Source organism: Rhinolophus hipposideros, assembly GCF_964194185.1.
Source record: "Rhinolophus hipposideros genome assembly, chromosome: X".
Classification (NCBI taxonomy): domain Eukaryota; kingdom Metazoa; phylum Chordata; class Mammalia; order Chiroptera; family Rhinolophidae; genus Rhinolophus; species Rhinolophus hipposideros.
This window is the reverse complement of record NC_138046.1, coordinates 14515162-14587250: the sequence shown is the minus strand read 5'-3', so window position 1 is coordinate 14587250 and position 72089 is coordinate 14515162. Positions and strand designations below refer to the sequence as shown.

Sequence of the window (72089 nt, the reverse complement as noted above, 5' to 3'; positions counted from 1 at the left end):
CTGGTCAGAAAGGGAGTGGGGGTTGCAAATCTTGTAGGATCTTATAGGCCAGAATTAGTACTTTTGGTTTTATTCTTAGAGAGAAGGGGGATCCATCACCCTAGAACAGAATGCTGAGGAACCCCAATATTTAGAGGTCTGGAAGAGAAAAAGGAATCAACATAGGAGACTGAGAAGCTGTTAATGAGTGAGGAAGGAAAACCTAGAAAATATTTATGCAGAAGTCAAGACAGAAGATGACGTGGTCAACTATATCAAATGCTGCTTTAAAGCCAAGTAGGATGAAGTCAGTCCATGGGGCTTGGAAAAATGGAGACTGATGCTTTCCTTGCCAGAGATATTTCCTTGCTTCAATGGGATAGGTGGTACAATATGACGTTATAGTGGGTTGAGGAGAGTTGAAAAAATCCAAGAGGAACAGTAATCAGGTACATTGATCTAGGAAAGAGGAGATTGGCTCCAGTGACATACAAAAGGGGAAAATGTGGTGTGTGGTGTGTGTGTGTGTGTGTGTGTGTGTGTGTGTGTGTACACCATAAAATGCATAATAGTTTCTTTTTACAAATTACCAGCAGGGATTGAGGATTTAAAGATTTAAACACTGGATTTAAGGGAACAAAAGATGACAACCATTAAAGAAGATTTGAATAAATGGTCAGTATAATTCTAACTTTTATAAAGGTATAAGATTGGTGATTAAAACCTGGAATGGAGTGACTGAGTTTGAAAAGTAAGCAGAATTCAGATCTTAATGACTTCAGAGCTAAAATTAGTGTATAATTACAATAATTATATCTTCCTCTTTTCCTTGTGCAATTATCTCCCCACCCCCCATCTCTCTTTGGTTTTTGAGCTCTTGATATTTATGTAAGCCACCCTTTGTGGATATACTTTTACTATGAGTTTCTTCATAGTACATCTCTTTTGGAAATATGCAACTACAAATATTATTTAAACTCACCTCACAAACTACTACTGAGGTAGAAATTTTGAAGAAGTTATCCTAAACTATGTCTCTTTCCTATAAGAATGTTTCTTGGAAAGTCTAATAGGGAATTATTTGGTAAATGTAAATCTATCCAGAAGGTAAAGAGCTAGAGAATTTTAACAATACCCTCCAACTGTGATGTACTAGGGGCTGACCTGTCAAGGGGAAGAGAACTTTTGTGGACATTGATCAAAGTAACCATCTACAAGTTTACTGAATAAACATGGAAATGTTCATTCCTGCCTTGGATTCTCCCCTTACATTCCTCTCCCTAAATTTTGTACAGACTCCAGCCCTTCTGCTAACATGTTTACTACTGCTTAAAATTTAACTACCATTTATTGAGCAATTACACCAACATAGGTATTTGGTTAAGTTAAAACATAATAGCTTATGTTTAGTGGAATGCTCACTTGAAGTACTTTAATGCCATTTAATGCTCACAACAAACCTCTTTGGTAGGTACTAATATTCTCTCATTTTACAGATGAGAAAACAGACAAAAAGTAAGTTGAAATAACTTGCCCAACATCATACACATAGGTAGCAGTGGAGCCAGGATTAAAACCCAGGGGGTATGGCTCCAGAATCTATACCCTTAACCACTAAACTCTACTGCCTTCCTAGGACTAGCATACATTGTGTCACTTGGTGTTTTTATTTTCATTTTATCGAAGAGGAAACTGAGGCTCAGAGCAAAGGAACAAAAGTTGTTCAAAGTAACAGAAGTGGAGGATTTCCAGTCAAAATGGTGGGGCAGGTAAACGCAGTGCTTGCCAACTCCCACAACCACAACAAAATTACAACTAAACTACAGAACCATCATTGAGAATCACCTGAAGTCTAGCTAAAGAGAAGTCCTACAGAAGAAGCCACATTGAGACTGTTAGGAGGGGCATAGACATGGAATGAGCTAGTCTCACACACAAGTGTGGCAGTTAAAAATCAGGAGGGATTTCTTGATTGCAGAGGTCCCTCCTGAGGAGAGAGGGATTCCACCCCATGCCAGGCTCCCCAGCCCAGTTTTCCAGTGCCAGGAAGATAAGTCCCACAACTTCTGATTTTGAAAACTAGTGGAGTTGGTAGCTGAGTAGATAGAGGGGGGTGTTCCTCTTAAAGGGCTCAAAAACATACTTACACACTGATGGCTCACTTTCCCTGAGCTCTAGCACTGGGGCCGCAGCTCGAAAGGCACCAGGGACATATGGGGAGGAACTGAATCATCTGACTTCAGGGCAAGGGCTGTCAGGTTTCTCCCAGACAGAAGTGTTGGCAGAAGCCATTGTTTCTCTGTTGAGCCCTCCCTTCTCCTGGCGTGCAGACGCAGGAGGCTGTTATATCTGAGTCTCCATTAACTTGGCTAACAAAATTTGCCCCGCCCTGGTGATTCCCTGAGACCCAACCCCACCCAACTTGGGGGCTCACTCAATCTGCTTCTAGTGGCTTTTCCATACAAATGGCCTGTCTTGGTTCATGCTGTGGAACTTCCTAAAATCTAGTAAAGCTTCACGAAACCCAAACAAACAGCATCTGGCTTCAGCATGCCCCGTACCTGTTGCTGAAAAACCCAAAAGCCAGCATTACAACAGCTGGCCTCAGTTTGCAGCTTAGTCTCTCCCAGGCACCTCCAAGCTCAGTGTGGATAGAAGACATCTGTGGATCACTTTGTGGCATGTAGAAGGTGCCCCAGGCAGGACACAGAAGGAGGCTGAACTTGGCCTGTGATGGTGCCCCTCCCAGGAGGCCCCGGGCCTGGCATGTCCAGTGGCTTGCTTTGGACTGAGCCAAAGAACCTCCACAGATGACACACCCAAAAGCCAGGGTGAGCAGGCACCAACGTCCTGCTAAAGTGAATCTTGCTCTGTAAGGTCAGCCCCTGCACAACAGCTCCTCCACTTATAGTCACAGCCAGTCCTCACAACCAATCAGCCTGAGGGTCCATCCCTCAAATTGATGTGCAAACAGCAACTAAGGCTTAACTACAACGACAGGGCAAATGCAACCCACAGAAGGGACACAATGCAGCACTCGGCTCAAGTGACCAGGTGACTGCACCACTGGACCCCTCAACATATCTACTACATAAGCCTACTCTAGTAAGACCAGGAGACATAGCAGCTCTATCTAATACATAGAAACAAACACAGGGAGGCAACCAAAATGAGGAGGCAAAGAACCATGTCCCAAATGAAAGATCAGAACAAAGCTCCAGGAAAAGTACTAAACAAAATGGAGACTAGCAATCTACCAGATGCAGAGTTCAAAACACTCATTATAAGGATGATCAATGATCTCAGGGAGAACTTCAACAAAGAGATAAAACATAAAAATGGAGATAGAAAACATGAAAAAGAGCAGTCAGAAATGAAAACTACAATAATTGAAATAAAGAATCCATTTAAAGGGCATCAATAGTAGATTAGATAAAGCAGAGGACAGAATCAGTGATTTGGAAGGTAAGGTAGCAGGTGGCAGAAAACATCCTATCAGAACAGCAAAAAGAAAAAGAATCCAAAAAAATTGTGGATAGTTTAAGGGGCCTCTAAAACAACATCAAATATGCCAACATTTGCAAATCAAAAGAAAGAAAGAAAGGAAGGAAGGAAGGAAGGAAGGAAGGAAGGAAGGAAGGAAGGAAGGAAGGAAGGAAGGAAGGAAGGAAGGAAGGAAGGAAAGAAAGAAAGAAAGAAAGAAAGAAAGAAAGAAAGAAAGAAAGAAAGAAAGAAAGAAAGAAAGAAAGAAAGAAAGAAAGAAAGAAAGAAAGGCTGTAACAAGAGACAAAGAAGGACCCAGTAATTCCACTTCTGGGTATTTATCCAAAGAAACACAAAATGCTTCTTCAAGAAGACACGTGCATCCCTATGTTCATTGCAGCATTGTTTACAATGGCCAAGATGTGGAGGCAGCCTGGGTGTCCATCTATGGATGAATGGATAAAGAAGACGTGGTACATATATATAGTCAAATGTTACTCAGCCATAAAAAGAATGAAATCTTGCCATCTGCAACAACGTGGATGGACCCAGTGGGTATTATTCTGAGTGGAGTAAGTCAGACAGAGAAAGACAAATGCCGTATGATGTCACTTATATGTGGAGTCTAAAGAACAAAATAAATGAACAAACAAAACAGACAGATTCATAGATACAGAGAACATTTTGATGGTTGCCAGATGGAAGGGCATTTGCGGCACTGGGTGATAATGGTTAAGGGATTATGAAGTACAAATTAGTAGTTATGAAATAGTGATGGGGATACAAAGTATAGGATAAGGAATATAGTCAATAATATTGTAATAACTACATATGGTGTCAGATGGGTATGAGATTTATTAAGGTGATCACTTCGTAAGTTATATAAATGTCTAATGTTGTACACCTGAAACTAGTATAACATTGTATGTGAACTGTAATTGAAAAAGAAGAAAATTATTTTTTTTAAAAAGGTAACACAAGTGAAAAACAGAAAGACTTTCCATGCTAAACTTATCACTTTCCACATTTATAATATACTTGACATGTTTAGAGCTTACTTTTTCCTTAACAAAGCAATTGCCAAAATGTGTTTTTTGGTTTGAATAGGCATTGTTTAAAACAAAACAAAACAAAAAATGGTTTTATTAGTAGATACATTTGAGAAAGCTAAAGAGGTATCTTTTCAGTACCTTTGATATGCTAATGTACCTTTTGAAGCCTTGGGGAGCAAGTATTTAGCAACTTAACCATGTAACTTGTTTTTCTCAGAGCACCGTACCAGCACGTACATAGAACATACTTCGATTAATGCATAACTCATTCCTGAGCACACCCACAGTACCCTGATGACCTTAATTAGATGGAAAGGCAGTCTGGTTTCTGTATTTGGTTAAGAGACACTGAGATCTTCATGGCTGAGACGAAGGGTGCACCTTTTCTCAATAATACCAGATTTCCATGCCATTTATCAGGGTAAATTAATTTGAAGATATCCAATCATTATTTGTTCAGTTTTAGAGAATGATGTTTTCAGATTTGGTTCCAAAGTTCTAGGGATAAGTTTTTGTTTGCAGGCATTCTATGTCCTATATACTGATAACCATCTTCAAGGGTGCTGCCAATAATTTGTGATATAATTTTGTGGTTTCTGTTCTTGTAAAGCTAAGATAAGAAATATGAACATTTAAATCATAGAAGGATAACAATCTAGTAAATAAGTGTATTGATTTTCATCACATGTTAGCTCCAATGAGGTCACACTTAAGATGACGTCTGCTTCAATGATGGCAAGGAAGTGATTATAATGATGAGGAGATCTCAAGGCAGAAATTATTCCACATCTCCATTATGCCATAAAATGGAGAAATGATATTTTGGGATAGAACTAACCTTGGAGAAACTACAGGAAGGTACAACCTCTCCCCCTAATTATAAGTAAATGTAAGAATGTATTATGCACCAGAAAAGAATGAGCTGAAATATAAATGCTTTCTTTTCCTCGGGGAAGTCATTAGGAATAAAAGCTAATAGTCAGGTCATTGTGACTTGGCACCAAATTTCATGGCTGTTAGGGAAAAAAGCAGAGCCTTTATTTTCTTATAAAGACCAGCTGAGATGGAACTGAGCATGATCCATATAGAGTGGATATGCCTTAGGCCTAGAAAAAAAGAAAATAAAAATACACACACACACACACGCACACACACACACACACCAATTTTGCACTTGGATTCTATAGCATGTCACAAAATCAGGAAATCATAGAATACAAGAGTTGGAAGACTTATCTGACTTGTATCAATACCATCTATAAGAACTATCTGACTTATCAACAGTATCTATAAGAACTTCCGTAAGTGATTATTAAATATTTTCATGAATGAACTAATGAGATAATGAGATACTCTCTTTCATCACTACAGAACTTATATTGGACATTTTGGAGGCTTCATATTATGATAAAAAGAGTACATCTATTTGGAAGCAGAATAGATTAGGTTCTGACTCTTCTACTTATCGCTGTATCAGCCAGGATTGGCTGAGTTATGCTATAGTAACAAGTAACTCCCAAGTCCCAGTGACAAATAACAATTTATACAACAAAAAACTTACAGCTGAAACCAACAATATAGAATAAGGAGATATATATATACCAAGGGTGCCAAAAAATGTATACACATGACTTGTATTCATCTTTTGTTATCTGTATATATATTGAGTATTACAATTCTAATACAGTTTTAGCCTTTCTTAAAATGTGTATACATATTTTTGCCACCTTCTGTATATCAGTTCTCTCTTGAGTCTTCATGACCAGTGAGAAAGGTTTCTTTCTCACTTATGTCACATATCCAATCCAGATTGGCAGGGGACCTCTGCTTCAGCTTGTCATATGTTTTTCTTATCACCACGACACGGAGAAGGGAATATGGTGAATCACATAGAGACTTTTAAAAATTCCACCAAGAGGTCACATATCCATCCTTAGCTTCAAGTAAGGTTGAATCCTACCTACACTGTGTCTAGAAGGAGGTGAAATGGAATATTTGTGAACAGCCTTAATCAGCAGCACAGTATCCATATCACGAGGGAAAATTTCCCCTTTCTGGGCCTATTTCTTCACCTGTAAAATGGGTCAATAATACCTATTTTGCCTAGAACAATCCCTGATGTCATAGGTGCCCGAGCACCTCTGTGTATTTTACATTTCTTCCTTTTCCTAGCCATCCTAAACAACAAACTTGATATGCCTTCCACAGGACAGCCTTTTGAATATTTAAAGATAACATTCCTGCCTGAACACAATTTTTCTCTCCAAGCGAAACATTCCCAGTTCCTTCAACCATTCTCCATATGGTATGTTTCAATATTTTCGTCATCTTGGTATCTCCCCTCTGACCTTGTTCCTGTTTGTCTCTGCTTCCTCTTACAGTGATGGTCATATCTGAGCACAGTGTCGCACTCAATTCTAGTCTCCTAGCATAGCCCTTAGCTGAGACCATAACCGGCCTCATCCTGGACACCATGCTTCTCTTCATGCAGAAAGGACAGTTTGAGAAGTCATGTCACACTCATGAAATCAAAGGGTATCATGGCTGGAAAGAATTAAAATCATTTAAACCAGTGGTCCCTAAGTATATCTCAGTGTCAGAACATCAGATTCACTTGTAGAGCTTTTCGTAAGGAGACATTTACAAGCCCCATTCCTCTAGTTTCCAAGGTCTTGGGTAGAACTCTCAAAACTGGTACACGGGCAAGTTTGAGAACTCCTCTTTAGTACCCCAGGCTTTTTTTTCCCTTCAATTTATTTATTTTGTTTTAGAAATGGGTTTATCTTTTTATTATTATTATTATTAGTTTTAGGTGTACAAAATAACATAGTGATTAGACATTTATGCACCTCACAAAGTGATAACCCCAAGTCTACTATCCATCTTAACCATATATAGTTATTACAATACCATTGACGATATTACCTATGTTGTACTTTATGTCCCCCAACTACATATATATTTTCAATTATAGTTGACATTGAATGCAGGCTCTCTTCATTCTATATGTTATGTTCTTTCCAAATGTTCACATGTAGGCCAAACATACACTTCAGAACACCTGGAGCACTTGTTAAAAATTGTTTCTAGAGCCTTCCCCCAAAATATAGAATCAGAATTCCTGGGTGTTGGGTCCAGAAGTTTGCATTTATAAGAAGCACCTTAGTTGAATCTGATGGTCAGCTAGACTTGGGAACCTATGGTCCAGTTCAACCTTCCAGCTAATGCTTGAATTATCAATAATCCTCTCAAGAAATTTTGCAGCAAATATCACCTTGAGCTCAATTAATATCTTACACAGTAGAACACTTACAGATTAATTAGGCCAAGAACATAGGATTAAAGACGTATACACATAGCAGCCTTCTGTTGGGTCTTCATGGCCCATAATAGAATCATGAAATCATACATCCTCAGTTAGAAGGCACTTGAGATTCCCATTAGTCAGGATTTCTCAAAGTATGTTTCATGGTATATGAGACGTTTAAAGACGAAATTGCAAGTTAAATTAGATTGAGACACACAGAACACTACCACATGTCTTAGAGTGTTCAAATGCACATTAGCCCAATAAACACACTGAGAAGTACTGCACTAAATAAACCTGTTCAGCCTCAATAAAATCAACATTCTCCAAAATTATTTGAGCATAGAGTCTTTAAAAAACAAACAAACCAGCCATTAGCCTAAATAATCAGTGTCCTGTGGAACAATTTTGGAAAACACTTACCTAGGGCATTGTTCATCTAATGTATGAATGTCCTATCCAACTTTGTAGCAGGAACTCACTAAAACTGGAGGCTAGTTAATGCCATTTCTGACATCTCTAATTGTTCCCACATGCATTAGCATATTGTCTTCTGTCTCTTTAAAACCTAAGTTCGGACTATATTCTTCATATCTAGAGACAATATAACATAATGAAATGCATGTGAAATTTACTGTCAGAAGTCCTGGATTTGAATCTCAGCTCTACCAGCTACTAATTATTTGACGTTGGGCACTATTTAGGCTTTCTGAACACCACTTTTATCTCTTATACAAAACAATAATACTCACCTTACAAAGTGTTGTGAGAATTAAATGAGATAATGCATGTGAAAACTTTAGCACAGTGCCTGGAACAGAGTAAGCACTCAAATAATAGTAGTATCCATCCCATGTGGTATGTTGAGTGACAAAAGTGCTTAGTTTCAATACAAAAGGAAGGAAATTCTGTCTTGTCCTCCCCCCTATTACTCCACCCCATATACAAATATCCTTTCCTCAGTGCTCTCCCTCCAGATTTGTCTGACCTATAGAGTCATATCAGTCTGAAATTAACATCCTGATCAATTTCATTGTAATAAAAACAATAACCAATAATGTTGTAAAGATTATGTAGGGTGCCAGATGGGCACTGGATTTATTAGGGAGACCACTTGATAGGCTGTGTAGATGCCTGACCACTGCGCTGTACACCTGAAGCTGAATAATATTGAATGTCAACTCTAATTATATATATATATATAAAGAGAGAGAGGGAGAGAGAGAGAGAGAGCGTTATGGTGTGCGGAGTACAGCATATGGAATGTAGTCATGGACTTCTAACAGCTACGTACATACAATGTCAGATGGGTAGTAGATTGGGGGAGAGGGTTATCATTTTGTGAAGGGTTTAAATATATAATTATTACATTGTTTTGTACACCTGAAACTAATAAAAAATAACCAATTCTATTGACTCCATTATTCCCTAACATGTTATTTCCAGAACACCAACTAATGGAATACAATATGGACATATTAATCTCCCAAGAAGACATGCTAGATGAAGAAACACTGGAACAAAATAAACTTTGTGAGGCTAGTGGGGAGGTGATGAAGACACTATTATAGGAAGCAGTGTGTTCGGTGAAGAGACTTTCCTTGGAATTATTTAGTGGTGACTCCAGTGGGATTACTTACTCATTAACACTCTACATATTTATAGGAAAGCCAAGATAATAGGACATTCCACATACTAAAGCATATGACTGCCTTACGATGAAGTAAAGAGTGTGGTAGGCATTTTATGGCTGTATCTATATATTAGCAACGCAAAGATAAAAATTGGTATTGTTTAAAAAACAGTGCCGCTGCTTCCATTAAAAAAAACAAGGAGATGTTAAAATTCCAGCTCTTGTCATTACCAGCTCAAACATTATCTGAGTTATTTAAATTCTTTGAGACTTGATTTCCTCCTCCATAAAATGGACAAGGCAGGCCATTGGTTGTTTTTGTTTTTAATCTAGAGTCAAAATTCTGGAAGCTTCCAAACAATGGGATTGATTGAAGATACTTTTAAAAATGATAACGAATTTTAAAAACCACTCAATTGTCAAGAACATGAACAGGCAGTTAATATAAGAGGAAGTATAAATGGCTTATAAACATAGGAAGAGATGCTTAGCTTTAATCATAATTAAATATATGCAAATTAAAACTAATAAAATGCTATTTTTCACATATTGGAATGGTAAATATATAAAACAAAATGAATCGTTCACAGAGTTTGTGGGTGTGGGGAAACTGGCACTTTCACACATTGCTGTTGGGAGAATAAATTGCTATGATTTACTGGAGGTCAATTAGCCATTATAGAGCTTTATTTTAGGTGCATATCCCCTTTAACCTAGCAATTCCTCTTCTCAAAAATTATCATAACAATATGTTCATGTGTGTGCAAATGTAGTATGGGCAAGGACTTTCCTTGCAGTAATGTTTTTATAGTAAAAACCTGGAAACAACATCAATGTTCACAAGTAGGGGACTGATTATATAAGTTTTGGTTCAAAGTAATAATATATGGCCACTAAAAATAATGGTGGTAGATAGGGAAGCTGCTCATGGGGCTAGATCCTCTATATACCTTACAGGCAAAGAAATAAAGAAGAGGTTGACTAACTTGCATTTAATGATCACTTACTGAGTGACTGATGCTGGCCCTTTATTAACTCAGTCTTTACATCAAACTCTATGAAGTAGTCTCTATTATCATCCCAATATTATGGATTAGGAACTGAAACAGAAGAATGGTCAAGTTCAAATAGCTGGTATGTGACAGAACCCAGATGTAAATCCAGGTAGTCTGGCTTCCAAGACCTCACTGTATTAATCTGCTATGCTTTTCTGCCTCTCCCTATATAGAGTCCTCTGTATTTTTCCATTTGAAGGAAACACAAAGGAAAATAGGTACGGATGCCTGTATATGACTAAAACAGTCGTGGAAAGATACCCAAGAAACTCTTAGCTGCAGTTGACTATGGGGCAGGGAGAGGCTGATGCTCCTGATAAGAGACTTGCTCTGGGTCATATGAATCTCTTTGTTTTTGTTTGTTGGTGTTTGTTTGTTTTATCTTTTGCATGAATTACTTTTTATTGAGTGATAACTACAAAAGCAGCTATCTTTTTAGGGTTAAAAAAAAGAATACCTTCATTCAACAGATTGGGAAACTAAGACTGAAAGAGGGGAAGGGACCCACTAAGTTCCTGGAGCTCATTAATACATGGGGAAGAACCACAATCCATGTCTGAGTTTCCTTTCTTTCTTATCCCTCTTATCCATATCCTTAGAGATTCTGTGGGTCAGAGATAGGAGAGAGTTCAGTTGCATTGTTAATCTTTTTTTATTTTTTAAAACATTGTATATATTTTAATTAAATAAATCCTTTATTTAAAATGCCATCGTAATACTAGCAAACAGAATTCAACAGCACATTAAAAGGATCAGTTATACTATGACGCAGTGGGATTTATTTCGGGGATGCAAAGATGATTCAACATACGAAAATCAATCAATGTGATATACCACATTAACAGAATGAAGGATAAAAATCACATGATCACCTTAACAGATGTAGAAAAAGTGCTTTGAATAAATTCAATGCCCTTTCATGATAAACACTCTCAATAAACTAGAAATAGAAGGAAATTTCCTCAACATAACAATGCTATATATGGCAAGCCTCAGCCAGCATCATACTCAACTGTGAAAAGCAGAAAGTTTTTCCTCTAATATAAGAAATGAGGGAAGGATGTCCACTATTACCACTGCCACTCCTATTCAACGTAGTACTGGAAGTCTTAGCCAGAGCAATTAGGCAAGAAAAAGACATAAAAGGCATCCAAATAGGAAAGGAAGAAGGAAAAATATCTTTGTTTGCAGATCACATGATTTTATATATAATAAACCCTAAAGACTGCACCACAAAACTGTTAGAACTAATAAACAAATTCAGTAAAGTTGCAGGATAAAAAATCGACATACGAAAATCTATAACATTTCTATATACTAACAATGAACTATCTGAAAAGGAAATTTGGAAAACAACCCCATTTACAATAACATAAAAAAGAATAAAATACTTAGGGATAAACTTAACTAAGAACGTAAAAGACTTATACAGTGAAAACTACAAAACATTGATGGAGGAAATTAAAGAAGACACGAACAAATGGAAAGCCATCCTGTGTTCATGGATTGGAAGACTTAGTATTGCTAAAATGTCCATACTACCCAAGGTATGGATTAAATGCAATCTCTATGAAAATCCCAATAGTACTTCTTACAGAAATAGAAAAAAACAATTCTAAAATTCATAGGGCATCACAAAAGACCCCAAATAGCCAAAATAATCTTGAGAAAGAAGAATAAAGCTGGAAGCATCATACTTCCTTATTTCAAAATATATTACAAAGCTACAATAATTAAAACAATATGGTACTGGCATACAGACAGACATAGACCAATGCAGCTGAATACAGAGCTCAGAAATAAATCTATGCATCTGCGATCAACTGATCTTTGACAAGGGTACCAAGACTAGTATTGGGAAAACTGGTATCCACATGCAAAAGAATGAAATTGGACCCTTATCTTACGCCATAAACAAAAATCAGCTAAAAATGATTAAAGGTAAGACCTGAAAGTATAAAACCCCTAGGAGAAAAAATGGGGGAAAAGCTTCATGACATTAGTCTTGGCAATGATTTCATGGATATGATACCAAAGGCACAGGCAACCAAAACAAAAATAGACAAGTGGGACTACATCAAACTGAAAAGTTTCTGTAAAGCAAAGGATCCAATTAACAGAATAAAAAGGCATCCGATCAAATGGGAGAAAGTATTTGCAAACCATACATCTAATAAGGGGTCAATTTCCAAAAAATATGAGCAATTCTTAGAACTCACTAGCACAAAAACTAGTAACCAGATTAAAAAATGGGCTAAGGACTTGAACAGACATTTCTCCAAAGAAGACAAAGAGCCAACAGGTACACAAAAAGATTCTCTATGTCAGTAATCATCAGGGAAATGCAAATCAAAACTACAATGAGATATTACCTCACACATGTTAGGATGGCTATTATTTAAAAAACATAAGACAACAAATGTTGGTGAGGAGGTAGAAAAATTGGAACCCTACACACTACTGGTGGAAATGCATAATGATAGAACCACTTTGGAAAACAGTATTGAGGTTCCTCAAAAAATTTAAACTTGAACAACCATATGATACAGCAGTCCTACTTCTGAGTATTTATCCAAATGAATTGAAATCAAGATATTGAAGAGATATTTGCACTCCCATGTTCATTGCAGTATTATTCACAATAGCCAAGAGGTGGAGACAACCAAAATGTCCATGATCAGATGAATGGATAAGGAAAATGTGGTCTATCCATATAACAAAATATTACTCAGCCTTAAAAACGAAGGAAATCCTGTCACGTGCTATATCATGGATGAACCTTGAGGACATTATGGTAAGTGAAATAGGCCAGTCACAGAAAGATGAATACTACATGATTTCTCTCATATGAGGCATGTAAAATAGAGTGCAATTCAGAAGCAGAGAGGAAAATGGTGGTTGCCATGGGCTGGGAGAAAATGGGGAGGGGATATTTGACATGTATAAAGTTTCAGTTATACAAGATAAGTAAGTTCTAGAGATCCACTGTACAACCTAGTGCCAACTTGGCTTCTAGTGTCACGGAATTTATAGAATCCTTGGTGCCCGAGCTATGTAACTTCTGCAAAGTATCCCAATAGACTAGACTTTTCTAAAGTTGCTGATATTCTCTTCCACCTTGAACTATCAGTGCTGATAAGATTGCTTATTTTGCTCAGGCATGGGAATTTGCCAAGAAATTATTAGCCACTTTGATATGCTGGGATTTCCCTGAGTTGGACAGTGTAGTGTATTTAAACTCCTTTGTTTTTTAGCAGCACTCCTATGGAGAGACAGCAAAAAGGAGGGGGAAAAAAGATACATCACCAGATGGAGAAAGACATTAGCCACACTTGACCTTTCAAGGGTTGTGTTATTGTCTTCTAGGCCCACATCGGGAATATCTCCATTAAGTAGAGACAGCAGCTCTGGGTGTAGACAGACTGCATGTATCCAATAGTGAAAGCTAAAAGTGAACCCAAATAAACAAGCAACAGCGTCTGAACATATTAGGTCACAAAGAAAATATGAAGTGTTTTTTAGTGTATTTATATGGAAGTTGAGGGCAGAAGATGAGAAAAGAAGAGGAGAAAAAAATCAGTTCCATTTTAAAAATAAAAACATAGCAGAGGAAAGGTCCTCTTAAAATTCTTATTCAACTATTTTATGACGATGAGTCCTTTGACTTTGTTTAATTCAACTCATTTATCGTCAGTCTCTTTCCAAATTAATTTTGCTCCCTTTTCTCACCTTTCCACTGGAGGAAAAACTAAATTCAGCGCCCCATGAAATGTCTCAATCTTTGCTATATAAATGAGTAATGATGTCCAATGCTGGAAAATGCCATTAGGTCTCGTCTTTCTACCTGCTCCAAAAAGTTTGCAGCCCCATTCTGGGCTGCTATGTAGGAAATCACTGTGACTGTAAAATAATTTTTAGTCCTGCCATTAGTGACAAGCAAAGCAACATATACAAGGAAGTAAGAAGGAAGGACCATCCTGGCTGACCATAACATGACAATTGATGGAATGCTTTTAAAAAGTTTTTGTTGAAAATTATACAACTCTTTTTAAATTCACATGACAAAGGGCAAAGCGATGATTTCTCATCCCTCCATTCCAAAAGAGAAAAAGAAGAGAAAATATAGAACTTCAGAGGAGTGAAACCATGGAGCTTCAACAAACGTGTGCAGAGCCCCTCCCCCCCCCCCTCGCCACTCACTTGTCATGACAGTCTGAGATCCTAGACCTGGTGGCCTCCTTACCGCTTCGCATTGATGAGACTGGAATTGCTCCCTTTCTCTGCTGCATACTCTTAGAGTGTCATTTGTAGACGCCCCTCCTTTCCACATCTACTTCTCCAGTGACACTATCAACTCCACTTGGTGAATGAAAGCACCATGGGAAGGAAGAAGGATGGGGTGGATAGTGAGTGTTCCTTAACAAAAGCGGCTGTTTGGGCCAGCTTTATTTTGGTACCACTGGAGACAGAAATGGAAACTCAGCTTCAAGTGAGAGAGAGTGGGGTTCTCTTCAAGCTGTTGATTTTGATCCCCGGGGTTCTAATTATTGAGACCCTAGTGCAACTGAGTAGACGACCCAGCCTGCTGCTTTATTTCCAAGACGAATAATGGAGTCACACTCCAAATGTGAGCTCTGCTCGCAGAAAGGTGACAGCTCACCCAGACTCTCCTCCCTCAAACAGCAGAGTAGACACACACACCAAAAGAAAATGAAAACGGACTTTTCCTTACATTGAACAAGGAAAAACCAGAGGGGTGATCATTTTGTGAGGGCTATACATGTCTAATCATTATGTTGTTTTGTACACCTGAAACTGATAATAAAATCACATTAATTTTTTTTTCCTTTTTGGGAAGTTGCTATGAGAGTAGATCTTAAATGTTCTCAACTGCAAAAAAGAAATGGGAATTATGTGAGGGGATGGAGATGTTAACTAATTCTATTGTGGTAATCATTTTACAATATATAAATATATCATATGATCACATCGCACACCTTAAATTCACATAATGTTATATGCAAATTATAGCTCAATAAAGCTGGAAAAATGAAGAAACAAAAAAAAAAAAGAAAAAGGAAAAACAAGAAAGGTAGGCAAAGAAAGAAAAGAAACAACACCCTCCTTATCACCTGAAACCAGAGACTAGGGCAAACTGGAAAACATAAAGACCCCATGTAGAAATTGCTAGGAGGGTGCGAACTTTACCTTGAATGGAATAGTTGAGAGCTGTTTATGAAAATCTGCAACACTCATTTCTTTCATCGCTGAGATGCCTGCAAAGAATTAGAACAACACAAATTTCAGCCACAAAAGCTTCGGTGGAGCTCAGCAGAGCACACCCAACAATAGAAGTAGGAGTAATGCACCCCCTGCCCAGCTTTCAAGGTTTTAAAAACAATAACCCACAAACTCCCTCAAGGGCTTTGCTGAGCTAAAAGGAAATACAAACTCCTGCACTCTATTGAGAAAACACCTTGACTTCAGTCCTTTCTTATTGAGATTGGAGATAAATAGCCAGGAATCCAGGCGAATATGTGATTTGGCCTAATTCTGTAACATAACTACAAAGTGAGATTTTTGCCTAAACAATGCCAAATTTCTCTGTTAAAAGAAACACTGCTGGAGGGAACTATCTGAGCTGCAGGATCTTTGAAGGAAGGAATACGTCTTATTCTCCTTTGTCTTTCCAAGCATATGCCTCAGCACCTGGCATTCTTGTGTTCATTCAGCTAATATATAATAATGCCTACCCAGGCGAGTGTGGTGCTGGGTACTGGGAGTACAGCGCTAGCTGAGTCACACGTGGTCCTGTCCTTAAGAAAAGTGAAATCTAGTGGAGCATACCCAACAAAACAACAAATCTGAACTTAGGTGAGGAGAGAATTTATTAGAAATAACGATCGCATGTAGGGGCAAAAGGACAATTACAATAAAGAAAGGGAAACTATTGCAATAGAGTGAAGGCTTTGATCATGAGACCTGCAAGTGTCTCAGTGATCAAGCATGAAAGGGCTTTGCTTTTACAGGGGAAGATAAACAAGGGTGGCATGATGGGAAGGGAGGTCAGAGAATGTTTTACCTTCAAGAGCAGGATTTCGAGGCTCTGTGTGCTGCTTCAGGCTGAAGGTGGGTCAAAATTCAGAGGCCTGAGGAAAGAAGAGAAGGCTGACAAAATTCGGTCATGTCCAGTTAGTTAGTGGGCATTTTGTTCTGATTTTTCGGTGGGGACAAGCATTTCGGCTAATCATTTATGAGACTAAGATGGGAATTTGGAGGCCTTGTCTGGTCTTGTCATGGGTATGCAAGGGGCTCACGAGACTGAGCTAAGTCTTATGGGGAAGAGTGGTTCTTGGTAGTAAGTCATTTCAGGGAACACAAAAAGTGTTGGGGAGTTATTTCTTAACCATCACTCTTTTCCAGGAGCACATGGCTCAGGCAGTTCAACACTGTCAAAGGATAAGACCTGTATGCAGCCAATTGACAATGAACCCAAATCCATGCTCTCACGAAGGACTCTTCACAGGAACTTTCAGAATAGAAAGAAGAAAGCCACTAACTGGCAATCAGGGCAGGTAATGCAGGGGAGGTGACAGCGGAGCTGAGCCTTAGGAAATGACTGTTTTGTCTGCCAGAGTAGCACTTCCTTTCTTTGAGCTCTTTTTCTTTCCCTACCCAAGGCCCTCATCCACATAGCCTTCAACCAAGAAGTTCAAGTGAAAACTGTCATCCTATAGTTGCATTCACTCATTTAACAAAATTATTAAATACCTACTTCGTGCCAGGTACTGATCTAGGTACTAGGAATAGACAGTGAACAGGACACATGAACATTCCTGCTCTTGTGGACTTTATGTCCTAGAGGGGGAAGATGTGCAATGTTAAACATAATAAATTCTGCAGTGTACTAGAAGGTAATAGATACACGAGGTCAGACAGTTAAGTTCGCGAACTCATGTTAGAAAAAGTGCTACCTACCTCACTGCTGAATATCACTATGGTCACCTTCGAAGTGCTCCCCTTGGGAAGCTATGCACTGACATCAGCACCTAGTCCACCCTTCAAAGCAGTTTTGGAACTCTTTTTCTGGAATGGCCATCAGAGCTGTCGTCGGATTACCCTTGATGTCCTAAATGTCATCAAAATGTCTTTCTTTCAATATTTCCTTTGTCTTCTGGTAAAGAAAGAAGTCATTGGGGGCCAGATCAGGTGAGTAGGGAGGGTGTTCCAATACAGTTATTTGTTTACTGGCTAAGAACTCCCTCACAGACAGTGCCGTGTGAGCTGGTGCATGGTCGTGATGCAAGAGCCATGAATTGTTGGCGAAAAGTTCAGGTCATTTTCATCTAACTTTTTCACGCAGCCTTTTCAGCACTTCCAAATGGTAAACTTGGTTCACTGTTTGTCCAGTTGGTACAAATTCATAACGAATAATCCCTCTGATATCAAAAAAGGTTAGCGACATCGTTGCAACAAGTTTGCGAACTTCATTGTTAGACCAACTTGTATATCACTGCGGTGGGTGGGGTGTGGAGATCAGGGTAGGGAAGAGATACAGAGTGCAGGGGTCAGGTGGTCACGGTAGGCTTCATTGAGAAGGTAACTTTTAAGTGAAGACCTCAGGAAGTTAAGGAGTGAGTGATGTATGAGGCTCTCTGGAGAAGAGTGTGCCAAGAAAAAGAAATGACAAAGACCAGAGAGTGAGACTGTATCTGCCAGGTTAGGAGAACAAGGAGGCCAGTATCACCACAACACAATGAGAGAGAAAGTAACAGGTGATGAGGTCAGAACAGTAATTGAGGTTAAATTGTGTTAGACTTTACAGCCCATTATAAGAACTTTTGTCTTTTCTTCTTCATTCTGAGAGAAATGGGGAACCAAGGAGACTTCTGAAAAGAAAAGTGACATGATCTGGTATACACTGTTTTAAAGGATCTCCTTGCCTACCACGTTGACAACAGACTGAAGAGGTACAGGGGGAGAAGCAGGGAGACCAGTTTCGAAAGTATGGCAGTATCTAGGTGAGAGATAACGACGACCTAGTTGATAGCTGTGGGAGGCTGGGAAGGGGGGAGATATACGTTGAAGGTAGAATCAACAGAATGTGTGAATAGATTGCTTTGAGAGAGAAGGGTAGCAACAGAGGAAAAACTTAGAGACAAGTAGAGATGTGAGTTGCAGAGAAATACCTCGGAGCACCCTGTGGTTAGTTACCTGGTGGAGAGCTGTACTTTCCCCCTGCCCTTCTCATGGTTTTCTGAGATATCTTAGAATCCGACCTAGAAATCTTCTTTTGGTCTAAGCTAATTCAGGCTGGTTTTCTGTCTTTCGCTATCAAAAGAGGCCTGAAGAATATACCTATATGCCCAATAACCCTTCGTGTATGGTGTTGCACGTGCTTTCCATATACTTCTACCTCTGTGGCTTTGCTGAGGCTTTACCCTCTCCACCACTTACCCAAATCTCACCTATTCTTTAGGGCTCAGATTTGTCACCATCTCCTCCATTATTGATCTCTACAGGTGGAATTAAGCTCTCATCATTTCTTCTCTCTATGACACTTACCTTTCTCCACCATATAGTACTTATTTGGATGCATGTTGCATGTGTACAAGTCTTATGTTCATGAGACTATAAGACCTGTGTGGACAGGAATCACATCTTATTCATTTCTGTGATGAAGGCACTTAAACACACTAGATGTGTCCCGAGTATATCTTGAATGAATGAATTCCTTCCTCCCACACTCTATCTTCATTTAAGCTATCACTGAAATGTTATTGATCATTGGGTCTCTAATACGTTGGGTCATTACTCTTCTTTCTCCCTGCTCTGCATTCAATTATCCGTCTTTTTGTGTGTTCCTCCTCTCATCTTCTAGCCCCATCTATCATGCACAGCCATGTTTCTCAAGCTTTTATTCCATCCCACTCGACCTCTGGGTTATGATACTTCTATTAATAACACTAGCTCATATTAGTATGATTCTGAATGCAGGGGTGGAGAAGTAAGATTTTGAAAAAAAATACATGTGATTACCCTTCCTTAAAATTTTGTTTCAGATTTCAAGGCAGGGTATGTCTCCTGACTCCCCAGTTGAAAAGCACTGATTTAGAATACAGCCAGGGTAGCTGTGGTAGATGACTGTTCAGCAAATAGTACTCCCTCCCCTCCAACCTCCATGGGAGGAGCGTTTTTCCATGCCTCTTTGATGTTGGGCTCGCCTGTGTACTTGCTTTGGTCAATGACATGATGTAAGTACGGCTTTAACATGTACTTTGTGTGGCTGGGCTTGCTGTTTGTGCTTCTGATACTGCTGTGAGAAGAGCTTCTCCTGGGTGGCCAGCCAGGCCCAGAAGAATGAGAGACACATGAAGAAGATGGAACTGAACCTGGAGACTGGAGAGAAGCCAACCTAGATCAGCCAATCCACACGCCTGCAGTCTACAGCAGCACCTCTGTAGCTGACCCACCCTCGCCAATTCGTGATGTATGTACACTGCTGAGTGTCGAGGTAGTTCTTTTACGCAACAAAAACTGACTGATACCTTCAGTCTCTTGGTAACACCCTCATTATCTTCTGGCCTTCAAAATGACCTCTCCAATCTCCAGAGCATCAAACTCTTCCTCCTAGAATAAAAAGTTCGGATCATGTCTCTCTCTTTTCAAAAATCTTCAATGGCTCCCCATTGCCTGTAGAATAAAAGAAAAGTGTTTTTGCATGGAATCCAAAGCCCTTAATAATCTGACTCCAAATGACCTCTTTCAGACTTCTTCTGCTGTCATATCAGTTACTATAGATATTGATTCAATAAATATCTGTTCCCCACCTACTAGGTACCAGGTACTACGCTAGGCACTGAGGGTATAAGATGAACGGAATATGGATCCCACACTCCAGGAGCCTATATGTTAATTGGAGAGACAGATAAGAAAACATGCCGTTTTGATTCCAGGTGCAAGTGTTAATACAGGGGTTAGCACAGGGCACTATGGGGATGTATAGGAGGGGCTTCCTGACAGAGGTAGTGAGTAAGCTGAGATCTAAGATGAGAATAGAAGTCAACATGGCAAAGAGAGGAGTAGAGGGTGGTTTAGGCAGAGGTATGCAGCTCTATATTCAAAGGCCTGAGGATAAGAGAGCACAGCACGTTCACATAATTACAGACATTTAGTTCAGTATAGAATGTTGAGGGAGAGAAGGTAACAATGGCATGAGGTAATGCTAGAGAAAACAAGCAGAGGCTTAGCCATGCTGGGTACATAGACCACGCAGGGTAAAGACTTTCCATGCATTAGCAGCCATGCATTGTAGACAAAAGTCAGATCTATAACCAGAATGCCTGGGTCTCTTTTCTAGTGCTGGTACTTCCTAGTGTGTAACCTTGGGCAAGTTTTAAAAATCTCCCATTGTCTGCATTTCTTCGTCTATAAATTGGGGACAGGTGGAGGGAATTCTCCAAGACTTCCCTATTTGTTACTCATCTTGGTGGGGCAATACCACTTGGCATAAAGCCTCTCAAAAAGTGCTGGAGTTTGGTGACCTTCCATCACAGCCCACCCTGGGGCCCTCTGGTGCTGGCTCTAGATGCTCATTGTGAACTCCTGCCCCGGATATGACCCTAACTGATGGTGTGGGGACAAAACCCCAAAAAGCAGTTTCCAGGCTCTCGGCCTCACATAGAAAGGTGCTGGCTCGGGTAGTAAATGGCCATCAACTGTGATCAGATGCCAGCAGCTGTGGCTAGTTGGCCGTCAGCTGTAACCCGTAGGCCATTGGCCACTAATATAACGGCTGTGGCTACGCTAGCAGAAAAGGAATGGGGGCTAGCAAGAAGATGGTGGCTGGCAAGCGCGGACTGCTGTTAGGCAGATTATGTAGATCCTGCTTCCTGTGTCTCCAGCCCAGCCGCCAGCGAGAATATATTGGTTTTACTCCCCTACTTATGGCTCCATGGGTGTTCCTTTTTGGCCTTACCGTGTCCTGCGTTCTTGGGCGGGGAGCGGGAGCTGAGACCCTGCACGACAAATGGCGCAGCGAGCAGGGTCCGCCGCACGACACATGGTGTAGTCGGCAGGATACGGTGCCGGCCAAAGCTTTCCGAAGGGCAGTGGAGCAGTTTGTGCGTATGAAAGCTCAGTCTGAGGAAGACCAGGAGGAGCAGCTGCCGGAGAGCTCGATTCCCGTGGAGGGGTGGAAAGACGTGGATGGTTCCCCAACCAGCAGAGGCCGGAGAAAGCGGAGAAAGCGAAGGTTGTTGCTGCCCTGTGGGCTGGGAACTGCTTGCTGAGGCAGCCCGGATGCACGACTTTTAGTCCCAGGAGGAAACGCTTGCTGAGTCCTCCGTGGGAGATGAGGGCGAGGTCAAGGTCATCCCTCACCCCCAGGACAGCCCTGGTGAATGACTATGGACTATGGGGAATTGCCTTCCATCCCTAATTTATTGGACGCTTGACTGTTTGGGAACATACCACCATGTAGTGGGACTGGCGAGAATGTTTGCTTTTGTGTCTTGACTGGCTGCCATTGATAATATGTGCTCCTCTTCCTCCTGCTCAAACTGTCCTCTGGGAAGAAGCAAAGCCAAGCCTCATCACTGAGTCCAGAGAGAAAGGGTGTGAGATGGCCTCTACGGGTGTGCCCCCCGCCAGAGATCCCCGTGGATAGCCCAGAGAGCAGACACGGGCTCCCCAACCCTCAGCCTCCTCAGTCTGGCCATGGAGCTTCCTGGGGCCCCATGTCCAGCCCCCTGCCCTTTCCTGCAGGACATGTGAGAGCAGGGGCCCAGCAGAGTGGAAGGGAGGCAGCACACACAAGTGGTAAGAATTCTCAAAATAAGAAACTCGGTCCTGATTAGAGGCCCTGGCTGTGTCCAGGAAGTCTGGCTGTGTCCAGAGAGTGGCAGTGCCCTGAGAGCCCTGGCTGTGTCCAGGAAGTCTGGCTGTGTCCAGAGAGAGTGGCAGTGCCCAGAGAGGCCCTGGCTGTGTCCAGGAAGTCTGGCTGTGTCCAGAGAGAGTGGCAGTGCCCTGAGAGCCCTGGCTGTGTCCAGGAAGTCTGGCTGTGCCCAGAGAGAGTGGCAGTGCCCTGAGAAACTCTGGCTGTGCCCGGGGAGACAGGTGGTACCCTAAGAAGCCCAGGAAGTCTGGCTGTGTCCAGAAGTACTGGTGGTGCCCTGAGAAACCCTGGCTGTGCTCAGAGAGCCTGGCTGTGTCCGGGATATTGCATTCACCTCCAGGCTCCTCGCACAGGGGCCCTCGCGGAAGACGCTTGTCGCGTAGATTGTGAGGCGAGACCCTGTAGGGGTGGAGTGTGGGGACAAAACCCCAAAAAGCAGTTTCCAGGCTCTCGGCCTCACATAGAAAGGTGCTGGCTCGGGTAGTAAATGGCCATCAACTGTGATCAGATGCCAGCAGCTGTGGCTAGTTGGCCGTCAGCTGTAACCCGTAGGCCATTGGCCACTAATATAACGGCTGTGGCTACGCTAGCAGAAAAGGAATGGGGGCTAGCAAGAAGATGGTGGCTGGCAAGCGCGGACTGCTGTTAGGCAGATTATGTAGATCCTGCTTCCTGTGTCTCCAGCCCAGCCGCCAGCGAGAATATATTGGTTTTACTCCCCTACTTATGGCTCCATGGGTGTTCCTTTTTGGCCTTACCGTGTCCTGCGTTCTTGGGCGGGGAGCGGGAGCTGAGACCCTGCACGACAAATGGCGCAGCGAGCAGGGTCCCCTGCGTGACAGATGGCTTGGCTCTTTCCATACGTCTCCTCTCAAGTCCTGAACTCTTCCTTGCATTGACTTTTTGCTTCCAATCCAATGTGTCCAGTATTCTGGTCCTGGTTCTTCATTTTTTTTTTCTAATTTGATATTACCATTAGCTTCAGATGTATAAAACAACATACTTAGACATTTACACCCCTTACAAAGTGATGACTCCCCCAATCTACTACCCCTCTGGCATCGTACATAGCTGTTACAGTTCCACTGACTCTATTACCCATGCTATACTTTACCTCCCGTCACTATGTACATATATATTTAATTATAGTTGACATTCAATATTATTTTATATTAGTTTCAGGAGTAGAGCTCAGTGGTTAGGCTTCAGGTCCTGATTCTCCTCTCATTTCTTAGACCATCTTCATCTGTGGAGTTTCTGTCTGCGATTCTGTCTTCTGTTAGGGTATGGAGTCCCACAGCTTTTCCGACGTGTGTCTTGAATGCAATCCAAGTAGGACTGGTACCAGAAAAGTCTGGTGAGATAGTACTGATGTCTCCCAGCAGCACCCTCCAACCTTCTCGTAGCACTTTTTTCTCATTGCTTCCCGGATCCCACAGCTTCTTGGTTTTCCCTCCGTCTGGTTTTGATTTCTCGTTTTTGCGGGCGCTGTCTCTTTCAAGTTACTTCAACAGTAGAGAGTCTCACAATGTAACATAAGTAAGAATAAGCTGGGAAGCTATAAAATGCCCATTCCTGGGCCTTGCCCACAGATATTCTGATTCGGAAGGGGCCTGAAAGTCTGGATTTGAACAAGTACCTCAGGTGATTCTGATACAGAGGGTGCACGGATAACACTGAGAAACAAAGCTCAGACATACCTGCACTTACTGCTGGGCCTTGCTTTCTCATTCGGTGACCTCCTTCCATGACCTTCAGTGTCAAGGATGATGATTCGCAATTCTCTCTGGCCTAAGCTGCTTGTCGTGCAGGGGACCCTGCTCGCTGAGCCATTTGTCGTGTGGGGCGTCCGGCGGGGTCTCTGGTCCCACTTCCCACATAAGAATGCAGGACATGGTGGGGCCAAAAAGGAACACCCACGGAGCCATAAGTAGGGGAGTCATATCACTATATTCTCACTGGTGGCATCCGTCTCTCTGCAATCCACTCTTGCTAGCCCCCATTTTTTTCTGCTAGTGTAGCCACGGCAGTTATATTAGTGGCCAATGGTTTACGGGTTACAGCTGACGGCCATCTGATTACAGTTGATGGCCATTTACTACCCGAGCCAGCACCTTTCTATGTGAGGCCGAGAGCTTGGAAACTGCTTTCTGGGGCTCTGTCCCCACACTCTACCCCTACAGGGTCTTGCCTCACAATCTACGCAACAAACATCTTCCGCAAGGGGCCCTGTGTGAGGAGCCTTGAGGTGAATGCAATATCCTGGACACAGCCAGGCTCTCTGAGCACAGCCAGGGTTTCTCAGGGCAACACCCCAGTACTTCTGGGCACAGCCAGACTTCCTGGGCTTCTCAGGGTTCCATCTGTTTCCCTGGGCACAGCCAGGGCCTCTCAGGGCACTGCCACTCTCTCTGGGCTCAGCCAGACTTCCTGGACACAGCCAGGGCTCTCAGGGCACTGCCACGCTCTCTGGGCACAGCCAGACTTCCTGGACACAGCCAGGGCTCTCAGGGCACTGCCACTCTCTCTGGGCCTCTCAAGGTACCGTGCTGGAACAACAACGGCTCATAGACAAAGTGCTTACATATTCTCGATGGTGGCCAGTCAAGACACAAAAGCAAACATCCGCCAGTCCCACTACATGGTGGTATGTTCGCAAACAGTCAAGCGGTCCATTAAATTAGGGATGGAAGGCAATTCCCCATAGTCCATAGTCATTCGCCAGGGCTGTCCTGGGGGTGAGGGATGACCTTGACCTCACCCTCAGCTCCCACGGAGGACTCAGCAACCGTTTCCTCCTGGGACTACAAGTCCTGCATCCGGGCTGCGTCAGCAAGCACTTCCCAGCCCACAGGGCTGCAATGACCTTCGCTTTCCCCGGCCTCTGCTGGTTGGGGAACCATCCACGTCTTCCCACCCCTCCACGGGAATCGAGCTCTCCGGCAGTTGCTCCTCCTGGTCTTCCTCAGACTGAGCTTTCATACGCACAAACTGCTCCACTGCCCTTCGGAAAGCTTTGGCCAGCACCGTATCCTGCCGACTACGCCATGTGTCATGCACGGTGTCAGGCGGCGTCTCTGGTCCTGCTCCCCATATAAGAACGCAGGACACGGTGAGGCCAAAAAGGAACACCCACGGAGCCATAAGTAGGGGAGTCATACCACTATATTCTCACCGGTGGTGTCCGCCTCTGCAATCCGCTCTTGCTAGCCCCCGTTTTTTTCTGCTAGCGTAGCCACAGCAGTGATATTAGTGGCCAATGGCTTACGGGTTACAGCTGACGGCCAACCAGCCACAGCTGACGGCCGTCTGATTACAGTTGATGGCCATTTACTACCCGAGCCAGCACCTTTCTATGGGAGGCCGAGAGCCTGGAAACTGCTTTCTGGGGCTCTGTCCCCACATTGCTCCTCAGAGCTCCTGTTAGACAAAGTCAGCCACCTATCTGGAAGACTTCCAGCCATTTCAAATTGAACATTTCCAACATGGAATTCTATTCTCTTGAGGTCTACCCTCCACCACCTCCTCTCCCCTAGGGTTCCCCATCTCAGTGAATGGTAACTTCATCAGCCCAGTGGGTCAAGGCAGGGGACTCTGAGAATCCTCCTTGACTTCCTGTCACCCTTGACCTTCATATCCAGTCCACTGGCAAGGCCTGCAGAGTGCACCTTCAAAATACAGCTCAGAATCCTATCCGTCCTTCATCTTTGACAGCTTAGATCACCTTTGTTTTTTTCTCCAGAACTAATGCAAGAGCTTCCTTTCTGGGTTTCCCTACTTATACTCTGCTCTTCTTTCCCTCTACTTCAACCTCAATATAACAGTCAGAAGTCTGTCCTAAATAATCATGTCCCCTCTCTGCTTCCTAAAACCTTCATTGACTTCCCAAAGCACCTGGAAGTCAGAATCCTACCAGGCCCTTCACAATCTAGCCTAGAGTTCAGTCAGCACTGATGGCGTACGGGCCAAATCCATCTCACTGCTTTGTTAATAAAGTTTTATTGAAACACAGCCATTTGTTTACTTATTGTCTATGGCTACTTTCATGCTACGATGGCATAACTGACCAGTTGTAACAAGGACCCTATGACCCACAGAGCCTCAAGTATTTGCTATGTGGTCTTTTGCAGACCAAGTCAGCCAGCCCCTGTTCTAGCCCCTGCCGACCGCACCAGTAGTACATAATGAGCTCCTTCCCGCATTGTTCCCCGAACTTCCCTGCACTAGCCCATGTTCCCTGAACTTCACGTGCCCTTCCCCAACCTCATTCGTTAAAAACTGATTTGAACTCACCCTTCAGGGCTTTAATCTAAATGGCATTTTGACAGGGAGCCTTAGCTGACAGTTCCCCCTTCTTCCCTATTCCAATATGAATAAGGTGGAGTGAAGGAAAGCCACGTAGGGGACCTAATGTGGGTCTTTAGGAGAGTAAGTTTCAGTCAGTCTCCCAGTTCCAATTGATCTGAGTTGTACCAGCTTTATACATGGCATGACAGAAGGACACCAGGGCGGCCTCCTAGTCGACTGCTTATTACACTCCTGAAATGCCACCATTTGTTCTACTAAGTGTCCTCCTCTACCGCTGGAGATTCTCTCTTAGTAATACAGAATTGTACACCTGAAATCTATGTAAATTTACTAACAATTGTCACCCCAATAAAATTAATTAAAAAAAAATGCAAATACCTCTGAGAGTACTGACATACAAATGCGTATGTGAATGAACTACATAGGAATTTGATATCTGAAGGCAAGTCAGGGAGAAAGAACAGAATCAGCATTTTCATGGGGGTGAGGGGGTCATTCTTGGAGCATATGGCTCCAAGAGAGAATGTTGTCGTGAGGAGTCAAAGGGCTGCACAGGCAGCAGGTAGGGTGATGTGGTGGCCATCAGTGGGCACACAGAGGAAGAGAGAGGGGAGGACAGAGGGTCAATATGCCTTGCTCCAACAGACATCTTCACATGTCAGCAACAAATCAAACTATTTTTCTTTCTTTCTATTCTTCTCTACTTAAACATAAAATTAATTAGGCTGACGTTATTTATACATTTAACACTGGGACTATTTAGAAGTGAAGTATGATTCCGAAGTGTAAAACTGCTAATTTTGAATGAGTTACTAAGTAGTACCTAAAGGAATACTCTTTTTGATTAAATGGGTCAGTGAATGCACAGTAGTCACTTTTGAGAGGGCTCTAGGTAATGGTATTGAACAAAGACAAACTAACAATTACATTTCAGAGTGATCTTGGATGTATTTGGAATCTTTAAAAACGAACCACACCTGAAATGAACAACCCAAAACCCTTGGAGTCTGAAGGCTTTTTTTTTTTTAAAGACTTTTTTTTTTTTTAAATTGGGGAAGGGGAACAGGACTTTATTGGGGAACAGTGTGTACTTTCAGGACTTTTTCCAGGTCAAGATGTTGTCCTTTCAATCTTAGTTGTGGAGGGCGCAGCTCAGCTCCAGGTCCAGTTGCCATTGCTAGTTGCAGGGGGCGCTGCCCACCATCCCTTGTGGGACCCGAGGAGTTGAACTGGCAACCTTGTGGTTGAGAGCCCACTGGCCCATGTGGGAATCGAACCGGCAGCCTTCGGAGTTAGGAGCATGGAGCTCTAACCGCCTGAGCCACTGGACCGGCCCTTGTAGGCTTTTTTAAATTTTCTGTTTCTTAACAGAAACTTCTGTCCCCATGGAATACAATTCAAATAAGAATTTCTGAGAGTATTTTTTAACAGTTCAGATAATTTGTAGTTGCTATTGTTAATGTAGTCTGTTGAGCTATAACCTGAACAAAAATTCTTTGGAATAAATTCTAATTATATCTAATTGAGGGTAAATAATAAAAAAATAGACCCAATTCCAATTACAGAAGATGATATAACAATAAACTAACCTTTTTGTTCCATTAGCCTATATCAAGAAGTAACCTCAAAATTGAAATGTAGGATTAAAATAATAAATATAAGCACGCCTTATCATTTCTAGTGTAAGGTTGTTACTACAGTGCCATCTTCAGTGCAATGTACAAAGGAAGTTGTTTTTTTTTTCCTTTGTTCAAAATTAAACATTAGAGACTATTCTTTTTGGAATGCTAACACAAAATGAAAATGCTAAAAATTAGAGAGAACTTTATGTCTCTTCTAAAACGATGCTTAATATGTAACTGGTATTTTGGATTATTGCTTTGTTATTCTAGTATCTAGTAGATATCATCTATTAGTAATTAAACTACTATAGATTGAGTATTTGAATGTTTGGGACAAAATACACATATGATAGTTCTGACTTGCTTGATAAATGAATTTAGTGTATCAACCAGAGAGTAATAGGAGCTTAGAGTTAAAAGTATCCTCCAAGCTCATCTAGTCCAAGCTTTCAATCGAATACATTTTCCCGAATAACTTCCATCCTCCTTGTCAAAACCATTGTAACTTTGGACACTGTATGTTTTATCTAGCTCATTCCAGTTACGAGCTGCTATACAACCTTATGGGAAAATGTTCTTATGCTACACTGGAATGTCTCCCTGAAGTCTCACCCACAGAGCCACACTCTTCCCTCTAGAACTTCCAAACAGAACAGTGTAATGGAAATTGCATTATCCTGTGAGTCAGGAGAATCAGGTTGTAGACCAGACTAGCCATCATATGTTATTTGACCTTGAGCTAGTCACCGTCCCTCTCTAGCTCTAGTTACTCTTCCAAAAGAAAAGGAATTGAGACCAAATGATGTAATTTGGAAATTCAGTGAGTATGTATACTGTCTTCCGTTGATGGTTCTTAAATATCGCGGATGTCTATGCACCAACAGGCCCTTGGTTTAACACTGCTCTGATAACCATGAAGATGGAATAAAGTTCAGTCTCACTTGGCTACAGTAAGAACGTTATGTTAGAAACCGGCCTTCTGTGTTGGAGAGGCTGTGGAGAAAAAGGAACTCTCATACACTGTTGGTGGGAACGCAGACTGGTGCAGCCGCTATGGAAGGCAGTGTGGAGGTTCCTCAAGAAATTACGAATAGAATTACCATATGACCCAGCAATCACTCTCCTGGGTATCTACCCCAAAAATATAAAAGCATTTCTCTCTAGAGACACGTGTACGCCAATGTTCATTGCAGCTTTGTTTACGGTGGCCAAGACATGGAAACAACCAAAATGTCCTTCGATAGATGAATGGATAAAGAAGTTGTGGTACATATACACAATGGAATACTATTCGGCATTAAGGCAAGATGATATAGGAGCATTTGTGACAACATGGATGGATCTCGAGAGAATAATGCTAAGTGAAACAAGTCAGACAGAAAAAGCAGAGAACCCTATGATTTCACTGATATGTGGTATATAAACCAAAAAGAACAAGACAAACAAATGAGAAACAAAAACTCATAGACACAGACAATAATTTAGTGGTTACCAGAGGGTAAGGGGGTGGGGGGTGGGTGATGAGGGTAAAGGGGATCAAATATATGGTGATGGAAGAACTGACTCTGGGTGGTGAACACACAATGGGATTTATAGACGATGTAATACAGAATTGTACACCTGAAATCTATGTAAATTTACTAACAATTGTCACCCCAATAAAATTAATTAAAAAAAAAAAAAAAAAAAGAAACCGGCCTTCTCCGATGTGTTTATATTCAAATGAGCAGCTGAAATCAGAGATGCATTTGGGATTAAATCACCCAGTTAGTGCTCACACATTCTACCCTGCAGCACAGTCTGGGCCACGAAGATGACTGCACAGAGAACGGCAATGTCTACGAACTGAGTCCTACTTCTCTTACAATGCACATATTGAAGCCTAGAAAAAGTCGACAAGTTCAAAGGAAGGTGATCTACCATGATGTCATTTTAATAAAATGCCTGCAGTTTGTTTCTCTTAAAAGTCCTCTTTTCCTAAGGACATGCGTTCTCTTCTTTATCCTGACTGTTTTATCCAGTTTCCAATACACATTTCTGTGTAACAGCTTAGGTACATACAGAAAAAAATGCTTTGTGAATTTTCGGGGTGAGAATTGATATGGCAGCATTTCAGCAGCTGTAGCAAATTTGAGCAAATGAATATTTCTGAAATCGAATGCGAGGAGAAAATAACAGCCATGTTTATGATAACACACGGCCAATCTGCCCACATGTCAGCAAGAATCCACTTCTTTAGCTATTGCGGGATTCTAGAGTGAAATCTCATTTCTCTGAGTTCAGTTCAGAAGGTAAAGCATAGCACTCCAATTCCAATGCAGGGGCACCTAAAACACAAGAAAAATCTTCCTAAAGTTGACTTTTTCCCTGATAACTCACTCTATCTTCCTGTAATTATTTTTGTGTCAGCAGGACTTCCTTTTAAATCAATCTCTTAATGTACTAAATTTTCTATATTTCTAGAAGTTACAGCAAAAAATAGGCAGACAGAAGTGTGGTAATTCTTTTTATAAAGAATTGTGAATTTCCAGGGATGGCGGTTACCTTCCACTTTAAAAGAGAGCTATGAATAAAACCACTAGTAGCTGTTGTGCATTAGGAGATAACTGGTAAATAAAAACAAATACAGCAGCACAGAAAATACATACAACTGAAATGCCCTCTAGTTGTGATATTACAGTGGCAAATATATGCTTGGACATAGGATCCTAGATTTTTCGTGTGTACTGCCACCAAAGACCAAACAACAGTGGAAAATAGTCTCCCTAAGCTAGCCTGTGCCATAGATGAAGTGGGCTGTTCATACCAGCAGAAGAGAAGAATTTCCAACAGGGCGGACTTGGCAAATGTGATACAACCTGCTATGGAACAAAGGGACCCATGGCAGAGACATGGCTTCCCAGGAGTTCTTGCAGGAAATGGCTTCTGAAATATGCACTTCGTCATTTGTATTGAAGTACCATTTCTGAAAACAAACCAAGACACCTAGCAGCTTTTTACCACATTAGAAACCCAAATGTTTGTATTCATTTATTTTGCTCCCGATCAAAATTCATTATATGTAATATGCATGTTTCATCTCTTGTTCTCATTAAACACAAACACTACCATGTTTTCCTGAAAATAAGACCTAGCCGGACCATCAGCTCTAATGCGTCTTTTGGAGCAAAAATTAACATAAAACTCGGTCTTATTTTACTATAAGACTGGGTCTATAATATAACATAACATAACATAACATAACATAACATAACATAACATAATATAATATAATATAATATAATATAATATAATATAATATAATATATAATACCGGGTCTTATATTGATTTTTGCTCCAAAAGACGCATTAGAGCTGACTGTCCGGCTAGTCTTATTTTCGGGGAAACACGGTGCTTATTGGGCTTTTACAGCTAGACTATATCAGGGGCCCTGACAATCAGTCAATCCATGATGTCAGTCATCTCAGGAAAAAATTCCCTGGGGGCTGCAAAGGTAACTAGTTGTTTTAATTGACCACTGAATTCTTAAACACATAGGAATTACTAGTATTGTGTTGATATAGCCTGGGTTTCATATAGCATATTTATGTTAAAAGAAATAAAGCAGAGAGAGAACAAGGGAAAAGAAGTCTAAGATTTGACATACGAGTATTTTCCCATGATTCTTATTCTGTACTCAGATTCTGAGTTCTATCTGATAAGCAAATACTGTTTTCCTCTTAATACTCTTTTGCCCTTATCCTCCCCAAGCTTAACTTAGGTGCAGAGCTGTTTAGTCAGCATTTTTTCTATCTACTTTTTCTTCTTCCCTTTCTTAATCTCTATGTTCTAATAATTTCTAATTAAACCCTCATCCCAGGGTTCTTTATTTTGGATGTAGATAACCCCTCCGTGGTTCTCTGAATAATATGTGTGAAAGGTAGCAGCAGCATTGACTTGCACCGTGGCTGGTTCCCTGGGAATTACATACTGCACTATCCATTAAGTAAGCTTATAGACTGAGGATGATGATGATGAGAAAGTTAAGAAATAAAGAAAATTAAAACCAAATCTCAAGACAACAGACATGACTGAAATCCAAGGAAGTCCTGGGAGACAGAGTGGGCCTACTTTCTACTGTGCATGAAACAGTGGTCAGGTTTCAATTGAAAGCGAAGCAAAAAGCAGAACAATTATCATTTGGGGCCACAATACCTACTTTGTTTTTTTTTTTTTTTTTTTTTAATTAATTAATTTATTTATTAGTTTCAGGTGTACAAAACAAGGTAATACTTAGACGTTCATCATTTATATCCCTCATACTGTGAACCCCCCTCCCCCCATCCACTATCCCTCCGACCTCACACTTTGAATTGAAAAATCTAGGTAGTCAAGGCAGGAACATTTTATTTGTTTACATCAACTAAATAATTTCACTTTGTGTATTCCTGTGTGTGTGTGTGTGTGTGTGTGTGTGTGTGTGTAAGTAGGTAGGTAAAGCTGGCCATTCCTATGAACTAATAAACAATTCCATCAGCTAAAAAGCAGATGATTTGCATTTCTTTCTGATGTTGAGTGTCACTCATGTGACACTAATAAACACACTGAATGGCTACAGATATGACCTATAAGAAAAGACTTTTATTAGTGAAAACAGCATTAAAATTACTGAATATTGAGTCCAGAATTTTGCCACAATGGTTCAGTTTACATGGAACAATGATTGAAATATACATTGCAATTCTTATTAGGGAGAACAGAGCATACTATGATTTTCAAAGGCTTCTGTGAGCAGTACCCACTGAGCTACATGGTTTCCTTAGGCTGTTAACCAGCATCACATGAAATTATCTAGTATTTGTGAAGTGGAAAGTAAGAGAAATATATTGTTCAGGAACTTCAGAAGACTATTTCCTTCCTATAGCTAATTTGAAAGTGATATTTTATATTTTTTCATTACATATTCATATCATTTCTCTGAAGGCCTTATTCGTGAGCTTTTTAACTTAAACAAGTAATTTCTCATATTTGATGTATTATTGAAATCCTCAGAACTTCTATTTAGCACATGTCTACAAAAGCAAACTAAGGTGGAGGGCTGAGTAATTCTTTCCTTGTTCTGGATTCTATAGTCAGTGGATCTGGTAATTATGATTTAATGAAAAATTTGAATCATTTTATTCTCCATAGCCATTATTTGGCTCAAAGTATTCAAGGAGTTGTCTCAGAGCCCCACTTCACTTTCCCTTTGTAGACATAGGAACGAGAGGCTAAAAGTAATCTTTAAAAGTTAAGAAGTCGTAGTGTTTCATGTAAGATAGGCGATGCAGTTCACTTTCCACGATTTTCCCTTCCCAAATGCAATCTTATCAACCAGTGGAAACTAAAACAAAATGAAATTCAAAATTAGATTAAGGGCAGTTTTGTACAAAAGAAGCTATTAAAAGTAATCTAACCCCCCATTTGCTTTTAATTTAACAAAGGACAGCTCCCCAGCAAATCCAAAATTGAGGGTTAACAATTATCAGGTGAACTTGAGGTATGTCACCAGTTATTCCTGGTAAGTGAAGCCACAAACAGGATATTTTAGTTCAGTCCATCTGACTATCGTGACTAATTAAATGAGCACTGGAAATGAAGCCAAACCTCCATTTCGTGCCACTTGTTTACATAATTGAGTGGCTGGGACCCAAAGCCCTATGCTCAATACTCATAAAGAACTAAAATAAGTCACACAATCGTGGGATGTATATCCTGTGTGATACATAAACTATTTAGACCAACAGTATTTGTATACGCTGCCTAGTATACTGTTCACATCTTCAGCATAGCTACAGCAATCTGAATTTATGCTCTTTCCTTCTCTTCCCGTAAGGAAATGTGCCTTAAATCCACTATATTGGTCAACACAGTCTGTTTGTAATCTTTGCTAGCCTTAAATGAACCATAATGCAATTGGCTCATTTTTCTCAATCATACTAACCCTGGTAAAGTGATGGATTGATGACTTTGGTCATTTCTGAAAGAAAGAAAGAAAAATCACAATCCAGCCCATGAGTAAGTAGGTAACCCATAACCCGTCACGCTGGCCATGGATTATGGGGTCCTGAAGTGTTTCTAAAAATATGTGAATACACAGTTAAGGTTGAATGTTAGTATTTGCTTATCCGCAGCGTTGTCAGATTCCAACTGATTAATGGGAATGAACAAAATTCAAAGCATATTGATCTTGGCAGTCTGACTCTTCTCCAAAGAGGCTGCCAGTGGAAAGGAACATAGATTGCAAAGATGTTTGAAAAGAAAGCATCTCTTAACATAGATTTAGCAATTAAGTTGAATACAAACAGTATTCTAAAACTCTGTCTTACCCTCGAATCTAGGTGAAAAGACCAGTTTGGTTACTGCTTTATTTCTTCTGAAAAATAATGGATAAATATATTTAACAAACTGTGGCTTCAGAAATACCATTGTAGCAAACAATTTTATTAATACTTTCATAAAAATGGCATTTAATAAATTCTCTCTAATACTTGATGTTATTAAAAGCAAACAAAAGTCATTAAAACAGTTCCTTTGTGTGATTTACATTAGCTTTTATAGCATTACTTGATTTTTTTGTCTTATAAACTGAACTAAAATACTAATAATTGAATCAGGGTAAAAACAATACAATGTGTTTTCTTTACTTTATTTCAAAATAGTGATTATAAATACATTCTTAATATATTTTTCTCCCCAGCTCTTTGGATGCGACAACAATAACAAAAAAAAAATAACTCACTGTGCTCATTTCATACAATGTCAATGTACAAATCATGCAAAAGATATTATAGATTAATATTACCGCCATACATTTCTAGATGTGTTCTATTTCCGCAGTACCTGTTGACGTGACTCATGAGGCCATGCCCTGTATAATTTATGCATCCTTATGGCTTAAAGAAATGAAATGTTTTTAAAAAGCAACAAATAAAAGCTGGTCTTAAATGATTTTCTAATTAATATATTTATTCAGTTTATTATGCAGAATGGAAAACTAAATATAGAATATAAATTGCCTTACAGACTTCAATCACTGTATTTTAATAGCCGCTTTCTCATAAAATTACACAAAGATTTACTTTTAAAGAATCGACTCATCTTTATTGATTTCATAAAAAAATAATTTAAAACTTGATTTATATTACACAGACATAATATATTAGCTCAGCCCCTTCACTGATTTCATATGCTCTAATTTTCTTTGCTACCATTCTAACAGAGTCAGACCACATTAGAAATGAGCACTTCTTGGATTTTCTATCTAGATCTGAATCAAATTCTACCAAAAATGCTATACTGACAGATATACCATTCCTCAAGGGGTTAAACTAACATCAAGGCTATAGTTCAAGCCAACAAAATGTAGACACAGCATTTTAACTGCTCTTGTACTCAACTCAAAACTTATGCCTAACTACATTATCATAAAATATACAAGTAGAACTAATGAAGAGACGGGTGCAAAATACTATACACTATATAATGTAGGCACAATGACTTTAGTTAAGGAAAATATGTCAGCCTTAACCAAGGATTTGTTACTGTCTTTCACTTACAATTCAATCTTCCAAATAACCACATACATTTCAATTACTTTTTAAAAAAGGTTGAAGATTTATACCTTTCAGCAGAAGAGTTTGAGATAGCCAATTTGTTACGGCAAGCTTTGAGACGGTGGCAGGTAGTCTTGCCATTGACAACAGCAGAAACCTTGAAATATCTGCAAAGTATCACCACACTGAATAAAAGGCATCATCCCAATGACCTATGATGCCCAGATCATGGGTGGAGCTTTCTGGTTCCTTCTGAAAGTATCTGCTCGAGATTTTTCAATCCATCCATACTTTACTGACAGGAGAAACTAAAACACTTTCTTTGAAGCCTTTCCATCTTTATCCTGTCAGTATGCATTAGAAGCCCTTTAATCTATGGATGCATGCAAGCATGGCAATGAAAAATCCTTATGATCTTGTAGAATGAAAACGAGCTATTGGGCACACATCTTCACGTCCTTTCTTTTAAGATTAGAAAGCAAGTATTTGTTTGTATTTCTTCAATACTCATATAAAGTTCTCACATTGTCATGAAAATTAAAATTACACATTAAAGTTTTAAGAGCACCAGCACATACATATGGAGACAACTTTTTTGCTATTTAAAAAAAAAATCTCCAAATTATCAATATGTATACACACACACACACACACACACACACACACACACACACTCCTCCAAGAATGCCAAGTTTTTTGTTTGTTTGTTTGATCTTGGAACAAACATAGAAAGCCCTGAAATTAGTAATCAATAAAGGGACTGCTATTACAACTTTTACCATAATATCATTTTGGAAGCTGTAACCAAAACATCCGCCACTTTAAATTCATGAAGAATGTCTATGTTGTTTCCCTTCTTGGTCATCTTACTGATGAATCACAGGAGTTATAAGAGATGGAGCATAAAAAAATATACATATGTAGGCAGGCCAAGAAGGCAATGTGTTTCGGGGTGTCACTTTGCTAATCAGGAGCTCCTAAAAACCTTCAAATATCTCCCATTATCAAGTACTTCCTTCCTCTGACCAAGTGTGACGGACAAGTTAACAGCACAAGCAAACACAGTGGCGTAGCATTTGTAGTTGCAGACTATTGAACTCTCTGAGACCAATGAAAGCATTTTACAGTGTGGCTTTGATAGCTGAGATCACCATCATGTTTACTGTTCTACTTGATTATCTGATAGTAGTCAGAACGATGAAAGAACAGGGTACTGATGCATACGAGATATAACTATTAACCTTACTCATTACTTTTTAAAAATATTTGTCATGAAAACTGTTTGAATTAAGCTCATAGAATCCTGAAAAGCGAGACAACTGATGGCGAATAACACTGCCCCAGACACGATACTATAAAACTAAGGGACCTATTTTAAAATGCACAGTTGGTAACAAATCTGAAGATAATAGGCTAAATTTTCAAAAATAGCACAGAACTGGTTTGTTTGTTGTTGTTTTTTTGTAGTTTTGTTTCTTTTTTGGTTTTTTTGTTTTGTTTTGTTTTTACATTACACCTGATCACAATGTCCAGAATATTTCTGTACACAGAAGCTTCAGTTTCAGTTTGGTATATTTTTCTCTGTCTAAGTTTATACTTATTGATAAATTCCCTGTGATCAGGAAAACAAGTCAGGCATATTAAATACATATTAAGGAGTACATATTTTTCTATTTAGTATACAAAGTATTTCATAAATATGAATTATGTTACAAAAATAGCTTTGGGTGCGCTCACACGGTAAGCACTTTGCTAATTTTGGACAACCTTTAAGGATTGTGGGTATTTCACATAACTGAGAACAAACGCTAATGTTAGTTTAATTTGAGCCATGTTTAATTCTGATAAACGTCACGTATTTCTTCAGATCACAAATGCTATGGAACTCACGTTGATTTTTTTTTTCCTCTTTTAGGTTTTATGTATAGACAGATAATGCTTAAAGTGTTCAAATTTATTTTATAGTTATGTAATGCATGGTATACTTTAAACAAATATTTGCACAATTTAACATTATAAATCCAGCGGTTTCAAGATGCAGGCCATAAAGGTTTACCGATTTACAAATACTATCGATTGTTCTCTCTTTGCATGCTTTTTTTTTTTTTTTTTTTTTTTTTACTTTTCAGATAATCTTTACACAGAGTTGTTACAATGCCACAAATCAAAAGGATTATTCCAGTTCCACCAACTTAATCTACGTGCAAGATGAAGGACCCAGCTGAGGTGCGAACACTGGTACCAGTTTTCTTGAGTTTGCTTTACAAAGCACAAAGAGACGAAGGTTTTGCGTTGGGGTACAAAACAGATTTGCCTCTTGAGGTCAAATTCAGTGTATTATGTATATAAAGCATCCCTTTGGCAAGAGTTTGCAGTATCCCCACAGGACTCCACAGTATAGATTTTGCAAGAGTTTGCAGTATCCCCACAGGACTCCACAGTATAGGGTTTTTTTGTAGTAAAATCTATTAAGGAAATTCTCTTCTACGGGACACATCTTTGCAGCTACAGTTAATGAGACACCCTTGGAAACACCTGCCTCTATGCCTATTGATAATATAGTATTTGGAAGTTACAAGTCAACAAAAGGCACTTTCATCATTAAATAAATGTCCTCTGTATGAAGTAAGAATGCATGACCTAGATCTTGTTCAAAGCTGTCTGCTCCTCAAGGACCTGTAGGTAGTCAGGGGAACTCTGGAGTTTTGCCTTCAGTTCAAAATATTCACTGCTCTTCCTTTGCTCCACCACAATTTTACTGTGGTTGCCGCCTATCAGTGACTTCTTGTTTTTTTTGTCTTGTTGTTTTTCTGGATAACGGATCTCAAAGCCACTGACACCTATGCTATTGTACTCCTTTTTGCTTTCCAGAAAATTCTGAATAAACACATTGGAATCCCTGCTTGGGAATAATTCATCCAGCTCATCAATTGTGCTCAGTCTCTTCCTGGTATCCACGTGTAATAAATCTTTCTCCTTGTCGGCAACATTTCTCATGACGACTTTCTGGCCCGGGGGATCTGAAAACATGAATCCGGTTTCCGACTCTTTCAAGCCACAGGTGTGGCTCTTGCTCATCTGTTCTATGGTTTGTGGAATGAAAGCTTCTGTGCTCAGTCCGTCTTTTTTATTGGTTTTGTGGTCATGCTTCCTTAGCTGCAGCTGCATGGAGCTACACTCTGTATTCCCCAGGCCTTCATGCTTCACGGTGGGTTTCTTGTTTCGTCGCAGCACAAAAACAAGAAGGCAAAAAGCGACAAACACAGTTAAAATGAGGACCACTAAGATACTTAAGATCAAAATCGACAGAGGCACGGGGCCACCAGGGGGACTACGAATGGGACCCAGCGGGGTGGCGAATGTAATGGCAGGAGCAGGGCTCGTGAATGGTGCCGATGGCTTGTTCAAGAGTTTGGGACATAAGATTTCATTTTTGAGGGACTTCAGTTCAATGTTGGCAAACTGCACAGGCGTCTCACATTTCAGTTCTTTCACAACAATCCCGTCGTTCAACTTCTCCAGCCACAGCTTTAGTGACACCAAGTCACAAGTGCAGTCCCACGGGTTGCCCTCCAAGTCAATCTGTGTAAGAGACTGCAGCTGATCGAGGACCCCACTGACAGGTAGGTACATGAATTTGTTGTTCCTCAGGTTCAGTCTCGCAAGAGGTACTCCAGAAAAAATGTAAACGGGCAGGCTCTTTAAGAGATTGTTATTTAAGTACAGTAACTGCAAATTTGGCATCGAGTCAAAGGTGCCTGCTAGGATTTCTTTAATCAAATTATATTCCAAGTACAGATACTGCAGGTTATGGAGGCCTGAAAATATTTCGGGATAGAGTCTCTCAATCTGATTGCCATTGAGATACAGCCTGCGTAAATTAGTGAGATTGTGGAACACATCTCCCTTGATCACTGTAATCTGATTGCTGCCTAAATGGAGCAAATCCAGTCCTTCAAACTCGGTGAAGTCTGAGATGTCCACATCTTTGATGCTATTGCCATTGACGTGCAACTTCTTGGCATTTAAAGGTTTCGGTATCAGTTCAGACATGGACTGTATATTTTTCTCTTGGCAGTTGACACTCAGTCCCAAATCCGAAGGGTGTGTTTTGCAAAAGCAAGGCATTGGACAAGGGGTAAGAGGAGGCACCCTTGTTTGGTAAGACACAATCTGACTGAGACTGCGGTTGGAGAGAGCTTTGCCTGCCACGATTCCAGAGATCTTGGAAGGATTTGTAGTTTTTGGTGGTTTGGTCACTAATCTGTGTAAGGACGTTTGGGTAGTGTGACCATTGGGAGTGGTGTAGCCGTTTTCCAGCTGAGATGGAGGCAGGATTCGCACATCAAAATCACTGCCTGTGCCCATGGGGCATAATTCTTGTTTGTTGGTTTCTTTTAAAAGCCTTCCATATAAGTCACTCGGTGTTTCACAGATAGCTTCTCCTATGTAAATGTTATATGGCATATTCTCCAGCCAAGCTTTTAAAGGCAACAAATCACAGCTACAGTTCCAAGGGTTATCCTCCAGTTGCAAGTCGACAACACGACCTATGTGTTCCAGAACTCCGATATAGGGGAGCTTTTGGATCCTGTTCCCTCGTATATCCAGATGGGTCAAAGATGCAAATCGGAAAATATTATCAGGAAGGAATGAAATCAGATTGTCATTAAGAATGAGAACTTTCAGTTTGTGGAGCTTATTGAAGGCTCCTCGTTCAATATACTTGATTAAATTGTAGTCAGCCTGGAGATACTCCAAGTTCTCTATGCCAAGGAAAGTGTCAGCTCGGAGAATCTTTAATTCATTGTTGTTCAAGTGCAACTGCTTTAATGCACCGAGCCCAAGAAAAGCTCCTCCCTCAATGTTCTGCAGTTTATTATTTCCCAGCTGCAGGGATACTGCATGTGAAAAATTCAAGAATGTATTTGGATAGAGGATATTTAAAAAATTGTTTTGGAAATTGAGGTGATAAAAATTTGACCAAGGTGGTTTCAGCTGATTTGGTCTGTAGACTGAAACCTTCTCACAGTTGACATAGAGCACATTCTCCACTGACACGCAGGAGCACACATTGCAAATTTCCACCGATATGTCAGAATCTGCATTTGTCGAAGAAATCAGGGCTGACAAGATCAGAAAGAGCCAAAGAAACATCTTCTTGCAATCAGCAAACAACTTTATGCTTCTGAATAAAGAGAAATAATCTAAAAAATAAAAAGAAAACATTTTTTCAATGATCATTACTTGAAAATTATGTGTTTATTAGTAACTGAAAATTTGGCATGCCATAGTGAACACATGGCTATAATTATTAGCTTTGTAATTTTAAGGCACCAAGAGTTCCAAGTATTCTCACTCAGTCGAACAATAACCACCAAAAATGCCATACATTTTATTTCCATACCTGTAGTTTGCACAAAATTTACATGTGCAGAATATACCACAAACGACAGGAAAAAAGACTGTTGATGATGCTTAAACTTTAACAATCTGAAACGTTTTCTCTACGCGGACCACCAAATTGCATACTGGAACAAACACAGACCTTAAGCTTCCTATTTGCAACTCTAATGACCGATCCCAGCCCATTATGTCCACCATGTCATTAACACCACAAAGTCATTTGAATTTGTAGACGTCTACTCTCTAGGCTTCAGCTTGCTAAGAGGCTGAGCAGAGAAGATAGTAGACCCCTGTGCTCAGTGGAGGAGGGCTGGGGGAGGATTGGGTTGCTGTAAAAGGGGACAGTCCAAAGGCCAAGGTGGAAGGAGCCCTGGGAAAAGATTTGCCTGAGCTTCAGTGCACAGGAAAACACATTGCTATGAAGCAGTTCACTCCTGTACACTGCTGCCTTACAAACAAACAAACAAACAAAAAACCACACAGATGACCCTGTGAGGTTCTAGAAAAATAACCGAGTAGGGGATGGCCAAGTTTTCGTTTCAGGTAAATAAACGGTACCCAGTCTCCTGTCAGTCATCTCCCAAACAAGGAAAAAAATGCATCTTCTCTTTGGGTCCCCGAAAGCAGGAGAGAAACCTGCTTGCTCCTTCCTGCATTGCCTAGCTGATGTCCAGACAGCTTTCCCACCCCTAAGAACTGGCTCTCCTGCCGACCTGGCCCTCTTCCATTCCTTTGTGTGCCATTTTGAACCCAGGTCCAACTGACACTTGGCTCAAGTGCTTATCCTTCACTTTGACCACAGACTGCCACTGCTGAGGAAGAGTTCACACACTCCAGTTGTTCAGTGGCTTTATTTGCAGCGCCAAATGCATTTAGTACAGACAATGTTTGTCCTAAAATCATTTCCCAAACATTCCCTTCCCATGTCCCATTGCGTACCGCAATATTACTACCCCATGTCCCTGTCTTTAAACAAATCAAAAACCACTTTAGTGGAGTTTAATGCTTAACAAATTAACCCATTGTAGCCAATTCCTTAAATACTGCATGCATACACAAATATATGCAATGCTTCATGGAAAAGATTAAAAGGAAGAACAGCACTGTGCATTTTATTGATGCCATTTTAGCCACGTGAGTATTTTCCATCTTGAATGGAAAGCTGGCTGCAATTTCAATATGGTTACCACCAAATATTAATTAAATAAATTACCCAGGAGCACACAATGAGGGAATGATACAAAGGAATAAGTGCCACACAGAAACTCCTTTGTTTATTTTGCCCACGAGGAATCAGCTAGTGGTAAACTGAACATGTTTCAAGGTAGACAATCCACTAGCCATGACCCAGGAAGATTTGCATTTTAACTAATTTGGTTTAGAATACAGGCGGCACTGCTGAGATGCTCCTTGGCTGACATATAGACAGGCATTTCCCCTGTTCACCGTGTGGCTTGACTGGCAGTGCAAAAAGAAGTCATAATTCTTAAGTATGACATCATTCAAACCAACTTTCATTGTAAAATCAAATTTTCACTTGATCTTTTTGCCTTGCTATAGATAGGGTTTTCAACAGCTATTTTGGTTCAGTTGACTCATTTCTGGTTACTACTCCCCCCCCCCAAAGAAACCAAACAGCAACCAAACTGAAAAACAAAACAAAATTTAAAAACCCCGAATAACCAAAATTCAGCACAAAAATAACAAGGAGCATCAACAGATCTGAAATTGCATAAGGAGCTGCCCTCCTCCTCCCGTAATTTCTACTTTAAGTAGCAAGGGGGAAAAAAGGCGCAAGGACGAGCTCGGAAGATCCCAAACGCAGTTCTGTAAAACAGAGGAAGCCAAGGCAGCTGGAGGACTGAGCAAGGGAGCGGGGGAGTCGATCCACCCTGGAGAGAAGAGAAAAGGGGCTGAAAGGGCAAGAGACTATGGAGAAGTAGACAGAGGAAGAAAAAGAGCTAGAAGAAGGGAGGGAGCTAGAGGGGGAAGGGACATTACATGTAAGCGAGAGAAACCTCACATTCCCATAGTACTACTAAAACATACACATTTTAAAATCCGGGAAAAAGGCAAAAAAGAAAAAGAAAACACAAAGTATGAGTTGGGTACCAAAAGCTATTTGATGGGCTGCTGCCAAGCGCGGTCTGTGTCTCTGTCTGTGTCTCTTGCTCTCTCTGTGCCTGGCAAGACGCTCGGCTCCCAAGACTGGCCAGGACTGCACAAACCTAGCCTTACCACAAACCCCGGATCTACCAGAGTGCCGCGCCTGGCGCTCCGAGCTCCTGTAGAGGGAGCGGGCACGCGGGGAGCAGACGACCGGGTTGGGTGGGCTGAGATGGCACCCCTGGAGCTGGCATGGGAAACCTCTGCCTGCCCGCCTAGGGCGGGGGTGGGGGACTCCACGGAGACACGCGGTCACTGCCTCCTCCTGTGCGCTAGCTACCTCGGGTCGACAGCTAAGCGGCTGGAGGGGCCGCTGGCGATGGCGCGTACCGCAATGTTTTGCCGCATCCCGGAGCCCAGAGCCGGCACCAGCCCCCTCCCGGGTCCTGGGCCCGAGCAGCGTCCTCGTGGGCCGGACAGCGGAGGCGCGGACCGCTTGTGCTGTCGCGGGGGCCTTCAGCCCCGCTGCGCACAAATTTCTCCGAGCGCTCGGGTCCCACAAGGGGCAGCTGCTGGAGTTTCCGTCGGCCTCTCTAGATCCAGGCGTGCGGTGGTTGAGGGAGAAGAGATGGCCAGCTCAGGCCAAGAGGGCGATGGCCATTGGGGCGTCACTGGCCCGCTTGTCACAGGCAGAGTGACCCTGTGGCTCCTTGGCCGAGAGCGGCAGCCCAAGCTCCGGTGGCCGGCCTCCCCCTCTCCCCTGGCCAGCCACAAAATATCGCTCTCCCCAAGCCAGAAATCAGCTCAACATTTGGGCATCTTGTAAAGTCGCGCTGCCAGCGCTTGCCCGGCTTTGCAGGGCTTTTAGAGTTACCCATCGGCTTCTCTCGCATCCCCTGTCTTTCTGGGTGCCAGCAATCTCCAACCAGCTCGTGGGCCACTGCCCGGAGCCCCAGATCCAGGTCTGCCTAGAGTGCTTGCGACGTGGGCACAAAAAACAAAGCCCAGAGCAGCGGCCCCGACAGCCCGAGCCGCCCTAGACCAGGACACTTTCCCCGCTGCCCCGGCCTCCCTGGGGGCAGCGATGCTAAGGACACAGGATTCTTTCGGTCCTCAGGGACTTGCGAGCGCTCGGGGGACTGGCAAGAGGGGCCGGAGGCGGGGGTGGGGGTAGCTACTACCGCCGCTTTGGTCACTCAGCCGGCCCCAAACCAACATGACCCAAACTAAAAATAAGCTACCTGCCCCCCTCCGCGCACGCGCGCGCGCACGCGCGCACACACACGCGCACACACACACACACACACACACACACACACACACGCTGCCGAGCCAAGCCGGGAAGAGGCAGCGCGTATCCGTGCAGCTCGCTCAGCCCCCGCTGGAAATTCACCCACCTCCGGAGCCTGGAGGCTCTCGCAGGGCCTGTGGCACTGCGATCCGTGCTGCAGTTTACGTGATCTCGGCTCCAGCTCCTCCGCGCCCGCTAGCCCGTCAAACACACTGAGCAGCCTTGGCAAGCAAGCAGGCGGGCAGCGGCGCGGGCGCGCGCGCACCGGGCCAGACACCGCGCGCGCGCACCCAGACCCTCGCACACGGGCTGCACCTTTACATACACGCGCTGAATCCCCGCCCCCGTCCCCCCGCCCCCCGGCACGCACACAGCCTTTCCTCCCAACACTCAAGCATCTCGACCCCCGCACATTCCTGAGCTCCCGGGTCCTCCACCCAGACACCCCCACTTGATTCCTCTTCTGCCCACACAGCGGGAAAGACAGCGCACTTTCCTCCCCGCATCCGCCCCCTCTTTATGCTTAAAACGCCCCCTAGGGAGGAGCGACCCCTTTCCTCACGCGTAGAGACCCCGGTCCCCTAACGCGAGCGCGCCAACCTCACCCCCACCCCATGCACGCACACTCGAGTCCTTTCTCCTCTCCCAGTTCCCTAAGAACGAAGGCATACACACACACACACACACACACACCCCGGGCGTTCCTTTGAGAGAGCAGCCAAGAACCTAGGCAAAGCCAAAGAAACATCGGAGAGCCGGGGTGAAGGGGGGTCGAGGGAGGTAGACTGGGGCGTCGAGTCTACGCCGAATTGAATAATTCCAGGATCGCGGGGGGTGAGTCAACAACAATGACATTGAAAGGCAACAATCGCACTTGGGTACGGTACCTTTGGCTAATTGTCACCCCGCAGAACAGAGGGCTCCGGGAATACTTCTTCGGTAGCGGACGATCCAGGATGGAGCCTTCTTTGGGACCAGTTTCCTGGGATCCAGTAGTATTCGCACTCCCCCTACCTGTCTGCGCGTAAGGGGCTGGGGGCTTTAAGGCAAAAGTGTGAAGCTTTAGCCCAAAGTGAGACTATTTCGTGGATTTAGGAGGAGACGGTTAATTCTCCATACCTTAGAACTCGGCGAGTCTTCGGTGTCGAACGGGTTAAGTAGGGTGATTGTGGAGCTGGGGGTAGGGAGAGGGGATAGGGATAGAGGAAAGAGGTGTGGGGCTGGGAGAGATGCCGCACTTGCGACCAAAAGAAGAAAAAAAAAATCTGCTTTGGCTACTGAGCATGCCCAGTCCCCAGCTCAAGCCCTATAAGGGAGGCATTGTGTGCGTTCCACTTCTCCGGGCTTTGGTGGTGACCGGGAGGGGACTTTGGTTGGGGAGGGTGGTGGATACATGGGAGGCTTTAGGTTAGGGGACAAGGTTTCAAGCTTTGGGGCTGGGTGGAAGGGTTTGTGAAGAGACCCACGGGATACCTCGGGGAGACGGAAAAGGAGACAAAATGGACTAAGAAAAGTCACTTCAGTAGCCCCCTCATTGTAATGTCTGTATCAAAGAGGCTTTAGCAGTTTCTTCTCAAATATCCATCCAGAGGCTGCAAATCCCGCGTGTGGATTATCTAGGCCCCTTTCTTCTACCCATTTGTTAGTGCTTCCACAAGAGGGTGGAAATATCCTGAGGAAGATCTCATATTCAAACCAGTTTCGTGCAGATTGGTCATGTAGCTCCTAAGCTTGAGAAGAAAGCCAGTGTACTTATGGGGCAGGGGACTTTGGCTCTTGTGTATGTATGTATTTCACATACTTGGCTTTCCGAACAAGAAAAGGCTAAAAGGCTAAACCGGTCGTTTCGCTCCCCTCCCCCTAACCTTGCTGTTTGTGTAGGTGCTTGGCTAAGAAACACAACTCTTTCTCTTTACTTTGTGTCTGGAGGAATAAACTGGCTTTAGGTCAATAGAGGTAGGTCATGAGTGGGAAGTATTTCCCCAGGCTGCCTACTAACCCACCCATTCTTCGCCACATTTCAGGTAATACCGCAGGGCCCCTTTCTTCAGGACCTATGCTCTGCCCAATCCACGTATGCAAATTCCAGTTGCTCTAAGCACAACAGGGTATAGCCAGCACCCAGAAAGGCTTTTACTTAAAAATGAAAAACTCTTTAAGCTGAAACTAGCCGTAGCTTTGAAACCCGAATTTGGCTGTTTGCCTGAACTCCTACAGTTAAACATTTACCCTAACTGGTTGATGTTTAAGGGCCTCAAATCTAGGCAAAAAATCCAGTGAGCAAAGGATTGATCACATTATTTAAATATTCTGTCCTACCTTAGATATTATCTGTAGTATCTCTTCATATCTGAGTTTAAATGTTTTCATTTTTGTCACTTCCTAAGGCTGCCTTTAGGTTGTATTCATGCAAATGTGTGCTGGACACAGCATGTACACAGAGATGCACATTCCATATTTAAATGAATATTTAAATAGGTACGTGTCTATAGGCATATTTCTTTATGACCTTGGTAAATAATGCATCTTTCATAAAGAACCCTTTCTCCACCCCTACTCCTAATTGCCCTGAAAAATTTCATCTTCTTTTAAAATCAACCTAGAGAGGCAGAAGTCGAGTGAGCAGCAATGGTAAGATTTGCTATGTTCAATGTGAAATCCATTATGAAATAGCATTGCTTAAGGAAATACTACAGGATCTATCCATAACAACATAGATACTTGTGCAGCTCCTCTTAGGAAGGCGACATTTGTTTCCTCCATAGGTAACAGCTGCAGTATGTTGGAAAATCCCTCTACTATTGTACATTTGAACAAAACAGATCCTGCTAATTAAGAACTCACATTTGCATTATATTGTACAATGCAATTTGAAAGTGGTAATGGATACCAAAACAAGTTGGCATTTATTCTAAATTCAGAGGTTTCAGGGAGCTCCGATATAATATATTTTATCAGGATAGGTGAATTGTTTGTCCTTTACTATAAATGTTAAAAGATTCAATAGGACGAGCAAAAAATTTTTACCTGGAACCATAATACACATTCCAAGTACTATGATAGCTGAAAAGGCCAGATTTGGACAGTAAATATCAGATGACTTAAATGCTTATCTTTATCCGACTTTGGAAACTGTTCTGAGAGTTGACTATATGTGACTGCAATAATCGTGGAATATGCTTTTTCCTATGGGTATGGAGACAGAAATCTGAACACAAGTACAGCGAAAACATCAATAAATTACAATTAATAGCAGTGCTAATAGGAATGTGTTGATTAGTATCCAAATCATTAAAATGAAGGCTTTAATATAAAGTATTTTTCTGCTTAAAACTGATAAAGTGGATACTCATAAGAATAACATAGAACAGTTTACATGCTTTCTGCTTTTTTCTTTTTTTTTTTTTTTTGCTTTCAAGGCAATTTAAAAACCCAATCCTTTAGTCCTGCAGTCTTTTTTCTGTCTCTTAGCATTAACTACACGTGCTATCCACATAGAACAATAGTAAACTAAGGGAAATTGTTAGCTTAAAGAAAAAAAAGGAAGTAAATATATAAATAAATAAAAGTGTTAAGAAAACTCCAACACTATTTATGGCAATTGAAAGTGAAACAAAGTTGAGGTTCTTCCTAAAATACATGAACGCAACTATTTTGAGATGGATTTGTAATAACCTCAGAGTTTTGCTATGTGTTCCACTGTACTTAAGCTTGGCTTTACTAGTAGAACTGGAATCATAGCGCTTATGCTGGCATGTCGTGTCTCCCTCTTTCCTGGCAAATAAACAACTGCAACAGGAATTTTCCCAAGCTCCTGGGTATCTTTAATTCCCAAGGTAGTTTTAGTCAATGAAACACCACCAACAAAAAAAGCGATTATCGGGGTGGCCGGTTAGCTCAGTTGGTTAGAGCGTGGTGCTGGTAGCACCAAGGTTGCCAGTTCGATCCCCACATGGGCCACTGTGAGCTGCACCCTCCTTGAAAAAAAAAAAGAAAAAGTGATTATACCACTAACAAACCTTGGCCCTAGTCAGCGGTCTTTCACTTTCATTGTATTCCTCATTTATTCTGCCGTGTCTTGCTGCTGTTTAAAATCAAATCAGACTTAATTTTGGTATACAGGTACACAGACCATTCAGAATATCTTAATTTAAAAAATTGATTTATACTCTAGCATTTAAAATACTTACGATCTTGGCACATCTCTACATGGAATACAAGAAAGGTCTTAGGATATTAATATATCTCGCGGAAGAGACGTTTCTCTGCTCAAATGAGTTTAGAAGACCCTGATTCCATAAAGCTAAACAACTTTTTTAACCTTGGGAATTCTAAGCAAATTCAGTTATATTGGAAATGAATTTCGACGTACAAGGGGAAAGGGATAGCGCATGCACCATTTCTCACACTTATTTTACGATGTAATACTTTTTTAAAGAATCATACACACTTTCAGAAACCTGGTACTAATTGTTCATCTTTGCAAATTTTATGGAATTTAGGATCTGAAAGGTAGCTTTCAGATTATAATCTAATTCATACCGTAGTAACCACTATCTACCGGGTGCCTCTTCTTAGCCATGTTGCCTCCAAACATTCTTTCATTTAGTTCTCTGAACGGTACCACAAGAGAGAAATGAATCTTCCTTAAAAAACGAGGTTCAGGGAAGTTAAGTGATTTGCCCAAGGTCACACAGTGAGTAAGTGACAGTCAAGATTTGACCCCAGGTTTTTGAGACCTTCCTGAAACTGCACACTTCCTTGCCCAAAGAGGAATCAAAGCATTTTAATTTTGAAAGCACAGTAGATTCCCCTCTCCCCCAAATATAAACACTTGGGACATAAATATTGGCAAGTATTATAGTATTAATATTCGACATTAGAATAAACCAATAAAGGACATGAAAACCAGTTCACATCAACTGCGCATGACAGGGTCTCTTAAATCATCTGATTTTACCCTTTGCCAAGACAGGGCTTGTTCCATCCATCCTGATCTTTCAACTTGCATAACTGAGTTGATTCTGAACCTCTGATGATGTCTCAATTGTCCCTGCACTTACTCCAGCTTAATGACAAAAGAAATGTTATCCAATAGGGCACTGAGTGAATTGGAAGAGGTGAGATTAGTTGATTAATTGATTAGGTTATATCAACTAACCTAACCTTCCACTTTTCCCAGGCTACCTCTGTATACAACTGGTAACCTGTTTTTTGTTTGGTTTGGTTTATAGAACCTAAGCTGTCAGCTGTTAATGTATTAAGGTCTGAGTACTCCAGGCATTGGCTGATTTTTCACAGGAGACTTCATTCACAAATTATTTCTGGAGGATTAATAAAGAAGAATGTGTTGTTTTAAAGGATCTTTGTAAATTTGGCTCCTAATGAGTACTTGTTCGTATGGCTCACTAGTACCACTTATATTCTTTAGAATGGCATTTTTCTAAGCCACAGATGTGGACGTGATAATGTCTGTTCTGTTTACCCATTTTCTTTCGGAGTATTCTCTAACTTGAACAAATCTCATCTTTCTCACTGACTGTCAAAGATTAGGTCCCGGACACAAGCTCAACTGCCCTCAGACAACTCAAAGATAATAAAGATCATGAAATAAAAAAAATAAAAAAATAGGGAGTTAATAGCCAAACAATCTACTGTGAGAATTACTCCCATGGGCTGTACAAGTTCCATAACACTAACCAGAGCCTTGTCAGGAAGACAGAAAGTTGATGAGAATCCATCCATTTTTACCATGTTCAATTCTATCTGGAGAACCAGGGTGCTGTGCCCAGCCAGCAAAACATGTTTTTATTTTGCAAAATTATTGGGGTTATTTTTTTTCCAATGCCTTTATGCTTTTCTTAGAGTATTATTTTTCCTTAGAAATTTAAACTTCAAAATTTCCCTCAAAATTGATCTTGTTTCCAGCCCCCTTCTCTTTTGTTTTTAAGGTCCCTTTTGGACAATTCAAAAGGTGGCTCAAAATCAGGGGCACAAAATAAGGCAGAAAAGGCATAATATGAAGATATGAGTTATGGTGTGACTGTGTCGCAATTACTATATCAAAAATAAAATTTATCCCTTTCTGAGGCTCAAATGGTGAGTCAGAGAGAAGCAGAACATCTGTGTAAGTCACTGTCATGTATCTGTGATTAACTACCTTCTTTTTCAGTTCAAAATGGGAGCTTCTATTTCCCCAATCTGACTCAAATTGAGTAACGTCTGCCCACATAAGGTCTTCATGCAAAAATGGTCCTCAGTCTCGTGCTAAGGGATCGTGGTATAGGACAAATTGTCACTGCAGAGAATTCCTGCTCTATTCGTTCTGTGCACAGTATTGTCATTACTCCTAGAGTTTCGGGCTTTGAAGGGACCTTCAAATTCTCAAGGTTTAACAACTCCCAGTCAAGCTGAAATCTTCATCAGGAGAACACTCAATGCTTGACCATACCGAGTGATGTGGGCTCACTGGGGCGACATGCTTCAGTGAATCATCTGGAAAATTAATAGCAGAGTTTGTGAAATTACTGTGTTGTAAATGTGAAAGGAAGATAAAATTCGACCAAGGAGGATTTTAAAACTATGAAATTTGGAACCAGATGGACTTGAGGTGAAATTCTTGCGTCCCTGTTTCAGAGCTCCATGATTTAGGTCAGGTAACTTTTCTGAGCATTCACCGCCTCCTCTATAAAATGGGTCTGACAAACTCAATCTCCCTGAGTGTTATGAGGATTAACTAAGATAATGTTTACAAAACCGAGAACGAATGGTGCCTTTCTGGCACAGAGAATTATTATCTCCTACTCATAAGCAGAATTAACCACGTCGACGAAAAGCAAAGCATGCAGGCTGTGCGTTCGTTTCCTACCTGAGTGCATTCTAAGGATGATGAGTAGAAGAGAGTAATGGGATTAGTGGTTGTTTTATCTATTTTTAATTATTTCAAAAGCTAGAAACCAGTATGTTAAATAAATCCATGGGTGCTTATACTTCCTGGTATCTTTTAGTTACTTTTCTATTTTCATCAATTATTAGATTTTTAAACATTAATTTCAACAAAAATCTCTGTAGAGCTGAGTGTTACGAACACCATCATTATTTTTTAAAGATTCTGGCTTGCTCTCCAGACCCACAAGAAATGGAAATAGCATTATTTAAACTAAGTTCCTCATAACGGCACTGGAGAGAATATTAAAAATATATTTTCCTGAAGCGTATCACTGAATATCTTTTTGGGAAAACAAACAGAAAGGGAGGAAGAAAAGGAGGAAAAGGAACCAAAGTATATATAGCTGTTATTTGTGTAGTGTTATTTGTAGCATTATTTGTAACATGTGCAAAAAAAGTTTAAGGACTCAGGGGCACTAATCTTGATCATTTTTATCTGTAGAAAACAGGTATTTTTTAGAAACTTTATGACTTAAAGAAATAGCTTTCTTCTATCCATGAGATTATTTTGTCATAAGAGCGGCATATGTTGTTTTTAGAGAAAAGAAAGGCAGATTTGACAAGATGTGATGCAATTATATCTCAGATCACATTTGTATGATCAATTAGGTATAAATTAATTCAATCTCAAACATCCAATAACTATTCAGACAGATATTGTGTCTATAGCCATGGTTCTGAGCTGCTGTTAATTGGCTTTTCTTAGAATATTCACTATTGGAATGTTGAACTCTAAATTATGTTATCTGGATTCTATTTGTATTTCCCTATAGTACAAATATTCTAACGTAAAGAATGTTCAAAGTATGACCCCTAACCAATGTATTCTTCACAGAGTAAACGTTGTTGGGCATTTTACTTCTTATAGCTGAAGCTGTTCTATAAAATAACATTTCTATTATCTTTATGGATGAAAAAACATCCAGAAAACCAAAACTATAGGATCCAAGTTCTCGTAACAATGAGAAAAAAAATACAAATGGACCATATAATGATGGCTTCTCTCATTTCTCTGTCTGTGATTCAAGCAATGTGAGTTTCCCGAGCCTGGAAGGGAGAAGAGTCTCGCTGATAGCCACTCTGACTTCTCCTCGAGAATTACTCCTATATGACAAATGGCAGAGCATTCCTGTAACGAGGCAGTGAGTGGTCTTGGGAGTCTGATCTTCATGCCTACCCCTCCATGCACACTTAAAGAAGACTTCTGGTCAATAGTGCAGGAAATGTCATTCTCTGGTTCGAAACCTGGAGAATAGTCAGACTTGTGTTGGTCCGTTGGCCAGTTATGTCCTGCAAACCCAAAGACCTATAGCATAGGGTGAATATCTCTAAGGTGGCACAAACATTTACACTTGAAATTACATACATTGACAAGAGCTTCTATTTTGTTAAGAAATGTTTGTAAAAAGTAGAACTCTATAAGAGAAATTTCTAAAGCGGGGGGATATCTTGCTGTAGAAGAATTTAAATTTGGTAAACATATTGGAAACTCCATAAGGTGATAATGTCATATGTTATTTCCATAGTAACAAAGGACTGGCAAGAACTGGTGATTAAGTATGTCTGAGCTCAAAAGGCAAATATTTTTGGGTCTCTTTTTCAGCTAATTATTAAAAATTATTATATAAGGTATCTCCAATTCATTAGAGATTCTGCTTTCATCATTTATTAAGACTAACGGCAAGAACAGATTTCCCTAGAGGGGAAGAATGGATAAAGGAGAAACAAATGACATTTTAGCATAGCCATCCATGCATATGGTTTATAAATTACACATAACAAGTATTTTCTTCCCTCATTCAAATCATTATTCACTACAAGTAATTATAGTAAGTCCTCACTTAACATCATCAATAGGTCTTGGGAACTGGGACTTTAAGCAAAAGGATATATAATAAAACCAGTTTTACCATAGGCTAATTGATATAAACAAGAGATAAGTTCTGATGGCATATTTTTGGTCACAAAACATCACCCAACTTCTAAATCAAGACCCAAAACACTTCTAATATCAAACATTGAAATAAACATGAGCTATTCATCCATTTAAGAAAGATGAATAAAAACAAGTAATAGAATTCTTTCACGACCGGCTTATTCCAGTTCAGGGTCCCTGGTGGCTGGAGCCTCTCCTGGCAGCTCGGGGAGCAAGGCGGGAACCCACCCTAGATGGGGCGTCCTTCCATCGCAGAGCCACTCACACATACCCACACTCACTCAGACTGGGACAATTCAGACACACCAGTTCATCTCACATGCACAGCTTTGCGATGTGGGAGAAAACCCTTACATCCGTGGGGGAGAACGTGCAAACTCCACACAGATAATGGTTCCCAGCTGGGAATCGATTTTTTTTCCTCATCAACCTTATAACATTGAACAAAATGATGTTCATTATTTAAGGACCTGCCATACTTTGTTTTAAACCACTTTCCCACTGGCTGTAAATTCTGTATTACACACACGTGCACTCAGACCTTTTCCGGAAATGGCAAGTTTAATCCTCAAAAGTTTGTAGAGAGCTGTTGCACCTATACCACATACTTGTACCTAGACATAAACTCTCCAAAATTAAAACAAACCAGCACCACTCCCAACCCCATCCCAAGTGTTGATTTGGTAGCTGCACATTGGAAGAATCAAGATGTATATTGAAAAGAAAGGAGCATGTTTCACTCTTATCTGTCCCAGGAATCAAAAATTGCCTTTCCTTTCAGACTCAAAGAACTCTATGGATTCAAGAACATATGCCATTTAGTTAAGATAGCCTGACTACAAGTAATCTGGTCAATCACAAAATGCAGTTCATTTTGAATCTACTGAATACCTATTATACAACAAGCTTTGAATACCAAGGTGAAAAGCACTGCCTCTCTCCTCCATGATCTCTGAGTTCAGTAATAAAGCAGATGAGACCAGGGTGTAATAAGCAATATTCTATAATGTATTGAATGGAAATGCCCTTGAACCACTGAATGCTCATTTCTAAACTTTACCAAATTTCTCACTTTTATTACACATTGTGAAATACTATAGTTGAAGACAATAACGGTAGGCTTCCATGGCACATATTCAAGGAAATTACGAAAATCAGAACATTATCTTCCATCACATGGCAAGGTCAACAACGTCTATGTCCTTCCGTAGATGACACAGTCCAAAACTTTGGTATTCCTCCAGAATACAGAGTCAAAATGTACCGTGTGCCAGGCATATTTAGAAAGGACATTAACAGGAAATGTTCTATAAAATAAGAAATCAAATCATTTGGAAGGGCCAGAAATTGAAATAACCAACCTAACCAAAAGAAAGAAGATACCAAAACAGTAAGAACCTTTTCAACTTTGATGTCCAAATCATGAAAGCTTGAGGAAGGGTGACATAAAAAGGAGGAGAGCTACATAAAATTATATAGGTTTTCGGGGTGTCAGCACTATACAGGTGTGTTAGGGATTTGGCTCCTTTAGTGGAACTGAGAGTGAAATATAATAACAAGTATCTTGTCTACCTAATGTGTGTGTGTGTGTGTGTGTGTGTGTATGTATATATATATATATATATATATATATATATATATATATATATATATATATATATATATATATATATATATGGTTGTCTAGTGATCCAGAAATAATAACCAAAAACTTCAACTTATTCTCAGGAAGTAAGAGCTGCTTGCAATAATATCCTAAATATAAGCAAACCTGGTTTTCCATTATTACTTTTTTATTTTACTGATATACACATATGTTTTACTGATATACACAATATTTAAATGGGTCATTTGAAAAATATTTCAAGAGAGAGGAATCTTACTGAAAGGATTTTACCAAGACTGAAAAGTGGGATCTTTTACATTTTGGACTGTTTTAGTAGGTCAAAACAGAGTGTAGATTTACTTCTTGAGCTGTTTAGCCTTGGGACTCCTACCTCAGCCTGACAGTGATGCCTTCTAATTGTTGTTTATGGATGTCAAGAGACTTAACACCTTTTTTCTTTTTTTTTTTTTTTTTTTTTGGTTTGCTCTGATTCTTTTTTTTCTAACATGGCATTTAGTTTGTGCTTTTGCTCAATCCACCACCGATAAACAATTCTTGAGGGAATGTTGCATTTGAATTTGAACAGAGATTCCATTAGAACTTTAGTAGTCGGGATTTGCCCTTAGTCTTCTCAGTTCCATTGCTTTATGGCAGAAACTACTCTCCAACCCTTACTTGCCCCCTCTTCCAAAAAGGAAGAACTATAGAAGGAAATCCAGAAAAGCAGCCATCCCAAAACATTTGGTGTTCAACATCCGACACTCAAATCCTTTCTTGCCATTCTATCTAGTTGATGTTTATTTTTTTGTTCTTCACAAAATTATTTGGGAAGAAAAAAATAACCCACATCCCCCCCCCCCCCCATTGCTGTTGTAGTATTATTTGACTGATTTTCAGTTCATTAGTCATTCATCTGGATCGGTGCCAGTATATTTTCCCATTTTCCCAAAGGTTTGGAATATGGAAAATTATTTCTTTGGCCATATTAAATCTCAGCTCAAAATTATCTTTTTTCACATCTAAGAAGCTCATTAGTTATTTTCTTATTGTTGTTCACAACACTCTTGTAGAGTGTTAAAAAGACATCATAACACAGTTTATAATATAAGAAATAGACTAAAGCTAACTTGATTAAGGTTACATTGCTTGATAAGTTAGGAGCTAGGGAAGAATAAATATAAACAATTTTAAAAATCCTGGGGCTCCTGGTTCTCAGCCTGATGCACTAAAATATTCTTTTATGACTCTATAAGGCAGATAACTGTCATATAGTCATCATGGATGAACAGAGAAATGGTTTAGGGATGCTGAAAGAAGCTGGAAACTGGAATCAACTGCTACTGCCAGGGTAAATGGCGTGGGGGGGGGGCACTGGTGACAGGATCAGCAAGTAATCAGGAAGGAGCAGGTCCCACCTTTCACGTCCAAACATGCGGTCTCCTTCCAGCTCTCCAGTTGGCAAAGCTTAACAGGGAGCCAGTTAGCAAAGGAAAATGTGGTTTGCAGAGTCCCAGAGCCAGGGTCACAGAACAGTGTATAGAAACATGTGCGTGTACAGTAGTACCTCGGTTTTTGAACATCTCCGTTGACGAACATTTCGGTTTACAAACGCTGTAAACTTGGAAGTAAATGCTTCATTTTTCCGAACACGCCTCGGAAGTTGAACATGTCACGCGGCTTCCACTGAGTGCAAGATCCTGAGGCCTAGCTGTTGGCTGTTTTCCAACATTTCAGAACTTGAACGGTCTTCTGTAATGGATTACGTTTGAAAACCGAGGTACCACTGTATTTGGATCTGAGAGCCCAACTCTTCGGTTACTTTGTGTCTATCCATCCTTCTACACATATTTCATTTCCATACAACAAAACTCTATGCTTTCTATTCTTCCTTCAAATAAAGATGCTTCTCCCTTTCCCCCCAAGCAAAGTTCCAACAGTCATGATGTCCATCTCTAGCTCGTATTAAATGCTCTTTTAAGTCCACTTAAACATTATAAAATTTAAAGACTAACTTGTAAAGTTAACTGCCAGCAACAATCCATATATACAATAACAAGGGGAAAAAAGGAGGGAGGCAAAAATAAACGGCGTGTGTGAAATATAATGTATATATATTATAGGTACTATGCAATGTTTGTTTGTGTATGTGTAAACACATTCAACAAGCAAGGGAGGAAACAGGCATAGCTGCTCCAGCATTTTTTCTTTCATGAGGCTGTAATTAATTATATTAGGTTGGTGCAAAAGTAATTGCGGTTTTTGCAATTATTTTTAACCTTTTAAATAACGATTACTTGATTACTTTTGCACCCACCTAATAACTACCTTCTTCCTACCTCTCCCGGGTGTCCTTTGCCTTAAGTCAGGACTCAACTACTCATTCTTTCCCTGATATAGCGACTTAAACCTTCATTCTCAAAACTTTTGAATTCTTCATCCTGCCCCTCCCCCTTTTTTTGCACTAGTTTTCCATGAACCTTTTCTGTTGGTCATGAAAGTATTAAGAGGTAGCCTGGAAGTGCTAAGAAGGCACTTCCAAACATACTGTGTTTCCCCCAAAATGAGACCTGGCCGGACCATCAGCTCTAATGTGTCTTTTGGAGCAAAAACTAATATAAGACCCGGTTTTATTTTAATATAAGACTAGGTCTTATAATATAATACCTGGTATAATATAATATAATCTATAATACAGGTCTGATATTAATTTTTGCAACATGGGTTGTATCCTGAAGAATGGCACAGTGGAAAGACCAGTAGGCAGTAGCACATACTGTCCTGGGCAGCCTGGTGGAAAATGTGGATAACTCAGCACATCTACTTTGGTTAGACTTTTTGGATTGAAATTTAAAGTAACTGTAGTGATTTCCAAGATTGCATTCGCCTTTCCTTCATGATAATAAAAACGAAGACTACGTCTAGTTGATCACCAGACAAGAGGTAGACAGACTTGACAATTCAGTGATGGATCCGTTTAGGAGAACTACACCGACCTTCCACAAGTTAAACACCTTTGGTCCAAGCAAGCTCTCTGAACCTCCTTTTTTATTCCTTTACACAGGCTTCACACATTATCTTGTGTTTCTCTCATCTTTAGTATTTTTGCCATACACTATAGCCCCAAGCGGTCCTCTTCACTATAAGACTGGCTGCAGAATAAGATTTAGCAGTTTCTCTCTTTGTTCTCCCAAATATCCTTAATTAAAGCATTTTCTTATTAATCACCATGAGAAAAAAAAGAGGCAAACAGAAATACCATCGCTTCATTCATCCAACAAACAATTTCTTAAATTTTATTAAATTTATGCAGTGACACTAGTTAATACAATTATATAGGTTTCAAGTATATAATTCTATACTATTAGATTGGTGCAAAAGTAATTGCAGTTTTTGCAATTTTTTTTAAACTGTTAACCCGCAATTACTTTTGCGCCAACCTAATATATCATCTGTGTATTGCATTGTGTTCACTACCCAAAGTCAAGTCACCTATCACCATATGTTTGACCCCCTTTATCCTTTTCTGCCTCTCTCCACCCCCCTTTCCCTCCTTCTGCACAGCAAAAGAAACCATCAACAAAACAAAAGGGCAACTAACCAAATGGGAGAAGATAATTGCAAACAACACATCCAAAAGGGGCTAATATTCAAAATCTATAAAGAACACATACAACTCAAAAGAAAAAAAAAATACAATTAAAGAACGGGCAGAGGACCTGAACAGACACCTCTTCCATCAAATCACTTTTCGAACATTTAATTTGTGCCAGGCACTATGCTAAGCAGTAGGGTTTTAGCAGTGCACCTAATAGTCTCTGTCCTAATTGAAATTACAGTTTTAGGAAATCATGTGATGGTGGTTATACAGATCTCAGGCCTCTTTCAGTTATTGCAGTCATGGTCCCTTGTCTATAATTTCTTGCTCTCTTGCTAGATTAGGATAGTATCTGTGTTTTCTAAAGAAAAATCACCCCCCCCCATCTGATATTAAGAGATAATCTGAAATCAGAATTGTTTCAGCAAAACTGCCATCTGTGGTATTGGATGTTAGGCTTAACTGCTTAGACTCTGGTCCAAAGTAGATTCTGGCTTGTATCATCATTATACTTGGGAAATTTGGTTATAATTTTGAATTTGTAGAAATTTCTTTCTCTTCAAGGATCATTTTCATAATCTCTAAGTGTGTCCCTCTTTGCCACTTAAAGTTTACTTTTTTTTTTTTTTAAAGATTTTATTGGGGAAGGGGAACAGGACTTTATTGGGGAACAGTGAGTACTTCCAGGACTTTTTTTTTCAAGTCAAGTTGTTGTCCTTTCAGTCTTAGTTGTGGAGGGCGCAGCTCAGCTCCAGGTCCAGTTGCCGTTGCTAGTTGCAGGGGGCGCAGCCCACCATCCCTTCCGGGAGTCGAACTGGCAACCTTGTGGTTGAGAGGATGCGCTCCAACCAACTGAGCCCTCTGGGAGCTCAGTGGCAGCTCAGCTCAAGGTGCCGTGTTCAATCTTAGTTGCAGGGGGCGGAGCCCACCATCCCTTGCGGGACTCCAGGAATTGAACTGGCAACCTTGTGGTTGACAGCCCACTGGCCCATATGGGAATCGAACCGGCAGCCTTCAGAGTTAAAAGCATAGAGCTCTAACCACCTGAGCCACCGGGCCGGCCCCTTCAAGTTTACTTTTATGATCTTGCAAGAGGCCAGTGTCTTCCTGCCTGTCTTCAGTTCTTCCATCTCTCCTGGGAAGTCTCCAAATCCAAGAAGTCTTACTCTCTATTTCCTGTTTCTGGCCTGCGCCTTGAATGAATGATTCCCCCCCCCCCCCACACACACACCCCAAACATGGACTAACCCAATTTTAAGATTGGTTCTGTATTCACATAAACTGATTTTTTTTCACCTATTGTTCTAGGTTAATGAACTTTCATGTATAGGCCTGATCTCTCTCTGCCTCTCATTCATTAATCACCATTGGACTTGCTTTATGTCAGGTACTGCTTTCGGTGGTTTTATGTCTAATTCCACCTAATCCTCATTAACAACTCTATGAAGAAGGCACCTTTATTATCTCCCTTTTCTAGAAGAGGGAATTCAGGTCAGAGATGGTGAGGTGACTTACTTGAGGGCACCTGGAGGCCGTGTGATCCTAGTGGTTGGTGCATTTTTTTTCAAGGACATGCTCCTAACACCTTGCTAAGATGACCCCCATAGCTGTAATATATGGGTTCCTTGTAAGATTTAACTGGGTGCCAGAGCAATGTGAGCCAATGGCGCATATGCAAACAGGCTTCATTAATAAAGGTGTGGTGTTTGTAATAAAGAAGGTGATAATTTGTTCTGTTCTCTATTGGAAATGCCGTATCTGGAGTAGTGTAGTCTATTCTCAGTAACATGTTTCGCGAGTAATGTTAAATCTAGAAAGTATCCAGGGGGAAACCTTTAGGTTTGGAAACCATGTGAGATGAGAAACCACTGAAGGGACTGATGGCATTTCACCTGTAAAATTGGAAGCTTAGCTGTCTTGAGTCACTTAGAGAGATATCTTAGAGACAAGAGGTCAAACTTCTATATATTTACAGAGGGTAGACCTATGCACAGTGAATGCATAGTTGATAAAGGGATATTTGAATTCACATTAAAGTAGAATCTTATGATTAGAACGCCCAAAAGTGGAATGGGCTACTGCAGCAGAGTGGAAGTTGCCTATTTCTTGCAGAATTCAATTGTCTGAGAAATCACTTTGGGGGAATGCTGGAGATCCAGTATCAAGTTAGTCACATCTAAAGCAATGCATTGATACATGAAAACACCTAGCACATAGACATGCAACAAATGTCACAGTCCATATCCACTATTTCCAAAAAGCAGATTTCACACCTTAACCAGTTCTCATCTTTACTTGCTACCTGAACCTTTCCTTACTCTTTGGCCAAACCTGACCACTTCCTATGATCTTTTTCTGCTGTGCCTCTAGGTATTCGCCTCTACTGTTCCCCTTACCTGGAAGCCTTACCTAGTCCCGTCCATGGCTACAGGAGTCCTGGGAAAATACTTCAAGCTGGATCCCAAATGCCAGCCCCTCAACAAAGCCTGTAATTGAGCTTTCCAACCAATTGTGCTTCCTCAAAACAGTGTAAGTACCTCACTATCTTTTAGAGTCATTCATACCTAACATTCCTCCCATCGAATTGTAGACTTCTCATGGAACTATTGTCTTAATCCATTTTGGTATTTACCTCTTATCTCATCCAGTATCATACAGGTTATATATCCCAGTACCAGGTGTAGTCTACATGCTGACATGTCAGTTGAACTGAATGGAATGGAAATATAGGTAGTTGGATTACAATGTTAAAGATAAAACAATATGTGGACGTGACTCAGTGGTAACTGACCAGAAATCCTTAGACTCTGCGTATTATTTAGATAGCTGAGGACTTCTCTTTAGAAAATCTGTCTCAAGATACTTCCATAAAGGTTCAGTAAAAGAAGTGGGAAATAAAGAGAAACAAATTGGAGCTAGTTTAGGCTTTCACACCTAAACGGCTTGCTCCTCTAAGCAAGGGCTGCTTTCTCTTCATTTGGATTTATTTGCCAGTGGCTGGTGGCCTGCAATGAGTTTTTCTCTTGTCCCCTTTGCCAGTTGGTGAATAATTACAGCTTCCATGCCCCATACTAAATGAAGGCACCTCACAAAGCAGGCTAAACCACTGTTTCCTGGATAACTTCTCATACTTGCCAGTGAATTATAGTGATAACAGCATCAGAATTTTAAATGATTTATGTCGTCCCTTAAAATAAATCCCATTGTAATTCCATGCAAATTATTGTAGAAGGTTTCTGGTGGTAAATTCAAAGTACTTTAATCATCTTTTCTTTAAATAATTTTTAATCAGCCAACATTATACAATCTTGCATGCAATTAAAAATGTCATAGATGGTGGTTGAGGAATCTTTATGTTTCAGCAGTTGAAAAATATATTTTTGGCTTACAGTTTTTTATTTAATCTCCATGCTTTTGTTGTATCATCTATTTCAAGCTGATGACAGACATCAAGGCAACACCAGTTGAGAAGATTACCAAAATGTTATAAGTAGGATAGCAAAGTTAAGGCCGTAACTTATTATGTTCATTTGCGTCTACCAGTTTTAGCCACTTTAAAATGACAACTTCATTCAGTAAAGTTTTATTCACAATGATCAGTTCCATCGTGAAGCTCAAAATATTCTTTTCTTGTATTTGCAACATATTCCATGTCATTCTTTACTCTCTATTTTTTCCCTCTTATACATTAAATGCTTTTGGCTATCCTAGTCCATTAAATACACTCGAAGTTGCACAGTTTCTGCAGTTTTCCCAGATTGCTTAGAGAAGAGCCATCGCCATTTAGTCACAGACCTTCCTCTTATAGTTCATCATCTGCCTAACGGTGAACTTTTCTAAAATGCTGCTGGATGGTGTTTTCTTTATATTTCTTTCAACTCTGTACATGTCTTGGTTTGATTCCATTTTTGTGTTTTTTCTTTCTTTTTTTATTGTCTGACATAGGTTGCTAAGATCCCAGAAACAATCTGTGAGCTTCGCTTTGTAGAAGGCCATGCAAAAAATGAAAAGGCTCCCAATAACTTTTAATGACGAACGTAGCATATTCTTTTAAAAGGCAAACAGTAACTATGCTTCATTCCATTTAATATCTGTTGGTTGATAGAAGAGGTTTGCTTCATTGTACTATAATGGATTTGACTGAATTAATATTTGTTCTGTTATGACTTGCTACTATGTGTTTTCGAAAAAGGAAAGAAAATGATCTCCATAGATTTACTGAATTGTTTGTTCTGTGGCTGACTTAATATTAGGAAGCTTGCACTTTAGTGGTATTGATGTCATAGCAGTGCTATAATGTACTTAAAACATGCCTTACAGGGTGTTTTGGTAATAAAAACCAGATTCTGGACCAACGATGTAGAACAATCATGTAGAAAAGCATGTCATCCCTTTAGTATTCGCTTGGTGCATAAGTAATTGTGGTTTTTTTTGCATTTTTAACCTTTGAAACTGCAATTACCTTTGCACCAACCTAACAACTATGCTCAGATGTTAGGCAAAGCTAACATCTTCAAGGTGTAATCCAATATGTACACGGTGTCATGAGCAGCCAAGCTAATAGTGTCTGGAACAGGTGCAAGAGGACTTTCAGTAAATATTATCAGACAGTTGTGCTCTTAGTATAGAGTGTGCCACATAACTTTTAAATATACATAGATGGTAAAATAAGCCTAACACCTCAATTTGGGTGTGTTGTGCTCATACACGCCAAGAAGGAAAACAAAGTTTATAAAAAGTTCCTTTTCACGTGTTCTCTTTGAAATCTGCTGGCACCTTCAATTTTGACTAACTATTTAAATACAGCTTCCTCCATCACAGCTGGTTGCCTGTGAATGAGAAATACTGAAATATACTGCTAAATTTTCTAAATGGAATTTTTAGAAATTCCACATTATGCATCTGCAATTTCAGCTAAATTATAATACAGCATAGTAGTAATATATTTCTTACTTTGCTAATTACTTTATTAGCTAATTAGTATTAAGCCAGATTGCCAGAATACCTAATACGATTTCTTAACTGCTGTTTAGTGGTAAAGACGAAAACCGCTACTGCTGGAAATTCGCTGAGAGATTTTAAAATGTTTTTTGTCATAGTAATAATAATTATAAATGAGCTGAAGTTCGATTCCTATACTATTAGAGCATGGTGGTGGTAAAGGCCTCACGACCTTTATGAGAATAAATGACGATCATATTTAACCTCCCTAACAAGTTACCTGTCATGAATTTAATGAGCCTAGGACAGCTAGGAAACTCTCAAGCAAGGTCAGTAGGTCAGATAGTATAAATTCAAGATGCCATTTTTTGTTTGTTTTGTTTTATGTTTTGTTAGTTTGTATACCTCCTATTGCACCTAGCATAGTTGATTGCATTTAACACGTAGTCAATTAAGGTTTCCTCAATGAGTGAATATGGTACTATTCAGGGTCCAAGATCTGTCCCGAGCTGGGTAGGGTACAATAGATGGTAAGCACTTACCTTTTTCTCTATCCCTTGGAAAACATGAGCTTTTGGGTGGCTTGTATACATTCCTACATCAGCCCAAAACCAAGGCAACTGTGTATCAAGCATGCACTCTGTCCTTAAAAAAGCCGTATTTAACGACAGTGATAAAATATAGAGAGCATTTAAAAAAACGTGGTCGTTTGAGTAACACACATGTATCTTCATGTTGATGTATGTATGCACATATATAATGAAATATATTTGTAATAAGAATATTCAGGTTGGAAATCTTTAGCATATAGCTTCAAGAAACAAATATCCAAAAGGTTCAACATTAGCTTCATATTTGACCTCCACACATTGAATTCCTCAGCCATCTTCCAGCTATATGGGTATCAGAACGTCTCTCCCCTCAAAGCTATCATATAACCCTTGGTACAGTAGAAAATGAACTAATTTGGGAGTCATACAGACCAGGGTTTTAATCTTGGCCATTTCTTTTACTTGCTGTGCGGCCTCTTTGGGGTTCAATAGCTTTACATATGAAATAACATAATAATAGCCTCCACACTGTGGGCTTATAGTGATAATTAAGTGAAGTGGTACATGTAAAGCACCTACCACATTATAGTTTTTTTTTGAGGCATGCTAGTTTCCTTGCACCTGCTTACCACAAAATGCCTACATGTGCAGCTGGGAGAGTTTCTTATTCAAGCCCATGCGTCTTTATCTCAGCAGCATTTTTTGTTTGTTTTCCAAAATCACTTGAAAATCTATTTACATTCTTAAACATCTGATGCCTTTCTGATGTTCAGAATCTCTCTAGATTTTTTCCCTCAAAAATTAAATTAAATTAAAAAATAAAAATTGTGTATAATTAAGGTGTACAACGTGATGATTTGGTAAATATAGACATTTATATAGTGAAATGATTACTACAGTTAAGTGAATTAACATATCAACTCACATAGTTACCATTATTTTTGTGTGTGATGACAACACCTGAAATCTATTCTCAGCAAACTTCCAATATATGATACAGTATTATTAACTACAGTTACGATACTGTACATTAGATCACTAGATTTACTTAACCCACGTAAGTGCAACTTCATACCTTCTGATCAACATCTATTTCCCCCACCTCTCCAACCTTGGTAACCATTGTTCTCTCTGCTTCTATGTATTTGATCTTTTTATAGAGAATTTCCTTATTGTTAATCAGGACATTATTTGTCAGCTAACGATCTTATTACCCAACAGTAGGCATTATCACAATTCATCACAATTTAAATGTGATAATGTATTTACAAATGTAATACATTTAAATTGTGAATCTATTTTATGTAGCCACTTGAACATAATGGAACAACCCAGGGACATTCAACTAAGGCAAGTTTTCAGATAATATGGACCAAGATGCCATTTCCACCACTCATGGGTTGGTCTCATAAGCTACAACCAACTGAATCTTCCAAGTCTCTTGATCACCTTTGGAAGGCATTACACTGTTACCTTTGGTTAGTACATCTTCTTAGGTAGCCTCAAGTCATTCATCATTGAACACAATAGAAGAATAAGACACAGTCAGCCTTTGGATCCTGCAGGCACATGTAGCACAGTCTTGACTGAGATCTGAGAAAGAAGCTAGAGTTTACTCAGTTCAGCTAACCATACATTTAAAAATTGCATTGTGTAGAGAGTGACTCTTTCAGACATTGTACTTGGTAGGCTTTGTGACACTCTCATAGAAGGGAAGTGTCTGGTGTACTAAAACTAGGTGATGAGACATAATCCCCATTAAAGAACTTTGGCAGGTTTGTGGTTGGTTAGTAGGTTAGTGAAAGATTAGTGATTGGCTAGGGGCATAGGAGATAATGCACATGGCCAGCTCGAGGAGAAAAAACAGCTGGCTAATCAGAATAAGGGGGACAAATAGAAAATAAAATGGGACAGTGCATCTAGACTGTAAGCCATTGCAGGGAAATTCCATGGCTACAAACGGATGATCAACTTGTTGTAATAGGTATATACTGGTATGAATGAATGAGAGATGAATCTGTTTTGATCAGACAGGAGTGAAAGTGAGGAATGTGAGAAATGGAAGTCCAATCACTGCATAAAGTAAGATGTTTCCTTTGATGAATAGGATGGGTTAAGAAAACATTGCTACACATCAAAAGCAGGTTTTCATATCATATTGTTCTGAGTCCCTTGCAGAAATAGAAAACAAATCCTAAAATTCATATGGAACCTCAAGGGACTTGAGGAATTGCAAAAACAATCTTGAAAAAGAAAAAAAAGTTGGAGGCCTTATACTTCCTGATTTCAAAACATATTACAATGCTACAGTAATCAAAACAGTGTGGTACTAGCATAGGACAGACACATAGACCAGTGGAACAGAAAATCTAGAAATAAGCTCTCACATATATAATCAAATGATCTTCAACAAAGTGCCAGGACCACACAATGGGAAAACAACAATCTCTTCAACAAACGGTTGAAAACTGGATATTCATATGCAAAAGAGTGAACTCGGACCCTTACCTTATAGCACATACAAAAAATAAGTCAAAATGAATTAAAGAAATAAACATAAGACTTAACACTCCTGGAAGAAAACAGAGGGGGACATCTTCATGACTGACACCAAAAGCATGGGCAACAAAAGCAGAAATTGATAAACGGGACTTCATAAAACTCAAAAACTTCTGCACATTAAAGGAAACAAAAGTCAACCTGTGAAATTAAAAAAAATAATTGCAAATCATGTCTGATAAATGGTTAATATCAAGAATACATAAAGAACTCTCAGAACTGAACAACAAAAAACTAACCTGATTTAAAACAATAGGCAAAAGACCTGAATAGACATTTCTCCGATGAAGATATACAAATGGTTAACAAGCTCATAAAAAGATGCTCAAATCAAAGCCCCAGTAAGACATCACCTCACACACATTAGGATGGCTGCTATCAAAAAACCAGAAAATAACAAGTGTTGGTAAAGATGTGGAGAAAATGAAACCCATGTGCACTGCTGGTGGGAATGTAAAATGGTGCAGACACTATGGAAAATAGTATGGAGGTTTCTCAAAAAATTAAAAATAGAGCTACCATATGACTCAGCAATCCACATCTGGATATATATGCAAAATAATTGAAATCAAGATCTCAAAGAGATATTTGCATACTCATGTTCATTGCAGCATTATTCACAACATCCAAGAGGTAGAGCCAGCCCAAATGTCCTTGTCTGATGAATGGATAAACAAAATGTGGTCTGTCCATACAATGGAATATTATCCAGCCTTAAAAAGGGAAGGAAATCACATACTACGACATGGATGAACCTTGAGGATGTTCTGATGAATGAAATAAACCAGTTGCAAAAAGACAAATACTGCATGACTCCATGTATACCAGGTATTCAGAGTAGTCAGAACCATGGAAACAGAACGCAGAATGGTTGGTTGTCAGGGGCTACAGGTAAGAAGGAATGGAGAGTTGTCTGATGGGTTTAGTTTTGCAAGATTAAAAGGTTCTAGGGATTGATTACACAACAATATGAATATAGTTAACACTACTGAAGTTTATACTTAAAAATTGGTAAGAGGGTAAAGTTTATTGTATGTGTCTTTTACTACAATAAAAAATAAAAAATAAGAAAGTTAAAAAAATGATTCTGAGCCTCTGTGGCCACAATTATAGCCATAGCAAACAAAATCCATCCCCCTACAACCTTACAAAGAAAGGCTTGCATATGTGACTTACATCAGTGAATCAGGTGGCTTAAAATTTTCCAAAGGTCAGATAACCGGTTGGTTGCAAGCTAGAAGCCAGATCTGATTGTCAATCCAAAGGGGTTTCCTCTTTCTCACCTTACCCTCTGCCACCATGGCACCTGGCACATAGGGACTACTCTAATAGTAGTTGTAGTCCTCTAATAATAGGGACTACTCTGGAAGAAATGAATGCCTTCCAGATTGTTCAATCACTTCCCTCCTTTGTTAGTTGAGGGAAAAGAAAATATTCCCTAGATGTGTGCCAGACCAAGAAATGCTGCATGTCAATAATTTGACTCCTGCTAAATAAAATGCATATAACATAATAGCACTAAAATAGTTCGATATACAAAACAATTCTGGAAAGAGATTAAATATAATGAAAATGGAGTCTTGCCATTATATGTCTCCATTTGACGCAGTGTCTGTTGATTGTCATTTAGAACCTGTAAGATTTCCCACTGTGGTGTGCCTTGCCCTCCAAAATATATTTGCTATTGGTTTAGAAACACATTCAAAGTGATATTTTGGAATCTTTGGTTTTACGAGTATTTTCAAAATCTATTACGTTATATATTTCTTTCAGCCACCAGGTGGCATGTGTTTTGCTGCTGAAATATACAATGAAAATGTATAATAAAAATGTATTCTGAAGAGAGAAATTATATCAAGTCTTACACATCTGACAAAAAGATAATGATAGTATTTTTTTATCATGAATTCAAACAATGAAAACCTGCATGCTAATAGATTTGATAGTTATAAATTTGTCACATAAACTCCTTAGGAGCTTTAGGGCAGGTATTTATCTTAGCAAAGAGCTCACAAGTAAAATTTATAATTGATTAAAAATAGTTAAGTAGAATGATTTAAAATTATACTTTATTAACCTAAGGCATTAATTTCATTAACGACCTGGTCTTGTAAAATGGAGGTAAAAAAAAAATCTATTTTGTCAATTCTATTATAATGAGTAACCCAGCTCATCAATGATAAATCCACATATTATTACCTAGGTATCAGACCAAATAAAGGTAAAGATATCCTTCACTTTAAGAAAATTCTCAAATATTAAGAAAAATTAGAAGATAATTATTCATCCCCCCACCCCCCAAAAAAATATTCTACAAAGGATAGGATTCACAGCAGCATTGCCTAAAAGAGTAAATTTCTTTATTTAATGTCTCATCATTGACATCACGAAAAATGGAAGAACGGCCACCCAGGTGCTTATGAAGTTGTACCAGCCCCCTGGGGCTGGAGGAGTTTTTGGAAATGTGGCAAGATGATATCAACCATCGTTCACCTTCTCAATAATTTATTTTCCTTTCTACCTCCAATCCCAAATCCAAGTAGCTAAGGCTTTTTGTGTTCAGTATCAGAACCATCTGACAAGGCACAAAGCAGAGAATGGAATTTTCTTAGCTTTGGTTTCCCAAAACGTATACTCTTAGGGAATGGATAAAACTACTGACAACGAAAAAAAAGATGAGTGGAAAACAGCATTGCATGAGGGTGGGGGAGGGTGTTGAGGAAACAGGTTTTTCCAGAGGCTATAAAAGATTTATGGGTAGAGAGGAGTGAGGCATCTGCAGATTCCAGAATAAGGGTATCCATACTCTCCTTTTCAGGTAGAGCCCAGGAGAATGAATGGCTGTGTGGTTATTTCTATGAGTAGACACATGGGGCCTCAGAGACAGCCTTATAGAGATGTGTCTACCTCAGAGTAGCAGGGAGACAGCAGAGACAGTCCCGTGTGCCAAAGCATGGCATGTAAGTACCGTGGACCTCAAGGGACCACATGGGTGGAGCAAGAGTGCTCTCAGAGGCAGCATACCTGTATTGTGACCAAGGGCCACATGAGGCCACAAACGGCTCCAGGGCTGTCTGCATGGAAAAATGCCATCAAGGATCAGAATACCTTGGCTAGATGTTGGCACTCCAGAACTTAGATGTAATCCATGGCACAGAGGGAAACCCCAACATTCCCAAGACGGTTTATTTAAGGGAAAGGAACTGAGAGCTTAAAATTGAAATGGGGCGGCCGGTTGGCTCAGTGATTAGAGCGCAGTACTCATAACACCCAGGTCTCCAGTTCGATTCCCACATGGGCCAGTGAGCTGCGCCCTCCGTAACTAGACTGAAGACAATGAGCTGCTGCTGAGCTTCTGGCGGGGCTGCTGGATGGCTCAGTTGGTTAGAGAGCGAGCTCTCAACAACAAGGTTGCCGGTTCAATTCCCACCACATGGGATGGTGGGCTGCGCCCCCGCAACTAAAGATTGAAAACGGTGACTGGGCTTGGAGCTGAGCTGCGCCCTCCACAACTAGAGTGAAAACAACAGCTTGATTTGGAGCTGATGGGTCCTGGAAAATCACACTGCTCCCCAATATTCCCCAATAAAAATTAAAAGGAAAAATTGAAATTGTGTTGAGTCCTAGAAAAATAATTAAGGCTGTATTGTGCAGTAGCTTCAGATATCTGATGCTGTTAGTATTTTCTAAACTTAGTTCCCTGAACTTAGTTCTCTTTTGTTCTTCTGTAGGATCTGGTACATTTCTTTTTGAAATACCGGCCTTTGTCAATTCTACAGTAAGGCAATGAAGAAAAAAGGTTTTGCTTCCACAGTAGAACAGTAGTTTTATAAGAAGGGTAGAGCAAGGTCCTTATGAGGCCAAACTTGCCATTGATGTGGTCCCTAAGAGAATCCCAAAGGAAGGTGAATCCCAGGATAGATGTGCCCCCACCTGATGATTCTCCTGTCTTTTCTTTCACCCTCATCCTGTGAACACCTGTAGCATTAGACATCAGTATATTTGCTCGAGTTATAGGAGACAAACAATACTTTTCCCAGACATGAAATACTTATATTCTAAAGGATGAAACAGATGTGTCAATCTACACGCACAGAACTTATTATTATTGAGTCTGAGAAGTACCCAGCTCAAGAATAGCACACACTATTGCTAAAACCTGTAAGGAAACAAGGAGAGTATGTAACACACCCAGGCAGATATAAGCCTCACGTATACAGGCTTAATGGTGTATAATTGTCAGGACATATGTGGACGTGCTCTTGTATATGTGGAGTAATCTACATAGTTTTGTGATTTCTGGTACCAGATTTTTGAATGTAACCAGTAGGGTTCCTTCAGCCCAGATATTTATCTATAACAATACCTTAAGGGGTTCTTTAACTTGAGGCTTCATGAGAATGTGAAGGTCTGTTGAGAATAACTGTGCCCACATTCTGGAATGAGAATCTTGTATCTACATAATTATCTGTAATAAACTCTGCAGGGGGTGCAGAGGGCTGATCCTGGTTTCCAGTATGGTGAGGGGAAGGGTTCTCATCCTTTCTAAATCGATTCTTCTGTCTAATGAATCCTGGTTTGTGTTGGAATATCCACATCTTAATTGGGCTGCCCTAATTACTGCTCTTGGAGAGTTCTTGACCTCTGCTCACCAACACCAGGGAGGGCTACATAACGCTGTGGCTCTCTGTGTCACTAACCTGAGTACTTCAGGACTGGTGGCCCTTTTCTCTGAGAGCTGCAATACTAGAAAGGGCTGTCTAACATTCGTTGAGTGCATACTATGTGTGAGAACCTCTTCTAGGCATCATACATGTGTGAATTATTTTAATACTCATCATATAGCACATGTGTTCTCTTACACGAAGTTTCCTTTAACCTCATCTGAAACTGACAGATCCCTGGTCTTGTTCTGTCATGACATTTCATGGTTAATGCCATTAAAAGCTCCCAGAGGCAAGCATAGGTCGGGACTTGACTGTGTTCTCACTTCACGCTCACCTTCATGAGGATAACACCAGGATTGGCCAATCCTGGAGGTGTCAGAGGAGGTTTCAGTTATCTACCCCAAAAATCTGAAAACATTTATTCGTAAAGATGTATGTGCTTCAATGTTCACTGCAGCTTTATTTACGGTGGCCAAGACTTGGAAACCACCAAAGTGTCCTTCGATAAATGATTGGATAAAGAAGACGTGGTATGTATACACAATGGAATACTATTCTGCCATAAGAAAAGAT

The 72089-nt window shown here is 40.3% G+C and overlaps 1 protein-coding gene across 4 annotated transcripts; it reads right to left on the bottom strand.

The window, feature by feature from the left end:
• Window positions 1-32936: 32936 nt before the first annotated feature.
• Window positions 32937-45940, bottom strand: SLITRK4 (SLIT and NTRK like family member 4). 4 transcript variants are annotated; one of them, XM_081042690.1, is made up of 2 exons: window positions 45601-45940; window positions 32937-41117 (listed from the first exon to the last, which is right to left on the bottom strand). In XM_081042690.1, the coding sequence occupies exon 2, from the start codon at window positions 41065-41067 to the stop codon at window positions 38551-38553; it is 2517 nt and encodes an 838-aa protein (XP_080898816.1). In that variant the 5' UTR covers window positions 41068-41117; window positions 45601-45940; the 3' UTR covers window positions 32937-38550. The 4 variants fall into 4 exon arrangements, with proteins under 4 accessions (XP_080898816.1, XP_080898819.1, XP_080898817.1 ...); XM_081042693.1 differs by having other exon boundaries at window positions 45833-45928; XM_081042691.1 differs by lacking the exon at window positions 45601-45940 and adding an exon at window positions 44820-44940.
• Window positions 45941-72089: the final 26149 nt, after the last annotated feature.

Excerpts from the sequence above, each read along its gene's own strand:
- SLITRK4 (XM_081042690.1), bottom strand. The coding sequence starts at position 41,067 with ATGTTTCTTTGGCTCTTTCTGATCTTGTCAGCCCTGATTTCTTCGACA.